Here is a 72,089-nt window from a genome sequence, read left to right on the forward strand (position 1 = left end):
ATTCATCATCATCAACCAAAAACTTGTCTTAGACTCTTCTAAGACTCCTTTTTTTATACAATCCCATGGTCCATGGACCATGTGTAGATCTTCTAAATCCGACACAACTTACATAAACAGAAGGGTAAAAACCCTTTATGACACTTTATATCTACGAGCTTCGAGACCACAAATTGTGGAGACTTTACACTTTACATACAAAACTTGGGCTTTCTGCCCCAAAACTTGGGTTTTTAAGCCCAAAATTGACCCTAGGGGACTCTATCCCAACATAAAGGTGGTGCATACACTCAGATATTTGCATAAGGCTATTGCGCAATTCCTTGGTGTGAATTTCCGAAAAAATAGGGGCATCCAAAGGGAAAAACACAAGTAAATATGAGCTTGGGAAGGCTTGAAGTTGGCTAAGTTTTGGGCCAAGTTTAGTTAGTCAGGCAAAGGGATAAACTATACACTTGCAGGGTATGCTCAGGCTTGAGCAAGCATTGTATTTATTCTCTATTCTCTGATTAATGCAATATATATAGTAAAGGGGTTTTGAGCAGTTGCTTTACCATAGATAAATCTTTGTGCATGTGTGATGTTTCCTCTTACATGTCGATGATTCTTGTTTCATATGGTGAATTAACTTCCACAGATCAGTAGAGTAGCTTCAAGCCTCGTGGTTTAGTAAATTTGATGAGTAGTATTAAATCTACACATAATTTCTAAATGGTATCAGAGCTGGAATCGTAGTAGAGCTGGAATCATAATTTCTCCAAATTTGTTGAATTTAAAAAACTTGTTGAGAAATAAACTGGCAAGAAGGTGAAGGCTCTTAGGAGTGATAACGAAGGTGACTACGTGTTGAATGAGTTTAAAATTTATATGCAAAGGAAGGAATTCAAGGGGAGTTGACAACACCCCATAACCAACAACGAAATGGGGTGGCTAAGAGGAAGAATATAAGTATTGTGGAAGTAGCTAGGGAAATTTTGCATGACCAAGGACTACCACTGCAATTTTGGGCCGAAGTATGCAACACAACACCCTATTTGTAGAACAAGAGTCCTCACGGGATTCTTGGAATGAGTGTAACACCAGAGGAACCATTTTCAGGGAAGAAACTAGATGTGTCACACTTCAAAATCTTTGGATCGTCAGTTTACTATCATGTTTCCAAGGAAGCAAGGAAAAAGCTAGAGCCAACAACAGAGTTGGGCATATTTGTGGGGTACAAGAAAACACCTCACAACTATCGTGTGTACTTGTCATCCCTCAGGATGACAATGGTCAGAAGGGATGTGAAATTTGATGAGGAGAAGGAAATGAGGTGTTCTATTAAGAGGGAGCTTCAGTTGTATCCTCATCAGGAGCTTTTTGCTCCAAAGGAAGAACCTAAGGAATTTTTGGAGCAGCTAGAAGAAGAGGAGAAGAGAGTGGAGACATCCACTCCAGAAGAGACATCTAGAGAAGGAAGGAAGCGAACCAGGGAAGTTAACAGATTATTAAATGATGCTAAAGAGAATTTGGGAGCACCCACATCACAACGCAGGCAGAGTAGGTCACAAGATCAGTACACTGGCTATATGGCTCTAATGAGTAAGATTATAGAGACTGAGCCATCCTCATTTGAGGAAGTTGAAGAGCAGCCAATATGTGTTGATGACATGGTAGACGAATATGATTCCATCATCATAAACAGTGTTTGGGAAGTGGTCCCAAGAGCAATAGACAAATCATTAGTTGGTTCGAGATGGATTTAAAAAGCAAAGCATGCAGAAGATGGAAGCATAGAGAAACACAAGGCCACATTCTTGTCCAAAGGGTTCTCTGAGGTTGAGGGAATTAAATATGAGGAGACCTTTGCTCCAACAGCAAGGTACTCATCCATCAGGTCAATTCTAGCACTGTCATCGTAAATGGGGTGGAAGATCCTCCAGATGGATGTGAAGACAAAATTACTCAATGGAGTTATTGAGGAGGAGGTGTATGTTGAGCAATCTTGAGACCTTTTCCAGAGATTTTCATGTGAGTAGACTCAATAGATAATTATATGGACTCAAGTAAGTATCTCGTGCATGGTACACTAGGATCAATAGCTATCTCACCGTTTGGGCTTCACGAAAAGTGAAGCAGATGCAAACCTCTATCATATTTTGGTATAAGGTAACTTATTGATTATTGTTTTTTATGTTGATGAATTGATCCTTACTGGAGATGAGAAGTTGATCAGATCATGCATGGAGGACCTTGAAAGAGAGCTTGAGATGAATCACATATAATTTCTTTAGAAACGACAATAGAAATCATTAGCAAAACCCTAATAAAACCTTCATAAAAAACATTTTTGACAATAAAAATGTAGACATAATGTTGTCCCGCCATAATGATAACGGGAAGCTTACTTCATAGCCATGTCGACTAAATAGATTTTGCTGCTCCTACAACTCTTTTGACCTCTTAGATATACCTGGAAATCATCAAAGCACATTAGCAAAAAAAATATAGACATCATATAAAAGCTAACATAATTTACAACATAAAGAAATCGGCAACATGTAATTCCGCTAGAAAATGAAAATCCCCTCTCTACCCTACATGATATTTAAAACTCATGGCTCAAATATAGACAACGACCAACAACTTTTAGGAACATAAAACCCTCAAAAAGGTAAGTTATGTAATTTTAATAGAAAAACATGCATCGAACAAAGAGTTACAAGATATGATAAAAGTTTGCCCAGAAACCCTAAGAAATCAAATATAATGGAATTTATCTTAGAGAAAACACATATGAATGTTAATAATAACCTAGAAATAGAGACATGGCTAAAGATCCCAAAAACTCTTTTTCAAAACAAATTTGATATAGCTACTCACAAATTATGAATGAAAACTTAAAAATGTTGAAGCCTCAGAACAAAAGCACAAAACACTGGACGCAGAGTTGAAAGAATACAATGAAATGACCATTGCTCTTGAAAAACCACCATTAACATATTACAAGGGAAAATATAGATTAAAAGATAAATGTTGTTCAAGAGGCCATACCTTTGAATCATAACCTCTTTCCCAAACTCTAATTTGTATTAATGATTTGATGGGTGCACGCTCAATATTCAATGCCATCAATCAATGCAGGGATTAAATGTTATTTTCGGACGAGAGATTAATGTATGGAGTTGTCTTTAGCGTGACTTTTTGGAATTTTCGGTGCCGAAATCTGGCGGAAAAATTTGTGCTGAAATCTTGATTTGTGTTATTTAAACTGGTTTTTACATTGTATATGTGGATCCAGCACCCTCAAAAACCCTTAGGGCACTTCGATTGTGTAGGGGTTCCCCATTAAGCTTGTGATTTCAATAAATTCTTGCCGGATTTTAAAGAAATTATGTATTAAGATTTTATTTCATTTTATTTTTAAGTTTTTAAAGAAATTTCATAGCCAATCAGAAAATAGTTTACTAATATTTTTTAAACAAATGTCATCACAGGTAATTAGTCCAATCAATCTTTGTAACTAATTTAATCACAATTTACTAATTTTCAAAAGAATTAAAATTTATTTTTAAATTTCAAAAAGTTAACTTTTTATAAAAATATAATATTATAAAACATTTGAAACACATGAGACAAATTTTTTTTTTTGGTTAGAAATAAAGATCAAAGCATTTTGACTAAAAACTGATTTTTATACTTGTTGCTATAACTTAGTAGTTAGCACTTATATGATTTCAATGGCAGAGGCTTGGTCACAGTTTAAGAAGTTGTTGGTTCGAGCGGCTTTGGAGATGTTATTTTCCCACAAAGATTATACTATTCTGATAGTTTAACGTGGGAAAATGTGTGTAGGAGGGGAGTATGTGGTTGTAGAGTTTGTCTTATGTGTAGGGAGACAAATGAAATTGCGTTGCATTTATTTTTACAATATCCTTGTGGTGGTGGTGCTTCCCTACTTTGGAATTTTGTTTCATATGGTGGCTAAGTAGGCCTAGGAATCACATAATCTTACCCTAGTTGACTATTTGGGGCATTTTACAGTATCCTTGTGATGGTGGTGCTTCCCTACTTTGGAATTTTGTTTCATATGGTGGCTAAGTAGGCCTAGGAATCACATAATCTTACCTTAGTTGACTATTTGGGGCATTTGGCGGGCTAGAAATTGCTTCGATGTCGTCATCCTGAATGGATTGCATCTGGAACCTAAAAAACTTATTTAGTTGGATCTCCTTCACTCATATCTACCATGAACAAAATTTTATTGCAAATTCTTTATCAAAGAGAGGTCATTTTGCCACACATGGTCGCATACATTTCTAGTTCCTCTAGAGTGGTGAGAGGATGGAGGATGGTTGTATTCCATTTAGTTAAGTTTCAGTTGATCTTTGTTGGCACACTTTTTGGGCCTACAAGTCCAATCACTGCTATATAGGGTTGTCGGCTCCTGTGATTTGAGATTTTCTGCTTGCTTTCGTCCTCGCAGTTTCTGTTGATTCACCGAGTGTTGCGCTAAGCTCTTTTTTGGTCGGACAACCAATCATGGCTGAGCTGACACATGAATCGAGCCTCTCGAGGGATATTGTTGCCTTCAACTCCCTTGTGGCCGTTGGCCCTAAGTTTAGAGATCTCGATCATCTCGCTTTGTGAAAAAGCTTGATGAAATCTTAGAGATCCAGATCAAGGCTCCTCAAGCATGGACTCGAGCCTTGTAGTTGGAAAATCAGTGTCTTATTGGTCAATTATGGGTCTTTGTCCCTTCCCTCGCTCAATTAAGACATGGATTGAGAAGAAATTGGTCAGTTATGGGTCTTATTGGTCGGTTATGGGTCTTATTGATCAGTTATGGGTCTTTGGTCTTTGGCTACAGGTACAAAGAAGAGAGTGTGTCACTGGATAAGAGCTTGTGCATTTGAGTTGAATGGTATGCCTACATCAACACATTTGAATGTATTGTCGTTGGGATCATATAGTATGCTTTTGTGTATGGACAGGTTCTATCTTACTAGGACCAAGGTGGATTGTTAAGACAAGGCCATTGAGTGCTCATATGAAAATGGAGAAAAAAGGATATTGCAGGATAAGAAGAAGACAACATGAAGCTTTCCCCACCAAAATCCCTTGATTAGTGGATCTGGTCCCCAATACTAGGAATTTGCATTAAATGGTAGGAACACATTCCTAGATTTTATCAATCATTCCCTAGAGGCAAATTCAACTTTGTACTTACACAAAATGATTAGGAATCATTCCCCATGAATGGAGGAAGCTTTCCCCACCAAAATCCCTTGATTAGTGCATCTGGTCCCTTGATTAGTGAAACACATTTCTAGATTTTCTCAATCATTGGAGTTCTACAATCTATGCCATAATTCCATTATATCTTGTGATTTATTATTTATTATTGATCCTCTTGTAAGAGGGAACAAGTCCCTAAATTATCTCCTCCAAATCTTCATAGTCTGCCCAATATTCTCATAATATTCCGTAAAAATAAATAATATAAGGAACAAATATCCAATTATTCATAAACCTTCCTAATGAATATATTAAAGTTAAAAATAAATTATCTAATGCAAAAAGAGAGGTCTAATGTGCTGAAGGATGGTCATAGGCCTTAATTTATGTTTTAATTTAGGGGCATCGACTTTAATTTATGTCTGATTTAGAGGCCCATCATACCCCCTGCTGAAAGTGCTGCTCATCCTCTAAGAAACTTAGTGACCTCATTGTGCCTCATTCATGGCCTTGGTGGCCTCTCTCTTGTGCATTAAGAATCTTGGCTGTAAGTTTTGCAAGGACAAGCCCAAAAACATATTTGTGCAAAGAAAAATCATTGTTTCTTGAGACCAATAGCTTGCCTTCTTCCCCTTATTCAAAATGGGTTCTTGAATATTTTTCAGTTTGGAAAGGTCTTACACACCCTTATCAACCTTCTACTACTTTGTTCCGCCATTTGGACACATCTAACACCTTCAAAATGCATTTAGATGAGAACTAGGACATCCTGAAGTAATTCCTGTCAAAACTACATGAAACCTATAGTAAACCCTGTTAAAACGATAGGAAACCAGTTTTGAGCATAAATGATAGTCTGAGGTTATGGCAGGCCCTCAACTTGACTCCCATGCATTTCTCCCATTTTTAAGCCCTTGAAAAAAGCTAGCAAGAGGTTGGAGACCTATTGGAACACCTCTTTTCATCACTGCAATTTGAGCTCTATTTTGATGGTGAGTGCCTTATTTCGTTTTGTTTCCTTCTTCTTCTCCCTTGTGGCCTAGATGATTTCCTAATGGCCTTGGAGTTCTATATTTTGATTAGGTCTCTCTTAGGCACTGACATTTTAGGTTTTAGCACGATTTTTTATTTTCTTCCTTCTTGTAGCAACATTATGCCTTCCTATAGTAGTCACTCCTTCTTCCTTCAGAGTCTTCTAACTGTATGGGAGTGATGAGAAATGATGAAGAGGGATTGAATGATGATGCTAGGGCTCAAAGGGAGTAGTGTAGGTTTGTGAAAATGGAGAGGGTGCTCTATTTCTTTTTCTCAAGAATGAAATGGGATGGATGAATGATGAATAGGTAGTGAATATGAAGTGGATGGAGGGCTTGGAGTGTTGTGGCGACTTGGCCTTTGCAAAAATTTCTTCTAACTGATGTCCTCATTCCTTGAAATAATCACCCTTCATAATTTGACTTTTCAACATTGCATGAGTGAAGGAGTGAGCTGCAATTAACTAGTTGAAGGCGGCGGAGACTGCTGACCCATCCTTAGCTTATAAAACCTCATCTCTCATGCATTGACAACAAAGTTCTAACTATAATATGCTCAAGAGAAGAGGTCAAGAATATTAAATACTTATACCTACATGATGGTTGTTGGAGAGACCTGCATGCTGTTGCTAAGCTTTGGAGGAGCTTCTTTGACCTCCGGATCTCCATGTTGAAGCTGATTGCAAATCTCTAGCTACTTCATCATCATATCCCCTCAATTTTTCAAAGAAACCCATCCAATTGTGCCTTGTGAATATCTCTAGTATAGGAGGGTGCAGATGAATCTTCACTATGTTGATGGGATCTCCCTCCTTATCATTGCTTGATGAAGCCAACCTCTGTTTTTCCCTTTAAAAACTGCTCACTGCCAATCCTGTAGGTGTTGTTTTGTACCCTGTAGGATCTCATGGAATCTTGTAGATTTCTAGGACAACGACTTGTTTTGTCCATTTCTCCCAAATGGTAGAATAGATTGACCTGAAACTTTCTGAGCATGTTTCCATCATCATTATGCACCTCGCCAAAAAAACAGTTTGGTCAATGGATGTGCAGATCACGAGAAAAAATAAAAATGGATGAAGGTGATGGAGGTCTATTTCTTGGAAACCGTGCACTGGAATATGTTGAAATTTCTTGGGCATGTTACCATCATCCATATGCATCTCCCCATGAAACAACTTTTTAAATGGATGCACAGATATCGAGAAAATGCAATAATGGATGTAGGTGATGGAGACTGATTTCTCGAAAAATATGCAGTGGAATTTGCTGAAATTGCTTGAGCATGTCACCATAATCCATATGCATATCCCCCTGAAACATCTTGGAAAATGGATGCATCGTTTTCACGTTATGGCAAAAACAAGTTTATGTTCTATGTATTTTTGTATCATGTAATAAAACAGAACATCCTGTAGTTTTTTATGATAGCAAGCAAATTGAATGGTAGAAGCTTGAGAATGATGGGTGGATGGTGAAAATATATGAGAGTGATGGATTGGCATGGCCTTGGCCTTGTTGGAGCATTTGAGCAAAGGAGGAGAAGTCAAAATTTGACTTCTTTTGACTAGGTTTGACCAAATTTCCTTTTAGTACCAATTTGTTCTTGTTTCTTGCAGATGTTGGAGAGTACATGCATTCATCAGAGATATACAAAGAGCAAATTTTTATTTTTCCTTTTTTTTTCTTCTAGGCCTTCTAGCCGCCTCAAGGAGGTTTTCAACTAGTAGGTCTTCCTAGGCACCTCACAGGAGTTTTTCACCTAGGATATTTTCTTTTTTTCTCTTTTTTTTTCGTTTTTCCTAACCCATTAACCACCTCATGGAGGTTTTCAGTCAATGAGCCAATATGACGTGCCTCAAAGGAGGTTTTCACCCGATATTTTTATTTTTTCCTCTTATTTTTCAATTTTTTTTCACCCTACTTTACTTGAAAAACAAAATCACTTTCAAGTATAAGAATACTTCCAATGGAGCCATGTGCACATCAAGATGATAGACAAAATGATGTGCAGGCTTGAAATGTATGCTTTGAAATGTACCTGGATTTCAGGGACCAAATGATTTGACCTTGATGATATCAGGCACAATTGAAGAAGAGAGTATTGATGCAACTTAGCGACTGTCTGGAACCATATTTCATTATAGTTGTGACGCCTCTGGTCCACTTGCTGATTTGGACCATCTTAGATGTCTTCTTCTATCTTGACCTTCAAGTCTTGCTCTTTTTGTTGATTGATCTCTTGAATACGTGGAGGATTTGATGGTAACCATGAGGGAGCTTTCTCAATCTTTGATTTTTATGTTTGCTCTTCATCAAGTGCAACCCATGATTATTTGATCTTCTCTTTCAAATCTTCTTCTTCTGGATGTAGTCCTTCAATGGTATCAAAAGAATCTCTTTTTTGCAATACTCTTCCTGAGCTATGGTAAATACCATTGAGCTCAAGAGGAGATGTTTGGAAGTGTTGTACCTCAGCATTGTAAGTGGGTTGAGCTACTTCAATGTGTGGGTTTGGAAATGGTGGTACACGTAGTTGAGTGGGAGTGTATATTTGAGATGGATGTGGATGAGGCTGTGGTTGTGGTGGAGATGAATGGTAGGGATAAGATGGAGTTGGGTATGGAGGATATTGAGGAAAGTATTGAGGATATTGTGGATGTCTTCCATAAGTTCCTTGCCAACCTTGTTGCCAAGATTGGTTTTGGGGTTGAGATGGCTAATGGTGCCAAGGAAAGGGTGTGTTCCAATTACTTTGAGGTGGATGTGCATAAGCTTGAAATTGTGAATTAGGCTCTTGCATCATATGAGGCTGAATAGGCTACCATGGTCCTCTTGGAGCTACATAACATAGCTGCATTGGTGATTGACTTTTTCCATTGCCTTCTTGGTAAAATTCCTTCAACGTTGGTAATGATGAACAATGTTTAACATCCTGTGATTCTGCAACACAAATATCAGCATTTTCTTTTCCTTCATCTTGCATTCTTAACATTTCTACTTGTTTTGTTAGATTGCTAAGAATTTCTGTTTTAAAATTATCAAGTAAATTTCCAAGTTTAGCTTGACTTACCGATCTTGATGCTGATTTACTTACTCTTTCTTTTCCTCTTGAGATGTGTTTGCATGTTTCATGAATTTCATCAAATGATAATTGGTATACATCACCTCTACTCATGAGATTAAGGAAATCAATCGATTCATCCCTAATTGTTCTAAGTAAGAGGGTTTTTAGTGTGTCGAATCCCAAATGATGTAGTTTTCCCCTCTTAACATTATACATGAACCTCTCTATTAGATCCTCAAGGCTCTAATTTTCTCTTTGATTCATTATAAAGATTTCTTCCTCAAGATCATGATCTTTATATTTTTCTAGAAATATATTTTGCATATCATTCCATGATCTTATTGAATTAGTCCCTAAACTCGTGAACCATTTAAGAGCTCTATCCTTCAATGTTGCCGGAAACAATCTCAAATTTTGAGTTTTTAATAAGTAACCATAAGATCTACAAATAATTTCAAATTCAAAGAGAAAGGCTTCTGGATCCTCTGACCTTAGACCATGAAATTTTGGAAGAAAATATGGAGGGATGTTCTTCCTGTGCACATTGATATCAGTATCGTGAATGGGAAATCCAAGAGGATCTTCCTCATTGTCATCATTTCCATCCATTTCTTCTACATTCTTTGTCATCTTCTTCTTCTACCTGCAAAAAGTGAATGGTGATGTGGCTCTTACTGCACCATGTGATCAAATGGGGGGTGGGTGGGTTGGTGTTGGAGTTTTTATTTATTTATTTATTTATTTTTTTAATGATTGAATGAAAACACTAATGTAATGCACTTTTCTATTTTTGAAATGAAATATGCCTAATGCAATTATTTTTTGTTTTTGCAAAAAAATAAAAAGAAATGAATCAGCTAGGAAAGAAAACAATCCATACTTTGACACCTCCTCGGCAATGGCACCAAAAAGTGATGAGCCTCGATATTGCAACAAGAATGCTGCAATTCCCAATGCTATCAACTTTAATGATCAACTCGAGGTTCATACAAACTTAAGAGGTATTGACACTATATGTGCAACACACAATGTGTCATTCATTTGTTGTCATGATGAAATGGAATGCATGTACTGAAATCAAACCCTAAACTAATTGTAGAAAATAAAATGTTCAAAATGGAACCTTGACCTATTGCAAGAAAGAAAGTACTGGGAAAGAGACTGAAATCAAATGATAAAACACACCGTTTTATAACTAACTGCTAAGAGGCTTTGCTTCAAAAGAAAGCTAAGTTAACATGTATGAAATCCTATTGTCCAAAGCATGCAGATTGAAAACATCAAACATCACTACAATGCATGTAAAGGACTGAAATAAATCTATTTTTTTCTTTTTATTCTTTTTATGGAAAAACAAGTGTGAAAGCTAATCTCTTTTGGTGATGTGGTAGGTGGCTTGGAGATGATGGTGGATGGTTGGAAGGCTTGGGAGACCCTTAGGTGATCTTGTGTGGCTTCCTGGAGGTTTTCCCTGAATTCGGCCTCAAAACAGGCCACTACAGGAAAACCAACAGGATGAACTGAAAACCTATAGGATCCCTTGAAAGCCTACATGATACAGTCGAGAGAAAAACGATGTATGTTGAAGGTGATGGAAAGCCTAGGGTAGGTGGTTGGTGGATGGTATGAGGCAAAGAAGTGCCTAGGATCACTTCAGAACTCAAAACCAAAGTTGGGAGATGGATGGATTTGCTCAAAAAACTTGGAGAAGTTTCCTTGTGAAATGATGAAATTGGTGAGGGTTTAATGACTAGGTAAATGAAATCCAAATTGGACGGGACAAATTTTTTTATTAACTAGGATGTCTTAGGTCCCCATTCCAGGTGGAATCACTCAAAAAGACTTCTATTAACCCATGCAAAAAGAATAAAAAACATTACTAGTCAAAAATCTAGAAATTCGAGAACTTGTGAGCTAGTAAATCTAAAGAATGTCTAACCAAATCAAGTGCAAATGAAATGGGGTAAATTTTGTTATGAACTATAATTTTTTTGTGATCTAATGCAAGTGGAACCAACGTGGTTGAAGCTTGTTAGCATTCTCTAAAAAATAACATAAATTTATTGTTCTTTGCTAAAAAGGAGGTCCAACAATCTAGATTTGGGAATAAGAAGACTAATCCAAATAGCGCAATGATTACTACGAAATTCAAAATATTTTCCAAGGATGAAATAGTGTTTGTGATCCTGCAAAAGAAATTACATCAACCATTTAACTCAATCCTATAGCAAGAAATCATTAATATTAAATGCAGAAATAGAAAGAAATAAAAACTAGAAATGCATGTGAATAAGAAGTGAAAAGACGGAAAGAAAATGATACAAAAGGGCTCTGAGGCTTCTGGGATGGCCAAGCCCAAAGAAACTCAGAGACCTATGGAGGAAAACAATATTTAGAAGCTGAACATGACACCAATCTTCATTATTTTCATCAATAGAATTACATCCCTACAAGAAAATAAAACAGAGCTGCAAAAATACAATCTCTCTCTATAATAACACTAATGAAAATATATCCCTAGAGGCAAATTCGACTTGGTACTTATACAAAATGATTAGGAATCATTCCCCATGTTTGGAGGAAGCTTTACCCACCAAAATCCCTCGATTAGTGAATCTGGTCCCCAATATTAGGAATTTGCATTAAATGGTAGGGAACACATTCCTAAATTTTCTCAATCATTCCCTAGTGGAAAATTTTACTTGGTACTTATACAAAATTATTAGGAATCATTCCCCACGAATGGAGGAAGCTTTCCTCACCAAAATCCTTTGATTAGTGGATTTGGTCCCTTGATTAGTGGAACACCTTCCTAGATTTTCTCAATCATTGGAGTTCCACAATCTATGCCATAATTCCATAATATCTTGTTGATTTATTATTTATTATTGATCCTCTTGTGTAGGGAATAGGTCCGTAAATTATCTCCTCCTCCAAATCTTCATAATCTGCCCAATATTCTCATAATATTCCACAAAAATAAATAATATTAGGCACAAATATCCAATTATCCATAAACCTTCCTAATGAATATATTAAAGTTAAAAATAAATTATCTAATGCAAAAAGAGAGGTTTAATATGTTGAAGGATGGTCATAGGCCTTAATTTATGTTTTAATTTAGAGGCATGGGCCTTAATTTATGTCTAATTTAGAGGCCCATTACTTTCCCACGTTTGTTTAGGAAAAACATTTGCATCTGACCCGAGATCCAAAATAACTTGATGCATCTCATACTCTCCTATCTGCGCAGTGAGCCTCATCTCATGCCCCATTCGTGCCCTATCCTTACCAATCTTCCAGACTACGCGCAGTCTACCAAGATTGTTTTCTTTACCAGCGCACTTATTTATCAGCTCTTGTAATCCTTTTACATCCTTGCTATCATGCAACAACTTCATACAGGTCTCCAAGAAAATAGTAAACATAGAAGGGCCCATTTCTTCAGTGAGCTTATCCTAACTTCTTGAGGTAGAGGCCTTACTGAAGCTTTTCTTTGCTTCCATAAATGTTCCTTTACGCTCTCCAAATCAAACCCAACCTCCTTCTCTGGAGCTTTGCGAACCCATTCACATTCTTCAGGGTTCTTTCCCTTATCTTTGCCAATCGTCATTCCACTTCGCAGCACAATATTCACATTAGGATCCTCTTCGCGATGTTCACCCCTCATCATCTGCAAGTTCTGAGTCGGCTACTGAGGCTACGCCCCCTTTTCACGTATCTTAGCTAGTAATACAGGGCAGTCTTCCTTCACGTGGTCAAAATGATTACATTATCGACACAATAGGCATGTTGGGTTCATACATTCTCATGCGTAGTGTCCTGGTCCCCTACAGTTGTAGCAAATAAGCTATCCTCGACCTCTACCAGGTCCTCCTCCTCCTCAGCCTCGTCCGTGCCCCTGATATCCTCCTCGCACTCCCCCTGCACCTTGATCCGGAGGCTGAGCTTCTGCTTGTACTCTATATGTGGGCATTCTATCCATCATTAGCTCATAGTCATAGTAATTATGCTCATCATGGCCCACCGAATTACAGAAGCTGCAGAAGAGTTGTTGCACCATATGTATAAATTTCTGTAGTAAGTGAAAATTGTCTGTCGCATGTTTTTCATCTATCTGACAAATAGCACACCACAGCGCAAGTCTTGTACTTGGCCCTGCTTGAGCTTCTGACCTCAGAGGCATCGACCCTCCTATTGCAATATAATTTGCGAAGAACAGAAAATGATCTTTGTCATGCCCATGACTTTTGCATTTCAGGCACCAAACATCTTCGCTTACCTCTGGTCGAATTGCTATTTCTTTTTTCAGACTTTGAAATTCTAGACAAAGGTTCTGCAATTGCACGTGAATATGTTGAACTTGCAAATTAGCATCTTTCATTGGTGTCTCATGCAATCTCATCGCGATCTCCAGGGTTTCCGCCTGAGTCCCAATATTTTGTTGTTATAAAGCAACCCTTAGATGAGGCAAGAGTGAAGCCACAAACCATTCGCGATGATGCCCATCCATAAGATTCACGTTAGCTTCACAGATCGTGCACTTCAATCTCTGATCCAGGTCCCACGGTGTCTCACCAGGCTTCACCATGATTTCCTTGAATCCCACGATTGATTCCGATTCAGACTTGGGCCTACTAAATTCCTTATTCAGTGTGGTCTGAATATCTGCCAACACAGCTATCGGGTTATTAGTGTAGTATTTAATGAACCACATTAGCACACGCACTTGTAAAGAAGTAACCAATGTTTCTTTCTTCATCTGTTCATCTGTAATACCCTGATCTTCCCATACATCCTTTGCCATGAACCAAAACTGGTTCCGATCCTCATTTCCCAACCCCTTGAAAACTAGTAACTTCACTACATTCACCATATTGAATGGAGGCGAAGGTGGTGGCAGTGTGGGTAAAGGTGTAGGCTACAGAGGTGAAGACGCAGGTGGTGTGGGTGGGTGGGGTATTCACGGGAACCCTTGTCATATCAACTTAACAATGCTCTGTGGTGAAGCCTATGATTCTTCCTCATCATCACTTAGAGGAGGTCCAATCAGTGGGATATATTCAGGGCCTGTTTTTCCTCTATCCTTGAACATATTTCCACTCTGTGTACCTCCAAACATCAAGGTAACTGTATAACCCTCTTTTCACACAAGAGCACCTTAATCCAAGTATTTAAAGACCTTAAATACTTACCTCGTGGTCCCTTGAAGAAGCGTCGCTCTGCTTCACTATAACTAACCGAAGTATCGACCGTGAACTCTGTAACAAATCCTCCTGTGATACAATCAAGTTAGTGATCGACACCACATGCAATCTTATCTTCAGAGGCTTCCAATCTCTACACTAACTCTAAGGCCCATGCTACCAAACCGTCAAGCCCCCACCTTCCTTGGTCATCTGCCAATTTAGCGATCCACTCGTATAATTCAACCGGGAAGGAACAAAAGAATATTTTATGTATCTCTGTGTACAGATATATGTTCAACCATTGTTCTTTCACCAATCACGGATTTCTATTTTCTTGCATCGCGAATTCATGGATCTTTCTATCTAACCAGTCTTCCATTTCCTTCTTAGTTGGATTACAATGATGTGACATCACACATCTCTTTATGTAGATCTCGATCCTAGCAATGGAACCATTTGTTGGCTTAGTGGGCCCTAACCCAGGTTCAACATTAGGTTTATCCAAACAAATCCCTGCACTACTGCCCCTTTCGACATCAATCCGCGGAGTGCGGACTGAAGTCTCACCTGAAGCAGTATGGGGGGATGTTGGAACCAAGTTTCCACACCCATAGATGGTAGTGATGTCGTTTTATGCCCTAATTATGTCTTTGCGTAGATCAATAAGCCTTCAGGACTGTCTTTTACGGACCATAAATAGGTGAATCAACCACTTATGTGCCTTTGTAATTACTCTTACTTTTGTATTTACCCAGATCAGATTAAGTATCTGTAACTTTAACAAGCATTAAGATATTCTTCGCATAAACAGATATTATCACTTGTGTTCATATAAAAAAGTACAACATGTAGATTCACGCATCACTACAATATTAAATCATAAACCCAATACACGTCATAATATAACGCATTCATTCATCACAAAAGAGATCAAACACAAATATTCCAGAGTAATATTCTTTATTAATGCTTCAGATCTTCTTACAGACTCTAACTACCCTGTGCACTTAGCTGCAGGGGTCCGCGCACTCAGTTGCAGACTTCTACCATAGGCCTCTGTGCACACAGCTGCAGAGCCTCTCTTCTACTCTAAGACTCTGCGTTCTTTCTGCTAATGACCCATTACATTCATCATCATCAACCAAAAACTTGTCCTAGACTCTTCTAAGACTCTCCTTTTTAGACAATCCCATGGTCCGCAGACAATGGGTAGATCTTCTAAAGCTGGCACAACTTACATAAACAGAAGGGTAAAAACCTATGAAACTTTACATCTATGCACTTCGTGACCACAAATTGCAGAGAATTTAGACTTTGCATATAAAACTTAGGCTTTCTGCCCTAAAACTTGGGCTTTTAAGCCCAAAATTGACCCTAGGGGACTCTATCCCAACATATAGGTGGTGCATGCACTCAGATATTTGCATAAGGATATTGAGAAATTCCTTGGTTTGAATTTCCGAAAAAATAAGGCCATCCCAAGGGAACAACACAATTAAATATGAGCTTGGGAAGGCTTGAAATTGGCTAAGTTTTAGGCCAAGTTCAGTTAGTTAGGCAGAGGGATAAACTATAAACTTGTAGGGTGTGCTCAGGCTTGAGAAAGCATTGTATTTATTCTCTATTCTTTGACTAATGCAATATATATAGTAAAGGGGTTTTGGGCCGTTGCTTTACCCTAGATAAATCTTTGTGCATGTGTGATGTTTCCTCTTGCATGTCTATGATTCTTGTTTCATATGGTGAATTAACTTCCACAGATTAGTAGAGTAGCTTTAAGTCTTGTGGTTTGGTAAATTTCATGAGTAGTATTAAATCTACACATAATTTCTACATGGTATCAGAGCTAGAATCACAATAGAGTAGATATTTTGAAGTTTTCATTGCAGGAGGTTTGGGGTTGCATATCAGGTTGTAGGTTTTCTTCAGGACTAAGAATATGGCTTTCAATGGACTAAGGCTCAAGTATGCCCTTAATAGAAGCTAAAATTATGTTTCATGGAAGGACCTCATGGAGGCAGTACTAGAGGATAATGGGTCGAAGGAATTCATTGATAATGATATTCCGAAACCAGCAGCAGCGAATGCTCAGAATTTAGCATATTGGAAGAAGTGCGTTGTCAAGGAGAGATGGATCATATTAGAGGGAGTACGATACCATAATGTCTCCAATATCCATGGGAAAGAGACTTTGTATGTAATGTGGCAAGTGCTGATAAATTTGTTCCAGAATAGTAATGACCATAGGAAATCGGCACTCAACGACAAGCTTCGAAATATCAATATGCAGAGGAATGAGACCATTCCACTATACCTGAGCAGGTTCACACAATGTTGTGATGAAATCGGTCAAGTTGGTGTTACTATAGCAACGAATGATCTGGTGAGCCTAGCCCTTCTAAGCCTTCCCAAGAGCTGGCACAACTACCAATATTTGGTGAACGAGAGGGAGAAGCTACCAAATTGGGAATGCCTTTGGTTTGATTTGGTACAAGAGGAGATAAGACGGAACACCTTAAACGAGACATCATCCAAGGGCGAGGACGAGGAAAATTGTGCCTTGGATGGAAATTAAAAGAAAGGGAAAGGGAAGAAATCCCAATCCAAAGTATAATCTAGTCAAGGGGGCAAGAAGAAATACTTGTGCAAAATCAAGTGCTTTCATTATCATGAATTCGGGCACTATGCAACGAAGTGTCCACGTAATAAGGAAATAAAGAAGAATGCAAGAGGAGCATTGGGTGAAGCCTTAGCCACATAAGTTTGAGCTTAATTTTACTCTCATTGCATTGATGGAAAGCACATTTATGTATAGTGTGTGGTATTTGGATAGTGGTGCCTCATTCCACATGACTCGAAACAAAGAATGTTTTAGTGACTTGGAGGAGAAGGATATCTAGATGAACATCAAGATGGGAGATGATGGAATTTATAGCATGATCGACATTGGCACAATTACTTTTTAGAGGTATTATGACTCTCCTCTCATGCTCAAGATGTGACGTTTGTAACCGGCCTGAAGAAGAATCTAGTCTTCGTAGCTGTGTCAGAAAACCGTGGCTATGATGTGATATCTAGAAAATGGAAGGCTTTCTTGAGACACATTTCCATGGGACAAGTGAAGTAGATTTGGGTTCGAGTGAATAACCTCTAAAAATTAGATGTGGAAGACTGTGTAGCATTGAGCACAAAAGTAGAGAAGGTGGAGAGTTGTGATGTCGTCTAATTATGGAATATAAGACTTAGCCATTTGCATCATGGTGCTTATAATATCATGCAATAGATTTATACAAGCATCCCGAAAGGAGCACTAAAGCAGTGGGATACATGCAAAGGGTGTGCATTGGGGAACTACAAAAAATCCACCTTCAATGATCAGGGAAACAAGGCACATGCAGTCCTTGAAAGGATCCATTCTTATGTCTATAGACCTTTCTTGACAACCTCCACTGCCAAGCATAGGTATTGTGTTATATGTGTAGATGATTTCTCACGAAAGTGTTGGATCTACTTCATGCAGAAGAAAGACCATACATTCTCCAAATTTGTTGAATTTAAAACACTTGTTGAGAAATAAACTGGCAAGAAGGTGAAGGCTCTTAGGAGCGATAACGAAGGTGACTACGTGTTGAATGAGTTTAAAATTTCTATGCAAAGGAAGGAATTCAATGGGAGTTAACAACATCCAATAACCAACAATGAAATGGGGTGGTTGAGAGGAAGAATAGAAGTATTACGGAAGTAGCTAGGGAAATTTTGCATGACCAAGGCCTACCACTGCAATTTTGGGTTGAAGTATGCAACACAAAGGTCTATTTGCAAAACAAGAGTCCTCATGGGATTCTTGGCATGAGTGTAAGACTAGAGGAACCATTTTCAGGGAAGAAACTAGATGTGCCACACTTCAGAATCTTTGGATCCTTAGTTTACTATCATGTTTCCAAGGAAGCAAGGAAAACGCTAGAGCCAACAACAGAGTTGGGCACATTTGTGGGGTACACAGAAACACCTCACAACTATAATGTGCACTTGTCATCCCTCAGGATGACAGTGGTCATAAGGGATGTGAAATTTGATGACGAGAAGGAAATGAGGTGTTCTCTTAAGAGGGAGATTCAGTTGTATCCTCATCAGGAGCTTTTGGCTCCAAAGGAAGAACTTAAGGAATTTGTGGAGCAGCTAGAAGAAGAGGAGTAGAGAGTGGATACATCCACTCAAGAAGAGACATCCAGAGAAGGAAGGAAGCGAACTAGGGATGTTGACAGATTATTAAATGATGCTAAAGAGAATGTGGGAGCACCCACATCACAACGCAGGCAGAGTAGGTCACCAGATCAGTACACTAGCTATATGGCTCTAATGAGTAAGCTTATAGAGACTGAGCCATCCTCATTTGATGAAGTTGAAGAGCAGCCAATATGTGTTGATGATATGGTAGACGAATATGATTCCATCATCATAAACAGTGTTTGGGAAGTGGTCCCAAGAGCAACAGACAAATCATTAGTTGGTTCGAGATGGATTTACAAAGCAAAGCATGCGGAAGATGGAAGCATAGAGAAACACAAGGCCACATTCTTGTCCAAAGGGTTCTCTGAGGTTGAGGGAATTAAATATGAGGAGACCTTTGCTCCAATAGCAAGGTACTCATCCATCAGGTCAATTCTAGCATTGTCATCGTAAATGGGGTGGAAGATCCTCTAGATGGATGTGAAGACAAAATTACTCAATGGAGTTATTGAGGAGGAGTTGTATGTTGAGCAACCGAAGGGGTTTGAGACCTTTGACAGATATTTTCATGTGTGTAGACTCAATAGATAACTATATGGACTCAAGTAAGCATCTCGTGCATGGTACACTAGGATCGGTAGTTATCTCACTGGTTTGGGCTTCACGAAAAGTGAAGCAGATGCAAACCTTTATCATCTTTTGGTAGAAGGTAACTTATTGTTTATTGTTTTACCTCTATGCAATAGATTTATACAAGCATCCTGAAAGGAGTACTAAAGCAGTGGGATATATGCAAAGGGTGTGCATTGGGGAACTAAAAAAAATCCACCTTCAATGATCAGGGAAACAAGGCACATGCAGTCCTTGAAAGGATCCATTCTTATGTCTGTAGACCTTTCTCGACAACCTCCACTGCCAAGCATAGGTATTGTGTTATATGTGTACATGATTTCTCACGGAAGTGTTGGATCTACTTCATGCAGAAGAAAGACCATACATTCTCCAAATTTGCTGAATTTGAAACACTTGTTGAGAAATAAACTGGCAAGAAGGTGAAGGCTCTTAGGAGCGATAACGAAGGTAACTACATGTCGAATGAGTTTAAAATTTCTATGCAAAGGAAGGAATTCAACGGGAGTTGACAACACCCCATAACCAACAACAAAATGGGGTGGCTGAGAGGAAGAATAGAAGTATTGTGGAAGTAGCTAGGGAAATTTTGCATGACCAAGGCCTACCACTGCAATTTTGGGCCGAAGTATGCAACACAACGCTCTATTTGCAGAACAAGAGTCCTCACAGGATTCTTGGCATAAGTGTAACACCAAAGGAACCATTTTCAGGGAAGAAACTAGATGTGTCACACTTCAGAATCTTTGGATCATCAGTTTACTATCATGTTTCCAAGGAAGCAAGGAAAAAGCTAGATCCAACAACAGAGTTGGGCATATTTGTGGGGTACACAGAAACACCTCACAACTATCATGTGTACTTGTCATCCCTCAGGATGACAATGGTCAGAAGGGATGTGAAATTTGATGAGGAGAAGGAAATGAGGTGTTCTCTTAAGAGGGAGCTTCAGTTGTATCCTCATTAGGAGCTTTTGGCTCCAAAGGAAGAACCTAAGGAATTTGTGGAGCAATTAGAATAAGAGGAGTAGAGAGTGGAGACATCCACTCAAGAAGAGACATCCAGAGAAGGAAGGAAGTGAACCAGGGAAGTTGACAGATTATTAAATGATGCTAAAGAGAATGTGGGAGCACCCACATCACAACACAGGCAGAGTAGGTCACAAGATCAGTACACTGGCTATATGGCTCTAATGAGTAAGCTTATAGAGACCGAGCCATCCTCATTTGAGGAAGTTGAAGAGAATCCAATATGTGTTGATGATGTGGTAGACGAATATGATTCCATCGTCATAAATAGTGTTTGGGAAGTTGTCCCAAGAGCAACAGACAAATCATTAGTTGGTTCGAGATGGATTTACAAAGAAAAGCATGCGAAAGATGGAAGCATAGAGAAACACAAGGCCAGATTCTTGTCCAAAGGGTTCTCTGAGGTTGAGGGAATTAAATATGAGGAGACCTTTTCTCCAATAGCAAGGTACTCATCCATGAGGTCAATTCTAGCACTGTCATCGTAAATGGGGTGGAAGATCCTCCAGACGGATGTGAAGACAAAATTACTCAATGGAGTTATTGAGGAGGAGGTGTATGTTGAGCAACCGAAGGGGTTTGAGACCTTTGACAAATATTTTCATGTCTGTAGACTCAATAGATAATTATATGGACTCAAGTAAGCATCTCGTGCATGGTACACTAGGATCGATAGCTATCTCACCGGTTTGGGCTTCACGAAAAGTGAAGCAGATGCAAACCTCTATCATATTTTGGTAGAAGGTAACTTATTGATTACTGTTTTTTATGTTGATGAATTGATCCTTACTGGAGGTGAGCAGCTAATCAGATCATACATGGAGGACCTTGAAAGAGAGTTTGAGATGAAGCACATATAATTTCTTGAGAAACACCAAAAGAAATCATCAGCGAAACCCTAATAAAACCTTCATAAAATAACATTTTTGACAATAAAAACGTAGACATATGTCCCGCTATAATGATAACGGGAAAATTACTTCAGAGCCATGGTGACTAAAAAGATTTTGTTGCTCCTACAACTCTTTTGACCTCTTAGATATACCTGGAAATCATCAAAGCACATTAGCAGAAAAAATATAGACATTATATAAAATCTAACATAATTTACAACATAAAGAAATCGGCAGCACGTAATTCCGCTAGAAAATGAAAATCCCCTCTCTACCCTACATGATGTTTAAAACTCATGGCTCAAATACAGACAACGACCAACAACCTCTAGGAACATAAAAGCTTCAAAAAGGTAAGTTATGTATTTTTAATAGAAAAACATGCATCGAACAAAGAGTTACAAGATATGATAAAAGTTTGCCCAAAAACCCTAAGAACTCAAATATAATGGAATTTAACTTATAGAAAAAACATATGAATGTTAATAATAACCTAGAAATAGAGACATGGCTAAAGATCCCAAAAACTCTTAGTGAAAACAAATTTGATATAGCTACTCACAAATTATGAATGAAAACTTAAAAATGTTGAAGCCTCCGAACAAAATCACGAAACACTGGACGCAGAGTTGAAATAATACAATGAAATGACTATTGCTCTTGAAAAACCACCATTAACATATTACAAGGGAAAATATAGATTAAAAGATAAATCTTATTCAAGAGGCCATACCTTTGAATCATAACCTCTTTCCCAAACTCTAATTTGTATTAATGATTTGATGGGTGCACGCTCAATATTCAATGCCGTCAATCAATGTGGAGATTAGGTGTTATTTTCAGACGAGAGATTAATGTATGAAGTTGTCTTTAGTGTGACTTTTTGGAATTTTCGGTGCCGAAATCCGGCGGAAAAATTTGAGGTGAAATCTTGATTTGTGTTATTTAAACTGGTTTTTACACTGTATATGTGGATCCAGCACCCTCAAAAACCCTTAGGGCACTTCGATTGTGTAGGGGTTACCCATTAAGCTTGTGATTTCAATAAATTCCTGCCGGATTTTAGAGAAATTATGTATTAAGATTTTATTTCATTTTATTTTTAATTTTTTAAAGAAATGTCATAGCCAATCAAAAAATAGTTTACTAATATTTTTTAAACAAATGTCATCACAGGTAATTAGTCCAATCAATTTTTGTAACTAATTTAATCACAATTTACTAATTTTCAAAAAAATTAAAATTTATTTTTAAATTTCAAAAAGTTAACTTTTTATAAAAGTATAATATTATAAAACATTTGAAACACATGAGACAATTTTTCTTTTTTGGTTAGAAATAAAGATCAAAGCATTTTGACTAAAACTGATTTTTATACTTGTTGCTATGACTTAGTAGTTAGCACTTATATGATTTCAATGGTAGAGGCTTGGTCACAGTTTAAGAAGTTGTTGGTTCGTGCGACATTGGAGATGTTATTTTCCCACAAAGATTATACTATTCTGATGGTTGGTTTGGAAAAATTGCATTTTAACATGGGACAATGTGTGTAGGAGGGGAGTATGTGGTTGTAGAGTTTGTCTTATGTGTAGGGAGACAAATGAAACTGTGTTGCATTTATTTTTACAATATCCTTGTGGTGGTGGTGCTTCCCTACTTTGGAATTTTGTTTCATATGGTGGCTAAGTAGGCATAGGAATCACATAATCTTACCCTAGTTGACTATTTGGGGCATTTGGCGGGCTAGAAATTGCTTTGATGTTGTCATCCTAGATGGATTGCATCCGGAACCTAAAAAACTTATTTAGTTGGATCTCCTTCACTCGTATCTACCATGAACAAAATTTTACTGCAAATTCTTTATCAAAGAGGGGTCATTCTGCCACACATTGTCGCACACATTTCTAGTTCCTCTAGAGTGGTGAGAGGATGGAGGATGGTTGCATTCCATTTAGTTAAGTTTCAGTTGATCTTTGTTGGCACACTCGGATTTTTTATCTTTAATGTTCAGTTTTTCTTTGATTTTGGTTTTGTGGACTCTATCTAATATTAGATGATGGAAGAGTGGACTCTATCTATCATCATTTTTGAGGGCTCATGCACTTCTATAAGAGAACAAGTAATCTATTAATAGATATTAAGATATAGCTATGTTATAACTTAATTGTGGTAGTTCTTTGAATTGTAATTTTCATAGTTTATAATAGACATGTCCATATATTAATTTTCATTAATATAAATATCAACAATATTTTCTTTATTTTTATCTAAAAAATTGTTTACTATATAAATTTAAAATACTTAAATCATATCACATATTCAAGTTAAAATACTCTAAATAAATAAAGAAGAAATATGAAAGTGAGATTGCGAATTAAAACCCTTTCAACCAGTCATAAAAAATAGTTTATTAGTTGGTATAAAACAAAATTAAAATACTTAAATCATATCACATATTTAAGTTAAAATATATGAGTTTAAAATACCCTAAATAAATAAAGAACTAATATAAAAATGACACTGTGAATTAAAACCCTTTCCACCGGTTATAGAAAATAGTTTATTAGTGTGTACAAAACAAAATTAAAATAAAATGCGAAAAGGTCAGGAGCATGTTAAAATCATTTCAATAATTTTAGATTTCTCATTAAAAGAGAAAAGTATAACTTCGCTGCTATTTCAAAAATTACTTTTTCAATTTCCGTCACATGGAGAGAGAATTGATTGACAGCTGGAAAGATGTTGACTGGGCGTCAGCAGAGAATGATTGACAGCTCGAAAGATGTTGACTGGGCGTCAGCAGTGTCCGTGGTATTCAACCGTTGGAAAGCCAACATGATTTTGATACTAAATAAGTGGGAACCAACATGATTTTGATTTGCAACGTTCAAAATGGTATGGAATCTCACTATTTCCTGGGCCCACTTTCATGGCCTATTTTCTTGCTCTTCTTTCACACTGCTATATAAAATTTATTTTATTATCCTAACACTTCTTTACTCTATTCTTAAAAATAATAAAGTAGATAACTTTTAAAACTAATTTGATCTTTTATCCTTTTATATATATATATATATAATTAATCTTGAAAATTTATATTAAAAATGTTAAAAGTTATTTTTCATATTTATTTCACTTTGATATAATAATTTTCATAGTAATAATATGAAATATTCAATAATATTATTATTTTAATTTTTACATGAATTATTTTTTAGCAATAATATAATTAATTATAAAAACATGTTTGCAACGTTCAAAATGGTATGGAATCTCACTATTTCCTGGGCCCACTTTCATGGCCTATTTTCTTGCTCTTCTTTCACACTGCTATATAAAATTTATTTTATTATCCTAACACTTCTTTACTATATTCTTAAAAATAATAAAGTAGATAACTTTTAAAACTAATTTGATCTTTTATCCATTTATATATATATATATATATATATATATTAATCTTGAAAATTTATATTAAAAATGTTAAAAAATTATTTTTCATATTTATTTCACTTTCATATAATAATTTTCATAGTAATAATATGAAATATTTAATAATATTATTATTTTAATTTTTAAATGAATTATTTATTTCATTTTTTTTTAGCAATAATATAATTAATTATAAAAACGATATATATATATATATATATATATATAAAATATATGAAATTTAAATTAAACAAAAGCACCAAATTATAAATAATTTTAAAATAAATTATTATATAAAGATATTAAAAAACAATTACTACAGGTATAACTATATAAATTAAATTTAGGTAAATGTTAATTCATAATAAGTATCGAAATACTTCATAATATATTTGATATCGTTAAAATTTAAAAAAATATAGAACTAAATTATCACTTTAATTTAAATTATTATTATTATTTATTATAAAATAATAAATAATTTGTTTCTTTAGATCCGATAGACCAAAGCTTAGTCTTAATGGATGTTAACTATCATCATCATCAATAAATATATAAGTTAAATATATATATATATATATATATATATGAAAAAACATGGAACAAGATTCTTATCTATATATATTTACCTCCATTCTATTTTAGAGATTTTTAATCTGTAAATAGACTTTATTACAATACCATGAGCCAATACCATGGCTTATCAATACCACATGTCCAAAAAACTATTCACTTCATATGACACTCATTCATATGATATTTCTTTTAATTAATCAATTTTATTAAAGGAGAAAAAAAAGGCATAACTACTTTGAGTTAAATCTCAACCTTACTAAGAATATTTGGTTAAATCCATACCATCCACATAAAAATTATTGATAATTAAATAAAATCATGAAAACTCAACTCGAAAACGAACATGCATATTTTGCTTGTTCTTATATTTTCTCCAAACATTTCCATGTTTTTCAATGTTTACATTTCATTTCATATTTTGCATTAATATTTTTATTTATTTATGTTCCATGTTTTTCAATGTTTACATTTCATTTCATATTTTGCATTAATATTTTTATTTATTTATTTTTTACATTAAAGTATCTATATTAATCTAAAAATGATGGAAAATTAGACTTGTTATTAAATAGTGCAACCATATAAATTAAACGATTAGTCTAACTAATAGACGAAATGACCATTTCTCGATCATTTTTCCTGGTCAATTTTGTCCAAAATCCTATACAAATTTTTAAAAAACATAAGTTTAAGTTGTTTAATCTACAAACGTCAAGAAACATCAAGTTCCTTACTGGGTTTTCACGGCGTTGAATCCATTTATGCATTCAAAGGTATATTTTACATAACAAGAAATCATAATCTCACAACATATTGTATTCTCATAATATGATCAAGAAAGTCATTTCATTTATTAGTTAGACTATGCCTAAATCAAATGTTTGGTAAATGTTGATGGGCATCGATTCATAATAAACATTGAAACATTTACTTCAGCATACATCTTAAGTTCCTAAAAAAAATAAAAATAATAAAAAAATTATATAAGAATTAACTAAATTTACAATATTCTTTAAAAATGATATGTCGTTATCAAAGCAAGGCGGGTAGAAAAATGAGTGCCTGTGACTCGCCTACATTCCGGGCCTACAAGTCCAATCACTGCTAGATAGGGTTGTCAGCTCCTGTGATTTGCAATTTTCTGCTTCCTTTCGTCCTCACGGTTTTTGTTGATTCACTGAGTGTTGCGCTAAGCTCTTTGTTGGTCGGACAACCAATCATGGCTAAGCCGATGCATGAATCGAGCCTCTTGGGGGATATTGTTGCCTTCAACTCCCTTGTGGCCGCTGGCCCTAAGTTTTAGAGATCTGGATCATCTCGCTTTGTGAAAAAGCTTGATGAAATCTCAAAGATCCAGATCAAGGCTCCTCAAGCATGGACTCTAGCCCTGCAGTTGGCAAATCAGTGTCTTATTGGTCAGTTATGGGTATTTGGCCCTCCCCTCGCTCAATTAAGACATGGATTGAGAAGAAATTGGTCTGTTATGGGTCTTTGGTTAGGTATGGGTTTTATTGGTTAGTTATGGGTCTTTGGTCTTTGGCTACAGGTACAATGAAGAGAGTGTGTCACTGGATAAGAGCTTGTGCATTTGAGTTGAATGGTATGCCTACATCAACACATTTGAATGTATTGTCGTTGGGATCATAAAGTATGGTTTTGGGTATGGACTGGTTGTATCGTACTAGGACCAAGGTGGATTGTTAAGACAAGGCCATTGAGTGCTTGGATGAAAATGGAGAACAAAGGATATTGCAGGATAAGAAGAAGACAACATGAAGCTTTACATCTATGGGCTCCGTGACCACAAATTGTGGATACTTTACACTTAACATGCAAAACTTGGGCTTTCTGCCCCAAAACATGGGCTTTTAAGCCCAAAATTGACCCTAGTGGACTCTATCCCAACATACAGGTGGTGCATGCACTCAGATATTTGCATAAGGCTATTGCACAACTCCTTGGTGTGAATTTCCAAAAAAATAGGGGCATCCCAAGAGAACAACGCAAGTAAATATGAGCTTGGGAACGCTTGAAATTGGCTAAGTTTTGGGCCAAGTTTAGTTAGTCAGGCATAGGGATAAACTATACAGTTGCAGGGTGTTATTAGGCTTGAGAAAGCATTGTATTTATTCTCTATTCTCTGATTAATGCAATATATATAGTAAAGGGGTTTTGAGCAATTGCTTTACCCTAGATAAATATTTGTGCATGTGTGATGTTTCCTCTTGCATGTCTATGATTCTTGTTTCATATGGTGAATTAACTTCCACAAATTAGTAGAGTAGCTTCAATTCTTGTGGTTTAGTAAATTTCATGAGTAGTATTAAATCTACACATAATTTCTACATGGTATCAAAGCTGGAATCACAGTAGAGTAGATATTTTGAAGTTTTCATTGCAGGATGTTCGAGGTTGCATATCAGGTTGTAGGTTTTCTTCAAGACTAAGAATATGGCTTTCAATGGACTAAGGCTCGAGTATGCCCTTAACAAAAGCTAAAATTATGTTTCGTGGAAGGACCTCATGGAGGCAGTACTGGAGGATAATGGGTCGAAGGAATACATTGATAATGATATTCCGAAACCAACAGCAGCGGATGCTCAAAATTTAGCATATTGGAAGAAGTGCGTTGTCAAGGAGAGATGGATCATATTAGAGGGAGTACAAGACCATACTGTCTCCAATATCCATGGGAAGGAGACTTTGTATGTAATGTGGCAAGTGCTGATAAATTTGTTCTAGAATAGTAGTGACCATAGGAAATCGGCACTCAAGGACAAGCTTCGAAATATCAAGATGCAAAGGAATGAGACCATTCCACTATACTTGAGTAGGTTCACACAATGTCGTGATGAACTTGCTCAGGTTGGTGTTACTATAGCAACAAATGATTTGGTGAGCCTAGTCCTTCTAAGCCTTCCCAAGAGCTGGCACAACTACCAATATTTGGTGAATGAGAGGGAGAAGCTACCAAATTTGGAATGCCTTTGGTTCGATTTGGTACAAGAGGAGATAAGATGGAACACCTTAAACAAGACATCATCCAAGGGCGAGGATGAGGAAAATTGTGCCTTGGATGGAAATTAAAAGAAAGGGAAAGGGAAGAAATCCCAATCCAAAGTAGAATCTACTCAAGGGGGCAAGAAGAAAGACTTGTCCAAAATCAAGTGCTTTCACTGTCATGAATTCAGGCACGATGCAACAAAGTATCCACGCAAGAACGAAATAAAGAAGAATACAGGAGGAGCATTGGGTGAAGCCTTAACCTCATAGTTTGAGCTTAATTTTACTCTCATTGCATTGATGGCAAGCACATTTATGTATGGTGTGTGGTATTTGGATAGTGGTGCCTCATTCCACATGAATGGCAAAAAAGAATGTTTCAGTGACTTGGAGGATAAGGATCTCTAGATGCACATCGAGATGGGAGATGATGGAATTTATAGCACGACTGACATTGGTACAATTACTTTTCAGAGGGAGTATGACTCTCCTCTCACGCTCAAGGATGTGATGTTTGTACCAGGCCTGAAGAAGAATCTAGTCTTCGTAGCTATGTCAGAAGACCATGGCTATGATGTGATATTTAGAAAATGGAAGGCTTTCTTGAGACACATTTCCATGGGACAAGTGAAGCAAATCGGGGTTCGAGTGAATAACCTCTAAAAATTAGATGTGGAACATTGTGTAGCATTGAGCACAAAAGTAGAGAAGGTGTGGAGTTGTGATGTCGTCTAATTATGGAATATAAGACTTATCCATTTGAATCATGGTGATTAGAAGATCATGCAATAGATTTCTACAAGCGTCCCCAAAGGAGCACTAAAGCAATGGGATACATGCAAAGGGTGTGCATTGGGGAACTACAAAAAATCCACCTTCAATGATCAAGGAAACAAGGCACATGCAGTCCTTGAAAGGATCCATTCTTATGTCTGTAGACCTTTCTCGACAACCTCCACTGCCAAGCATAGGTATTGTGTTATATGTGTAGATTATTTCTCATGGAAGTTTTGGATCTACTTCATGCAGAAGAAAGACCATACATTCTTCAAATTTGTTGAATTTAAAACACTTGTTGAGAAATAAACTGGCAAGAAGGTGAAGGCTCTTAGGAGCGATAACAAAGGTGACTACGTGTCGAATGAGTTTAAAAATTTCTATGCAAAGGATCGAATTCAACGGGAGTTGACAACACCCCATAACCCATAATGAAATGGGGTGGCTGAGAGTAAGAATAGAAGTATTGTGGAAGTAGCTAGGGAAATTTTGCATGACCAAGGCCTACCACTGTAATTTTAGGCTGAAGTATGCAACACAACACTCTATTTGCAGAACAAGAGTCTTCACGGGATTCTTGGCATGAGTGTAACACTAGAGGAAGCATTTTCAGGGAAGGAACTAGATGTGTCACACTTCAGAATCTTGGGATCATCAGTTTACTGTCATGTTTCCAAGGAAGCAAGGAAAAAGCTAGAGCCAACAACAGAGTTGGACATATTTTTGAGGTACACAGAAACACCTCACAATTATCGTGTGTACTTGTCATCCCTCAGGATGACAGTGGTTAGAAGGGATGTGAAATTTGATGAGGAGAAGGAAATGAGGTGTTCTATTAAGAGGGAGCTTCAGTTGTATCCTCATCAGGAGCTTTTGGCTCCAAAGGAAGAACCTAAGGAATTTGTGGAGTAGCTAGAAGAAGAAGAGTAGAGAGTGGATATGTCCACTCAAGCAGAGACATCCAGAGAAGGAAGGAAGCAAACCAGGGAAGTTGACAGATTATTAAATGATGCTAAAGAGAATGTGGGAGCGCCCACATCACAACACAGGCAGAGGAGGTCATAATATCAGTACAGTGGCTATATGGCTCTGATGAGTGAGCTTATAGAGACTGAGCCATCCTCATTTGAGGAAGTTGAAGAGCAGCCAATATGTGTTGATGATATGGTAGAAGAATATGATTCCATCATCATAAATAGCATTTGGGAAGTGGTCCCAAGAGCAACAGACAAATCATTAGTTGGTTCAAGATGTATTTACAAAGAAAAGCATACGGAAGATGGAATAATAGAGAAATACAAGGCCAGATTCTTGGCCAAAGGGTTTTCTGAGGTTGAGGGAATTAAATATGAGGAGACCTTTGCTCCAATAGCAAGGTACTCATCCATCCGGTCAATTCTAGCACTGTCATCATAAATGGGGTGGAAGATCCTCCAAATGGATGTGAAGACAAAATTCCTCAATGGAGTTATTGAGGAGGAGGTGTATATCGAGCAATAGAAGGGGTTTGAGACCTTTGACAGAGATTTTCATGTGTGTAGACTCAATAGATAATTATATGAACTCAAGTAAGCATCTCGTGCATGGTACACTAGGATCGATAGCTATCTCACTGGTTTGGGCTTCACGAAAAGTGAAGCAAATGCAAACCTCTATCATATTTTGGTAGAAAATAACTTATTAACTGTGTTTTTTATGTTGATGAATTAATCCTTACTGGAGATGAGTAGCTGATCAGATCTTGCATGGAGGACCTTGAAAGAGAGTTTGAGATGAAGCACATATAATTTCTTTAGAAACAACAATAGAAATCATCAGCGAAACCCTAATAAAACCTTCATAAAAAAAAAAAATTATGACAATAAACTCACTTCAGAACCATGGCGACAAAATAGATTTTGCTGCTCCTACAACTCTATTGGCCTTTTAGATATACCTAAAAATCATCAAAGCACATTAGCAGAAAGAATTAATATCGTCTAAAGAGAAAAGTATAAACAACTTCGCTACTATTTCAAAAATTACTTTTTCAATTTTCGTCACATGGAGAGAGAATCATTGACAGTTGGAAAGATGTTGACTCGACGTCAATAGTGTCCGTCGTATTTAACCGTTTGAAAGCCAACATGATTTTGATACTAAATAAGTGGGAACCAACATGATTTTGATTTGCAACATTCAAAATGGTCCCATGTAATGCTCCTTCATGGAATCTCACTATTTCTTGGGCCCACTTTCATGGTCATTGGTGCCGGACAGCGCCATCACTTTTATTTTCTAAATTCGGCATCACACTTTGCATCGAAAACCACGGTTGTTACTCTATTTTCTTGCTCTACTTTCACACTTCTTAAACAATGAGCAAATTTGCATTGCATCACGAGAGGGCCATTCATAGGAAAGACGTTGACTCAATGTCAACAATGTATTTTCTTTTCTATTCAACTCTTGGGAAGCAAGTGTAGTGGAGGCCAATTTTATTTTCTTGTTTTGCTTCACTTTGTTGCAGCAGCGAATCGAATTGATAGTCCGCTTAGTCTAACGAGGTGGAGGAGTTGCCCGAAAAGTTATAGAAATTCTGGTTATATTTAGAGAAAATTCGGCAAGGATTTTTGTAAATCCAAGTTACAGTTGTTAAACTTCAAAATTTTATGTGATCTAGACGTTTTTGATGGTGCTGAATCCATTTCCACCATCAAAAACATGATTCAAACACTGTCTCTACAAGATTTTTTGAAATTTTTTTGCCCGGATTCCGACCACTTTTGGTCGTCCGGGCAATTCCTCTGCCTCGTTAGATGATTCCTTGATAATCTATTTCATCCTCAACAACTGACAACCAAATCTTGATGTCATGTCGTCTAATATTCTCAAAATCAACCAGCAACATATAAAATTTATTTTATTATCCTAACATTTCTTTACTATAATCTTAAAAATAATCAAGTGAACTACTATTTAGTGATAACTTTCAAAACTAATTTGATCTTTTATCCCATACATATATATATATATATATATATATATATATATATATATATATATATATATTAATAATCTCGAAAATTTATATAAAAAATGTTAAAAGTTATTTTTCATATTTATTTCACTTTGATATAATAATTTTCACAGTAATAATATAAAACATTCAATAATATTATTATTTTAACTTTTACATGAATTATTTATTTCATTTTTTTTAGCAATAATACAATTATATATATATATATATATATATATATATATATATATATATATATGAATGAAATTTAAATTAAACAAAAGCACCAAATTATAAATAATTTTAAAATAGATTATTAGATAAAGATATTAAAAACCAATTACTACTGGTACAACTATATAAATTAAATTTAGGTAAATGTTAATTCATAATAAGTATCAAAATACTTCATAATACTTTGATATCATTAAAATTTAAAATTTATAGAACTAAATTATCACTTTAATTTAAATTATTATTATTATTATTTATAATAAAATAATAAATAATTCGTTTCTTTAGATCCGATAGACCAAAGTTTAGTCTCAGTGGACATTAACTATCATCATCATGAATAAATATATAAGTTAAACATACATACATATATATATATATATATATATGAAAAAACATGGAACAAGATTCTTATCTATATATATTTACCTCCATTTTATTTTAGAGATTTTTAATTTGTAAATAGACTTTGTTACAATACCATGGCTTATCAATACCACATGTCCAAAAAGTTATTCACCTCATATGACACTCATTCATGTGATATTTCTTTTAATTAATCAATTTTATTAAAGGAAAAAAAAAGGCATAACTACTTTGAGTTAAATCTCAACCTTACTAAGAATATTTAGTTAAATCCCTACCATCCAGATAAAAATTATTGATAATTAAATAAAATCATGAAAACTCAACTCCAAAATGAACATGCATATTTTGCTTGTTCTTATATTTTCTCCAAACCGTTCCATGTTTTTCAATGTTTACATTTCATTTCATATTTTGCATTAATATTTTTATTTATTTATTTTTTACATTAAAGTATCTATATTAATCTAAAAATGATGGAAAATTAGACTTGTTATTAAATAGTGCAACCATATAAATTAAACGATTAGTCTAACTAATAGACAAAATGACTATTTCTCGATCATTTTTCCTGGTCAATTTTGTCCAAAATCCTATACAGATTTTTAAAAAACATAAGTTTAAGTTGTTTAATCTACAAACATCAATAAACATCAAGTTCCTTACTAGGTTTTCACAGCGTTGAATCCATTTATGCATTCAAAGGTATATTTTACATGACAAGAAATCATAATCTCGCAACATATTGTATTCTCAGAATATGATAAAGAAAGTCATTTCATCTATTAGTTAGACTATGCCTAAATATAATGTTTGGTAAATGTTGATGGGCATCAATTCATAATAAACATTGAAACATTTCCTTCAGCATACATCTTAAGTTCCTAAAAAAAATAAAAAATAAAAAAAAAAAAATTATATAAGAATTAACTAAATTTACAATATTCTTTAAAAATGATCTGTGGTTATCAAAACAAGGCGGGTAGAAAAATGAGTGCTTGTGACTCGCCTGCTTCCCGGGCCTACAAGTCTAATCACTACTAGATAAGGTTGTCGGCTCCTGTGATTTCCGATTTCTGCTTCCTTTCATCCTCGTGGTTTCGGTTGATTCACTGAGTGTTGCGCTAAGCTCTTTGTTGGTAGGACAACCAATCATGGCCGAGCCAATGCATGAATCGAGCCTCTCGGGGGATATTGTTGTCTTCAACTCCCTTGTGGCCACTGGCCCTAAGTTTTAGAGATCTGGATCATCTCGCTTTCTGAAAAAGCTTGATGAAATCTCAGAGATCCAGATCAAGGCTCCTCAAGCATGGACTCGAGCCCTGCAGTTGGAAAATCAGTGTCTTATTGGTCAGTTATGGGTCTTTGGCCCTACCCTCGCTTAATTAAGACATGGATTGAGAAGAAATTGGTCAGTTATGGGTCTCATTGGTCAGTTATGGGTCTTATTGATCAATTATGGGTCTTTGGTCATTGGCTATAGGTAAAGAAGAGAGTGTGTCACTGGATAAGAGCTTGTGAATTCGAGTTGAATGGTATGCCTACATCAACACATTTGAATGTATTGTCATTGGGATCATAGAGTATGCTTTTGGGTATGGACTGGTTGTATCTTACTAGGAACAAGGTGGATTGTTAAGACAAGGCCATTGAGTGCATGGATGAAAATGGAGAACAAAGGATATTGCAGGATAAGAAGAAGACAACATGAAGCTTTCCCCACCAAAATCCCTTGATTAGTGGATCTGGTCTCCAATACTAGGAATTTGCATTAAATTGTAGGAACAGATTCCTAAATTTTCTTAATCATTTCCTAGAGGCAAATTCGACTTTGTAATTACACAAAATGATTAGGAATCATTCCCCATGAAGGGAGGAATCTTTCCCCACCAAAATCCCTTGATTAGTGGAACACATTTCTAGATTTTCTCAATCATTAGAGTTCTACAATCTATGCCATAATTCCATAATATCTTGTGATTTATTATTTATTATTGATCCTCCTGTAAGAGGGAACAAGTCCCTAAATTATCTCCTCCAAATCTTCATAATCTGCCCAATATTCTCATAATATTCCACAAAAATAAATAATATTAGGCACAAATATCCAATTATTCATAAACCTTCCTAATGAATATATTAAAGTTAAAAATAAATTATCTAATGCAAAAAGAGAGGTCTAATGTGTTGAAGGATGGTTGTAGGCCTTAATTTATGTTTTAATTTAGAGGCATCGGCTTTAATTTATGTCTAATTTAGAGGCCCATCATACCCCCTGCTGAAAGTGTTTCTCATCCTCTAAGAAACTTAGTGACCTCATTGTGCCTCATTCATGGCCCTGGTGGCCTCTTTCTTATGCATTAAGAATCTTGGCTGTAAGTTTTGTAAGGACAAGCCCAAAAACATATTTGTGTAAAGAAAAATCATTGTTTCTTGAGACCATTAGCTTGCCTTCTTCCCCTTATTCAAGATGGGTTCTTGAATATTTTTCAGTTTGGCAAGGTCTTCCACACCCTTATCAACCTTCTACTACCTTGTTCCGCCATTTGGACACCTTGAACACCTTCAAAATGCATTTAGATGAGAACTAGGACATGCTATAGTAATTCCTGTCAAAACTACATGAAACCTACAGTAAACCCTGTTAAAACGACATGAAACCAGTTTTGAGCATAAATGATAGTCTGAGGTTATGGCAGGCCCTCAACTTGACTCCCATGCATTTCTCCCATTTTTAGGCCCTTAACAAAAGCTAGAAAGAGATTGGAGACCTCTTGGAACACCTCTTTTCATCACTGCAGTTTGAGCTCTATTTTGATGGTGAGTGCATTATTTCTTTTTGTTGCCTTCTTCTTCTCCCTTGTGGCCTAGATGATTGCCTAATGGCCTTGGAGTTCTCTATTTTGATTAGGTCTCTCTTAGGAACTGTCATTTTGGGTTTTAGCACGATTTTTTATTTTCTTCCTTCTTGTAGCAACATTCTGCCTTCCTGTAGTATTCACTCCTTCTTCCTTCAGAGTCTTCTAACTGTATGGGAGTGATGAGAAATGATGATGCTAGGGCTGAAAGGGAGTAGTGTAGGTTTGTGAAAATGGAGAGGATGCTCTATTTTTTTTTCTCAAGAATGAAATGGGATGGATGAATGATGAATAGGTAGTGAATATGAAGTGGATGGAGGGCTTGGAGTGTTGTGGCGACTTGGCCTTTGTAAAAATTTCTTCTAACTGATGTCCTCATTCCTTGAAATAATCACCCTTCATAATTTGACTTTTCAACATTACATGAGTGAAGGAGTGAGCTGCAATTAACTAGTTGAAGGCGGCTCAGACTGTTGACCCATCCTTAGCTTATAAAACCTCATCTCTCATGCATTGACAACAAATTTCTAACTATAATATGCTCAAGAGAAGAGGTCAAGAATATTGCATACTTATACCTACCTGATGGTTGTTGGAGAGACCTGCATGCTGCTGCTAAGCTCTGGAGGAGCTTCTTTGACCTCTGGATCTCCATGTTGAAGCTAAATGCAAATCTCTAACTACTTCATCATCATATCCCCTCAATTTTTCAAAGAAACCCATCCAATTGTGCCTTGTGAATATCTCTAGTATAGGAGGGTGCAGATGAATCCTCACTGTGTTAATGGGATCCCCCTCCTTATCACTGCTTGATGAAGCCAACCTCTGTTTTTCCCTTTAAAAACTGCTCACTGCCAATCCTGTAGGTGTTGTTTTGTATCCTGTAGGATCTCATGGAATCTTGTAGGTTTTTAGGACAATGACTTGTTTTGTCCATTTCTCCCAAACGGTAGAGTATATTGACCTGAAACTTTCTAAGCATGTTTCCATCATCATTATGCACCTCCGCAAAAAAACAGTTTAGTCAATGGATGCGCAGATCATGAGAAAAACTAAAAATGGATGAAGGTGATGGAGGTCTATTTCTTGTAAATTGTGCACTGGAATCTGTTGAAATTTCTTGGGCATGTTACCATCATCCATATGCATCTCCCCATGAAACAACTTTTTAAATGGATGCACAAATATCGAGAAAATGCAATAATGGATGTAGGTGATGGAGACTGATTTCTCAGAAACTATGCAATGGAATTTGCTGAAATTGCTTGAGCATGTCACCACAATCCATATGCATATCCCCCTGAAACATCTTGGCAAATGGATGCATCATTTTCAAGTTATGGCAAAAAGAAAATTTTGCTCTATGTATTTTTGTATCATGTAGTAAAACATAGCATCCTATAGTTTTTTATGATAGCAAGCAAACTGAATGGTAGAAGCTTGAGAATGATGGGTGGATGGTGAAAATATATGAGAGTGATGGATTGGCATGGCTTTTGCCTTGTTCGATCATTTGAGCAAAGGAGGAGAAGTCAAAATTTGACTTCTTTTGACTAAGTTTGACCAAATTTCCTTTCAGTACCAACTTGTTCTTGTTTCTTGCAGATGTTGGAGAGTACATGTTATCATCAGAGATATACAAAGAGCAATTTTTTTTTTCCTTTTTTTTTTCTTCTAGGCCTTCTCGCCGCCTCAAGGAGGTTTTCAACTAGTAGGTCTTCCTAGGTGCCTCAAAGGAGTTTTCACCTAGGATCTTTTCTTTTTTCCTCTTTTATTTTGTTTTTCCTAACCCATTGATTGCCTCATGGAGGTTTTCAATCAATGAGCCAATTTGAGGCGCCTCAAAGGAGGCTTTCACCTGATGTTTTTATTTTTTCCTCTTATTTTTCAATTTTTTCTACCCTACTTTACTTGAAAAACAAAATCACTTTCAAGTATAAGAATACTTCCAATGGAGCCATGTGCACATCAAGATGACAGACAAAATGATGTGTAGGCTTGAAATGTATGCTTTGACATGTACCTAGATTTCAGAGACCAAATGATTTGACCTTGATGATATCAAGCACAATTGAAGAAGAGAGTATTGCTGCAACTTAGTGACTGTCTGGAACCATATTTCAATATAGTTGTGATGCCTCTGGTCCACTTGCTGATTTGGACCATCTTGGATGTCTTCTTCTATCATGACCTTCAAGTCTTCCTCTTTTTGTTGATTGATCTCTTGAATACGTGGAGGATTTGATGGTAACCACGAGGGAGCTTTCTCAATCTTTGATTTTGATGTTTGCTCTTCATCAAGTGCAACCCATGATTATTTGATCTTCTCTTTCGAATCTTCTTCTTCTGGATGTAGTCCTTCAATGGTATCAAAAGAATCTCTTTTTTTCAATACTCTTCCTGAGCTATGGTGAATACCATTGAGCTCAAGAGGAGATGTTTGGAAGTGTTGTACCTCAACATTGTAAGTGGGTTGAGCTACTTCAATGTGTGGATTTGGAAATGGTGGTACAGGTAGTTGAGTGGGAGTGTATATTTGAGATGGATGTGGATGAGGTTGTGGTTGTGGTGGAGATGAATGGTAGGGATAACATGGAGTTGGGTATGGAGGATATTGAGGAAAGTATTGAGGATATTATGGATGGCTTCCATAAGTTCCTTGCCAACCTTGTTGCCAAGATTGGTTTTGGGGTTGAGATGGCCAATGTTGCCAAGGAAAGGGTGTGTTCCAATTACTTTGAGGTGGATGTGCATAAGCTTGAAATTGTGAATTAGGCTCTTGCATCATATTAAGCTGAATAGGCTGCCATGGTCCTATTGGAGCTACATAACATAGCTGCCTTGGTGAATGACTTTCTCCATTGCCCTCTTGGTAAACTTCCTTCAACCTTGGTAATGATGAACAATGTTTAACATCCTGTGATTCTGCAACACAAATATCAACATTTTATTTTCCTTCATCTTGCATTCTTAACATTTCTACTTGTTTTGTTAGATTGCTAAGAATTACTATTTCAAAATCATCAAGCAAATTTCCAAGTTTAGCTTGACTTACCAATCTTGATGCTGATTTACCTACTCTTGCTTTTCCTCTTGAAATGTGTTTGCATGTTTCACAAATTTCATCAAATGATAATTGGTACCTCTACTCATGAGATTAAGAAGATCAATCGATTCATCCCTAATTGTTCTAAGTAAGAGGGTTTTTAATGTGTTGGATCCCAAATGATGTAGTTTTCCCCTCTTAACGTTATACATGAACCTCTCCATTAGATCGTCAAGGCTCTTATCTAGAGATGCATGTGAATAAGAAGTAAAAAGACAGAAAGAAAATGATACAAAAGGGCTCTGACGCTCCTAGGATGGCCAAGCCCAAGGAAACTTAGATACCTATGGAGGAAAACAAGATTTAGATGCTAAACAGGACACCAATCTTCATTATTTTCATTAATAGAATTACATCCCTGCAAGAAAATACAATGGAGCTGCAAAAATACAATCTCTCTCCACAATAACATTAATGAAAATCTATCCCTAGAGGCAAAGTCGACTTGGTACTTATAAAAAATGATTAGGAATCATTCCCCATGTTTGGAGGAAGCTTTCCCCACCAAAATCCCTTAATTAGTGGATCTGGTCCCCAATATTAGGAATTTGCATTAAATGGTAGGGAACACATTCCTAGATTTTCTCAATCATTGGAGTTCCACAATCTGTGCCATAATTCCATAATATCTTGTTGATTTATTATTTATTATTGATCCTCCTGTGTAAGGAACAAGTCCCTAAATTATCTCCTCCTCCAAGTCTTCATAATCTGCCCAATATTCTCATAATATTGCACAGAAATAAATAATATTAGGCACAAATATCCAATTATTCATAAACCTTCCTAATGAATATATTAAAGTTAAAACTAAATTATCTAATGCAAAAAGAGAGGTTTAATATGCTGAAGGATGGTCATAGGCCTTAATTTATGTTTTAATTTAGAGGCATCGGCCTTAATTTATGTCTAACTTAGAGGCCCATCACTTTCCCACGTTTGTTTAGGCAAAACATTCGCATCTGACCCTAGACCCAAAATAACTTGATGCATCTCATACTCTCCTATTTGCACAGTGAGCCTCATCTCACACCCTATTCTTGCCTTATGCTTACCAATCTTTTGGACTACGTGCGGTCTGCCAAGAGAATTTTCTTTACCAGCGCACTTATTTATCAGCTCCTATAATCCTTTTACACCCTTTCTATCTTGCAACAACTTCATACAGGTCTCCAAGAAAGTAGTAAACATAGAAGGACTCATCTCTTCAGCGAGCTTATCCTGACTTCTTGAGGTAGAGGCCTTAGCAAAGCTTTTCTTTGCTTCCATAAAATTTTCCTTGCACTCTCTAGATCAAACCCAACCTTGTTCTCTAGAGCTTTTCGGACCCATTCACATTCTTCCATGTTCTTTCTCTTATCTTTGCCAGTCGTCATTCCACTTCGCAACACAATATTCACATTAAGATCCTCTTCGCGAGGCTCATCCCTCATCATCTACAAGTTCTAAGTCGGCTGCTGAGGCTACGCCCCCTTTTCACGTATCTTAGCTAGTAATACAGGGCAGTCTTCCGTCGCGTGGTCAAACTGAGTACATTATCAGCACAATAGGCGCGTTGGGTTCGTACATTCTCGTGCATAATGTCCTGGTCCCCCACAGTTGTAGCAAATAAGATATCCTCGACCTCTACCAGGTCCTCCTCCACCTTGACCTCGTCTGCGCCCCTGATATCCTTCTCGCGCTCCCACTGTGCCTTGATCTAGAGGCCGAGTTTCTGCTTGTACTCTATATGTGGGCATTCTATCCATCATTAGCTCGTAGCTACAACAATTACGCTCATCATGACTCACCGAATTATAGAAGTTGTATAAGAGTTCTTGCGCCATATGTACAATTTTTGTAGTAAGTTACAATTGTTTGTCGCATGTTTTCCATCTATCTAACAGATAACACACCACAGCACAAGTACCTAGTGTAGTATTTTCCAAGTTTCACGATATCATTCAACTGATAATTTCTCTTTATTACATAAGTTTATATAGTGTCCAAAGAAACTTTTTTGTAACTTTTTAAAATTAGTTGGTCATGATGAGAGGAATTGTCAAAGCTATGAACTAATGATGGAGATAAGTTTGTTGTATAGGATACATGTTGAAAACTGGATGTAGAACAACCAAGGCTCACCTACAACTCGAGGAGGATTCCAAGGATGGGGAAGAGGAGGAGGAGGAGAAGTTGGAAGAGGTCAGGGCCAAATAATTTGTTACACATATGGAGAACCAAGACACTTTGCGCATGACTATTATAATCCAACGCACCCTTCATGTCCGTACTACCATCAATTTGATCATGTTATAGAAGATTTCTCGATCTTAAGAAATAAGATGCATGACAAGAAGACCCGGAAACCAATGCAGAATATCCAAATGATGAGATTTGAGACACACAAAGATGATCCTAGTGTCAATATAGTCACGCGAAGCGGTGTAGCCACTAGTGAAGACAATGTTGAAGGAAAACAGTCAGAATCAGATACATGGTTATGAAAAGTTGGTGAGAATAATGTTGGGTTTGATCTACAAAACGAAAAAGAGACATTCATGGAGGCAAGGAAGAATTTTATGTGTCCAAGTGATCCTACATCTTAGAACCCGATGCGGATAGCCTTGTGAAAGGAAAAACCTGAAGATGTTACTAGAACCCAAGAGTTAGATTCCACAATGTTGAAATCGCTTATGTAGACATGTATGAAGCTACTACGAGATCAAAAGGCAGTAGAGGGACTACAAGAGATAATAGATAACTGCGCCAACAAGGATAAGTTGTTACCAGGACAACGCACAGTCAATAAGGTAAACCAAAGCAAGAAAAGAACTGGTAAGGAGATGCAATTCACTGCACATATTGATGATTTCGAAATGGATCAAGTAATCCTAGACTTGGGCTCTGATGCTAATGTACTGCCGAAGTACACATGGGAACATATGGGAAAGCCTAAGTTGCAATGCTCACCAATTCAACTGCGAATGTAAAATTAACATAAGATAATTTCAATGGGGCGCTTGCATGGAGTAACCGTAGATATTGAAGGTGAAAGAGAAGTGGTTGATTTCGAAGTTATTGAGATCATTGATTATAGTAATCCATACCCAGCATTTCTCACGATTGATTGGGCTTTTGAAATGAACGAAATCATCATCTTAAAGAAGTGAAGCATGGTATTTGAGAAGAACGAACTTTGAGTAATTATCCCGTTGGATCCAACTGAAGGTTCACGATACACAAAACAAAACTGTGAAAATTATGAATATGATGACATTGAGCACATCTATAAGTTAACTGTGTGGAATAAATATTGGATCAATCCTAATGTGGATGGAAGGATTAGCTGGGAAAAGATAACTCTTGCAATCAAACTCGGATGAAGAGTCAGAAAACTGGCATAATCGGTTGCATGAGGTCTCTACGCTGCGATGTAATCAGCTTACAAAATTGCTACGCTGGGTATCTATTGAGGTACATAAGTTACCCTATTATGATGGTTTGGGTGATGCCAATATATTTCTTGAACATTTTGAAAGAGATGTACCAGAGGAACATCGGTTCCAAGCCTTAGATATAGTGTTAAGAGCTACGCCTGCAAGATGGTGGGGTACACATAGGGATAATTTTGCTGATTGGAAGGAATATCGTCGAATGATGTAATTATGATTTGGCTATGTGAACACCCAACTCACTGAAAAATACACAGGGAAGGATGATCCGCGCAAACATCTGGTGTAGTGGACTAAGGCGTGGGGTGAAATACCTCAACCTGAGTGGGTGCATATCATTTTTCATACCCTAGATGTTATCCCAAAGAACTGGTATTTAGAAACAGAGATGCGACATGGGACCGTTGACTGGGATGAGATGAAAGAAAGTTTCTTTCTCACATTTAGTTTTGAAGATGGGTTCACATGCATTGACGAAGCACTTCAAGAGATTAAGGCAATAATCTTCCAAACACCTGTCGAACTTATCACATGGGTACAACCTGACTGGAGTACGCAACTGCAACATGCTTTAGAATGTTAAAATGTTACAACAAAAGAAGCTGATGAGGATTCAAGGAATATTAATATCCCCAAATCAGAAGGACAATGTGAAGTTGAGGGACCTAGTGCGGAGATCCCTGATATTTTGCAATCAGTGCACACAAAGCAGGTGAACAGTGGCTCAAAGGCAGAACCAAAATCTCTAAACATTGGTGACTATTGGGACGAAGATATAGTGGATAAGGTAGTTGAATTGCTACATGAATATCAGGAGTTATTTCCAACCAATTTTTCTGACTTGAAGGGGATAGTAGGAGATTTAGGGGAAATGAAGATCAATTTAAAACCTGATGTGAAGCCCGTTAAATAGCGCCCATATCGGTTGAACACCAAATACAAGGAAAAGGTATGAGAGGAACATGATAAAATTCTCGTAGCCAGAATACCCGAGCCTTTAGAGGAATCTGAGTGGGTCAGTCCCATGGTGGTCCAAGAGAAAAAAATAAAGGGTGATGTTAGGATTTTTGTAGATCTACGAAAGTTAAACGATGCATACGTCCATGATCCATTCCCTAAGTTGTTTACAGATGAAGTTCTCAAGAAGTTGACATACAAGAAGCTTACTCATTCACGGATGGATTATCAGGATATACCAAATTAAGATCGCGGCGGAGGATAGAAGCAAGGCTACCTTCGCTACTGAATGGAAGTCGTTCCAGTATACAATTATGACTTTCGAACTCAAAAATGCCCCTGCAATTTTCTCTAGCGTGGTTGTCACAGTGTTCAAGGAGTTCATTCATAAGTTTTTGGAGGTTTACTTCGACGATTGGATAGTGTTTGGACTAGTAAAGAAGCATGTCTCTAGTCTGCGCTTAATGTTGGATACATGTAGGAAGTACCAGACCTCTTTGAACTTGAAGAAGTGAATTTTCTGTGTACCTTACGGAATATTATTAGGCCACCTTGTCTATATGCAAGGATTAATAGTAGACCCTACTAAGATCATCGTCATTATCAATATGGAGCCCCCTAGGAATGTAAAGCAACTACATGTGACATTGGGTCATACTGGGTACTATAGAAAGTTTATTAATGCCTATGCGCAGATCACTCCACCCATGGAGAAGTTGTTAAACAAGGATGTTATGTTTTTTTGAGATCACGATTGCTAGAAAAGCTTGGGTACTCTGAAGGAGAAGATGGTTACAGTGTTAATCCTAGTCAATTTTACCAAGTTTCTGCGAAAGTTTCAAATGCACTAGTTGGGGCCATATATAATTAAGGACATTTCGGATGGTGATGCAGTTCAACTCGCGAAGATGAATGGAGAAGTATTTCTGGGAAGGATTAATGGGAGCTAGATGAAGGTTTATAGGGCTGATCCCACCCCTATGCAATGACTACATGGACGCAGGAAAGTCTTAGTGCTTCTGGCAGTTGAAAGAAAGCGCTGGACTATAAACTATGCTCCCAAGGAAAAAAAATGTTGAAGAAGGAAGGTCGCGCAATATGTCGGAGGAGCACGCAGATGGAAGCTACGATGAGGTCACTGCACCACAAGGATGATTGCCACATAACTTACCTAGAAAATGATCATTGCAACAACTACATTTGGTTTGATGATTATTTTTTTGTTAAAAGGAGTGGGGGAAGTGCCTTTAAGGCACAAATCTAGGAGGATCTACCGCCAAAATCGCATTTATGAGCAATATCTATGGGGGAACAAACAATTTGAATTCAAATCGAGTTATAAATGCTGCACCCTGCTCCACAAATGGCCACTTTCTTTCTTAAGAATTTGTTATGTGTTGTTGCGCTTCAAGAGCCGAGTGAATTATTGTATGTCCGGTTACCTGAGTTGGGCAGAGGTTGAGCAAGAACTATTGAAGAGAAGGGTAGGAAATATCATGACTGCAAAACCTCCAGTCCTTGCTACAGCACCAAGGTCACCAAGGCCAAAACCTACTACCTTTGTGCCTTATGGAACCCTAGGACCTAAATGATGAAGAGATAACTATGGGAATTGAAAATATAAGTGCAGGGGACACAAAGCCAATTTCTCAGTTGTCACCTTATATACCCTCAAGGAAACCAACTACCAAAGTAACTAAGGACCCTGACTTGTTTAAACTCAAGGTATTCATGCCATTGCTACAGGAGGAAGTACCTATTTAGGGTGAATTATTGGCCCGAGTACCATTTCTGAATATGGAGGATTGGGATTTGGCGATCATGACAAATTTTCGCAGTTAGAACCCTGTAAATACTTGAAATTGGTCTACTATGAGGAGGCGGGTGTCACAAGGCTTGAACCGATGAAGTGGGCGACTAGTATTGAGTGTGCAGGGTTGCTAAAAATGTTGTACATCCCACATTTTAGTCGTACCATTATTAATACCATCTATGTGTGCCAGTTGTTGGCGCTGGTTCATGAAGGGTGCCTCTAGATGGGAGGGCCCATCCCAATTGATGATATGCTGGTCCACAGAGTCACAACGCTACCGTGTTAGGGCACAAACCCCGCAAATTCTTTTGTGGGGAAGTCATAGGAGAAAACGCCCGCGGATCAAATGAAGAGCGACTTCAGGTTGGTGAAGAAGTTGCGAGGATACACCATTAGTTCTATCTCAGATGAAGCTGTGCGGTTTGCTACACAGATGTTGGCAGGAAAAATAATGAGGAAGTGTCGGGCTGATGAAGTGCCGGCACCAGTGGTATCCTTAGCTGCCTAGTGCATCCATGGGGTCTAATTCAATTGGGCAAAGTACCTCTGCCAAGAATTCTTGGATGGTTGTCATGAAGCCTAGGAGGAAAGAAAAGTGTTCCACTATGCGTGGCTACTATTATTGAACACATTGATAGCTTGGAGGACGCCAGAGGATTCAAAATTACCAACGACAGATCTGGAGTCGTGCGAGGCTACAAAATTTTCCTTGCTGTGGGCAACGAAGGACCTTGACTGTCATTGAAAACAAGATGTTTTGGGTATTGTTTGAATTAGAATTGCATAGGGTGATTAACCAGAAACCATGATTTTCACCCACTCTGTTCAAAGAATATTAGCGCATTGCAGATTTTAAGGTCGATTTCCATCATGTATACATCCTCTTGAGGTGCGATCTGACGAAAAAATGGATGACATTGTCATTTTTTGTCACTGAAGACAATATAACGCAGTTAGTCCTTAAGTGGCTGACTGACTAGCTTCTTCCCACGGATGTTGTCAAAGGTATCATGGGGACTAGTGTCGAAGGCACAACAGGCACCAATAAAATAGCACATAAGGAAAAGAAGAAGGTTACCATCGATCTAGAGAAAAATACCATGCAGGAACCACAGGGTGAGCACGACGAAGAGCCGCATACTGAATAAGTAGATTAGGGTATTGAAGACACCTTTGCAGACTTGAAGAACTTTAGTTCTCATTTTATTCTTAAATGGTGGCAAAAGTCAGTTGTGGGAGGCACACGCAAGAAGAACAAGTCTGAGAAGACTGTCGGTGCGAAGGCCATGGTCCTCACTGAGGGGGACCTTAATGAGATTGGAGTCACTGTTCGGACTGTGAAAGAAAATATTTGGGAACATATTGAATATCAACACCAATCCATTTTGTCAAAGGTCCAAGCGGGCCTCACATAGTTGCAGGCTCAAGTGAGCGTGATTCAAGCGAGTCAGTCTCAAGCGAGCATGAAGCCAATGACATTAGGTAGTGTGCAGTCAATCCTCACCTTAGAGCTCTACGTTGTAACCCTTCCTAATGGATCCTTATATTTGAATGAGGCCGCAAAATGGGAGAGTACTGATCTGCCCAAAGACATAAGTATTAACCTCGCGGCACTCCCCCTATCCATACTACATGAGCTACAATAGGGTGTAGTATATGAGCTTAAGGTGCGAGAGCAACGAGCTATCACGGTGATCAAAGATGCGCAGATCACCAATTAGAATATGTGTGATGAAAAGAATAGATCTCTCCAAGACTGTGATGAGGCAACTACAAGAAGGGCGCAGCTGGAGAAGGTCATTTCAAGAGTATGCAGTGAGCTCCCCGAGCTCCGATTTCAGTCGGAGGCCACTTCTGAAGAGAAAGTGTAGTAGATGGCAAATGTGTTTAGAGAATCAAAGGCACGGGTGGATAAAGTTTGTTTCGATCTGCAACTCCAAATTACCGAGCTTCAATTGAAGTTGCAGCCCACCACGCCACAGGAGATCAGAGAGTAGTGTGAAGCTGCCATCAGAACAGACAGGGCAAAGTTCGATGCTATAATTAAGGAGTGTAGCCAGTTGTTTGACAAAGCTCTAGAAATGTGGGCTTCATTGTAGGAGGACCCACAGGTGAAGATGATTGAAATTGTCATTCAGGATAAGCAGCTGCAGTACGATGAGATAAAGGAAATGGCATGCATCGTAGCCCCTGTGGAACGATTCGCTTGATTGAAAGAGGGGACATCCCTACAAGGAAAGATCGAGGAGTTGTGGAAGAAGATGCAAATCATCACTGTTTGAATGCAACCATGGGAGGAAGAAGTAGGGAAACTCTCATAGACCATGGAAGGCATGCTTAATAATATGCAGCAGACGGAGCGAACCATTGACTTAGCAGTAGATGGGCTAGCTACAAAAACGTTGGTGGAAGAAGTTGTGACAGGCACCAGTTCAATGCACAGATGCTCTTCAACCAGTGAATTCTTCATTCAACATCCTAAAAGCAAAGATCCATAGCGTACTAGTTGAGTGACTCGAGGACGAGTCAAATAATTGTGTTGGGGGCCTATTGGGACAGGGTCCCTTGGGTCAAGCTTGTTAAAATATTTTATGTCTCCGCATTTTGAGGAGTGGAGCCCAACTAGCGCTAGTCAAATAGGAGTCAAGGAGTTTTAGGAAGGTCAAAACCCCATATATTTTGGTATTTTTTTGAGATCCACCCATGGTTTGCAAACCATGGTATTGTAATAGTGAAGGATATATAATGAGATGTCTTAGCAAGTCTAAGGCAATTAATTACTTCACGATGATATGATTTTGGGTTTGTAATTGTAGATCTTTCTGTGTTTTGGATGAAGGGGAAGGCTCCTGCAACTAAGTGCGTGGAGATGTTTGTAATTACGCAGCTGAGTGCACGGGCCCCTACAACTGTGTACGCAGGGTCTCGAAGAGTCGTAAAGGAAGATCTGAAGTAATAGAAAGATCTTTGAAACAAAACTGTGTCTATTTTTATGCACTGTGTATTTTCTGTCTTTATGTGCAACTGAATGATATTTATCTGTATTTTATCTTAATTACTTTGTGAAGATATGGATCAACTGTTTGATGTTATTTTATGCATGATTAGATAGTTACGTAAAGCTTATAACTTTCTTTAACTGGAAATCATCTAAGTCGCATGAATAAGGTTTCGTGAAGGTCAAATCTGAACTAAAACTACAAAAAGTGCTTTAAACCACATCACATAAGCTTCTGGATGTAGAAGCATGGTTCTAGCATGGGCCAATACTGTAGGGTTTTTTTGGTTAGCATAGCTAACTCTGAACCTGGGTCCAAGACCCCTCAAGGCAACATATGTTTTGATGAACGTGGATTAAGGCTTTTTCTACTAAGGAAAAAGAGCAAGTTGGCCTTGATGACGTCAAGAGGATGATTTGATAGCAGATATCTATGTTGCATACATTGTCACAGGTTAATGATATTTATCAACATGTTGTTGTTCTTGGTGTTACTAACAGATGCTTATGGTGCATGTCATATATGGTGTATGATAGTTGTTGATAACTATCATAATATTTTTGAGGTATTTGGTCTTGCTTATAAATGTCTTATCTATCATTTGATGTAAAGGTCATATAAAATACCTATGATTTAATCATTGTAAAATTCTGTCATGTATGGACTTTTGTGATCAAGTCCTTTTGGATATATGAAGTAATTTGTAACCCCAATGTGTTTGGGAAGTTGATGTAATAATGATGTAAAATATGTAAACCCACTATGATTGGGTAACTGATGTAAGCTTGAGTACTTGGTGTTAGGAGAAGTCATATGAGTCATAGAGTCATATGAATCAGTGTTCATACTCAACAGTTCAGATACAGAAGTCTTCATTCAGCATTTAGGCAACCCTTTACCTTGATGTGAAAGGGGGAGAGTGGCTTTGTGTTTGGAGAGTAGCTTGGTTTGGTGCTTGGCTTGATGTGTTTTATAGGTATTTATAGGTTCAAGTGACCAAACACCAAAGTTGTTGCCATCAAGTCCAAAGCGCAAGATTGTTGGCATTATGAATTAGATGTTGTCCTTGATGAAAACCTACTTGATGAGTTGTCCTTGATGACAACCTACCTGATGAATGAAAACCTACTTTATAAGTTGTCTCTTGATGAAAAACTACTTGTTGAAGATGTAATAAGATGTGACAAAATGTTTTACAAATGTGACAAAGTGTTTTGGAAAAGGCATAGTAGTTCAAAGTCAGAGGTATGATAATGTTGAAAGTTCAAGGAGTATACATAGGTTCTGTTAAGAAAATTATTGTACACACGAGTATGAAGAAGAAAAGGTGAGTACAATTTCCACACAATGGTATTCTAAATAACAAGGGTCCTTACCATTGTATTACCTTGTGGTATTGAGCCTAGTAATGGATGTTATGATCCCATCTAGGAAAACCATCGGCTGGAGTATGGTTTTGACCTGTGATATTGAAAAATGATAAGCTATAAGGTGATGAAGATCAAGATGGTAACATAGAGTGCAAGTGATGGAAATATTATGAATAGTTAGATTTGAAGAAAATGCACATGTTATGGGCTATTGATGCTTTGTTTGATCTAAACTAAGTATGCACTTGGGAGTTTGATGATGGATTAAATCCAATAGATCTGAGATGACAATCATGATTATGAGATGATATGTTTTGTGTTAACGCATGACTTTTTTGTGTATGTTGAGATTTGGGCATGTTTTAGGTTCTATGTTGCAACGAAGATTTGACTCTGAATTTATAAATCTATACACAGGTTTTATAGCTTGCAAGGTGCATACACATGCAGATGTGTTTCTGGTAAGGCACATACACATAGGTTTGGTTCCCGAAAAGCGCGTACACATGCGGATATGCTTTGAGGAGAACACATACATAAACTAGGGTTTTGATGAAAAAGAATGTCTGATCAGTTAATCAGTTTTGATGTGTTTTTGTTATCTGTCAATGAAGTCTTCTTAATGATACATGCTTAAACAATGATTTTCTGATTGTTAATTGATTAATTGAGGAATTCTGATATTACTTAATGATTGTGATTGAAGATCATAAATAGTTATGTGATTAGTTCAGAATGTTTCAGTAGATATGAGTATGATTAAGTGTTTTATTTAGAATGACAGAGGTCCAGTTTTCAGTTTTCTGAAGTTTAAGATCTATATGCGGGTTTGCTACTGTAAAGTAGCATATACATTTTGACAAATGGTTGATCAGGGTTTGCAGTAACAGAATCTAGTTTATGTGATGTACTGTAAGTTGTTTGGTATTCTAGTTAGAGTGATCTAAATGTTCCAATTGGTTGGTTGAGTTTCAATCCATTGGGTTTCATTTATTAGTTGATTCTTTTTGGTTAGAGATTGATGATTGAGTTATAGAGATAAGTTTTAGTTTGATGATTGATGTTGAGATTAAATGTTGGTAGTGGGTCTAGTTTGAAAATTTTATGAAACGTGGCATACAAGTTATGATGTGTTGTAACAAGTGGATCAAGTATGAAAATTTATGAAATGTGGTCCCCAAAGTTGAGGAAATTGGAGCTTCCTTCCAGTGGTAGTTGGTAAATTAGATCAGGGGGTTGGATCTCCCTTCCAGTATGAGCTGGAGAATGATTGAAGCTTGTAACCTTCTACAGACTGGCACCTCTGTACTGGTACAAGTTTATGCCAGTACAAGAGCCAGGGGGTTGGAGCTCCCTTCTAGTAGGAGCTAGAGAACGAGCAAAGGTTGTAGCCTTCTGCAGGTGGGTGCCTGTGTACTGGTATGAGTCTGCACCAGTATAATATTGTAAAATATTTTCTTTATACTTAAAAGAAGATAGAGACGACAACAACAAGTGGTTTTTTCCCACATTGGGTTTCCACCTTAAATCCTGGTGTTCATGTGTGTTTCTTATATGTGACGGTTTATTTTTTTCTTACTGCACATGTTTAATTTTTATTTAATGTTTAATAAAGTATTGATGCACTGATTCAACACAAACAGATGAGGAATTAATTGAAACATAAGTTTACTGGATGTACACTAGTGGTGTTAAGAACAATCACGTACACATGTGGGTTCCCTTTAGTAAATTCGCGTACAAAAATTAGAATATGAAATGAAAAGTTAATGATTTGAAAATACTAATTCACACCCCCCCCGCCCCCAGTATTTTCCCCAACATACCTCCAGCATGTCCCCCTACAACTCCAACATGAAATTCCCACACTAATCCTTCATGTTCACGATCAAGGATATAGTGGCATAAAACCTAATCAAACCCCATTTTATATAACTTCCCTGCAATCTATTGGTGGTCTGCTGCTCAAACTTTTAAATGTTTTTTTAGCACCATAGTGTAATTGGACAAGAACTAGCCTATAGTAAGAAAGGTAGCAATCTCTACTAAATAGTCAGGGATAGCTTCAATGCAGAACAAATGAGCATCCATAAACTCATCATCGATAAACCCACCTAAATCTCCTAAATACAACCTATAAAATGATATGGCCCCACATTTGACCTTCCTGGCTTGATAATGATTTCAAATGTGAATTCTTGAAACAACAAAACCACCAACAAATTCTTCCTTCAAGCATGGGATTATTAACTAAGTACTTCAACACTGAGTGGTCTATAAAAAACTTGAATGGACCTCCTAGCATGTAATGTCGGAACTTCTGGAGAGAATATACCATTGCTAAGGCTTCTCGTTCTGTGGTGGTATAGTTCCTCTCTGCATTAGAAAAAAAATTTCTTGCAAAATAGATAGGGTGGTCCAAGTTTCCTTCCCCCAATTGCATTAAGATAGCACCCAAAGTGACCCTGGATGCATCAACATGGACATGGAATTTCTTATTCCAGTCAGGATAAACTAAAATCAGTGCACTCGCAAGCTTCTCTTTCAATGTATCAAATGCAACATTACATTCAACAGACCACACTCGAATTTCTTAAGGAGTTTCTTTAACAGGGACATAATAAAGCATAATTTCATATGAATATGTGATAATAACCAGTATGCCCCAGAGCATAATGCAATTGTCAAACTTAGGTGGGGGCGACATATTCAATATCATGGCAACTTTAGCAGGATCCACACAAAATCCCTCCTTGCAAACAATATGCCCAAATAGTGTTCCAAAAGGCACATCAAAAATGCATTTCTTTAGGTTCAACGATATTTGAAGTTTCCTTCACCTATCAAAGATAACCCTAAACAAGCTAGGGTGGCTCTTGAAAAAATTGTAAACAGTCCAATCGTCCATTTAAACTTCCAATAACTTGTGTATATATTCTAGAAAAATGGCAATAGCAATACGATAGAAGACAACTGGAGCATTCTTCAACACAAAAGGCATAGCATTATATGCATATGACCCATAATCAATAGTGAATGTGGTCTTCTTCTGAAATGTGTACACAATGATATCCCGAGAACCCATTAGCAAAGGAATACACCTTATTTCCCCCAACATTGTCCAATACTTCATCACTAAAAGGGGTGTGAAATGGATCCTGGACATATGAACTATTGAGAATACAATAATCAACACATGCCCTAATTTCATATGAATCCTTATCATCCTAGATTAAAATGGGACTTGTCCATTCAGCTTCATCAATGGGGAATATAAGGCCGAAAACTAACATTTTATCAATTTCCTTCTTGAATTTCTCCTTGACTCGTGGATTCAACCTGTAAGGCTAGTACTTAACGAGTTTCACACTTTGATTTAGTGCAATTTTCATTTCTCCCAAGTCACCTTTAATACCCTTCAATTCTGAGACAGAATAGGGGAAGATATCCTCATATTCTTTGTGCAAGTTTAAGATTTACCACATGGTCTGATCATCCCAGTAGTCCCCAATAGAGGCAAGCTTTGGTTTCTCTTCAGTCCCAATAGTCATCTTCTTCAATTTAAGTTGTTGCATGTGTGGAGCATCATAGACAGGATCCTCTTTGAATTTTTGTTCCCCTTTAGACTCTTTGAAAGATAGGCACCTTAACTCCTCTAAATCATCATCCAGGTCTTTGTTAACTTTATCACAAACAACATCTTCATGAAATCCTAATTCATACTAGTGTGCAAAGTCCCCATACATGTTGCATTCTGCTAGTGTTTCCTCTCCCGAAAAAAAACCTCTAATAGCTTTAAGAACTTGTGTCATCTTATCATCAAGATCATAAAAATAAAAGTCTCTACAAAACTGAGTTGTCAATACATCCCAATCTATTGTCTAACATTTTATCTCCTCCTGCAAATACCAAGGTTGTGGAATATTTCACAAAGAATGAATAAATAGATGTGGTCACATTTCAACTGCTAGACCATCAGCCTTCCATACAGAAGAACAATGGGCAACATGGTCTTGTGGAGAAGTATGGCCATTATAAAGAGGCATGTTGCTCAAAATCTCGTTCGGCGGAGAAAATCGATATAACAAAACTGTTGTGTGTGGAGCATGATTGTTCAGAGGTCTTTGTTTCAGCCGGATGTATACCCCAGGAAGTTTGTACACCCCTCCACGCGGGGGGGTGCGAGGGGGACTTGTCCCCCCCGCGGGGGTCCGGGGGGGCCGATCCCCCCCGGCTGGGGGGTCCGGGGCCAGTAAAAGTATAGTAATTTCTAGTCAATCTAGGTCGTTCATTAGGCAGATGATCTGACGGTAGAACTTATGTTTAGTTTAGGGTTTTTTGCCCTAGAAGGCAACCCCCTCTCTTTGTATGAGGGCATTGTATTAGAGGCTGAGATATAGATGTGTATTCTGTGAGCGAGAAACTGAGAGGTGAGACTGTGAGAGAAAACAGAGGATATTACAGTGGATTTGTTGTATGTTGTGTCTCTTCATTTTGCTGGATAATAGAAAGGAAGGACTGGCTGTTCGGGGTGGACGTAGCCCAAACTGGGTGAACCACGTATATCTGTGTCTCTCTTGTTTTATGCGTTCTCTGTGTTTATATTTCTGCAATATTTTATGTGTTCCATTGCTCCATAGTATATAACTTTCTAACAAAAACAACCTTAAAAGTGCTCCATTCTTGTAGTTGATCCTGGTGTTCTGCCGACCACCTTGTGGGAGTACCTTGCAAAGAAAGACTCATTACATGGATATGCTGACATTATTCTATGCAAGAGTTAATTTCTTTAATAAAATTTACAACAAAATTAGTACCATTGAAAATAGGATACTTTCATACCTCAGTACCAATCCAACGGATACATCAAACAATAGCATAATGTCAAGAGTGGAGTTCATGGGTACCATATTGCCAATATTCCATTGCAGCTTCAAAGCCAACTTCAGTACTTTGGATACTCCTCCAACTAATAAAGTCAGTTGGTGTGGGGTTAATGGAATCTTCTCACTTTCCAGTAGCCAATTGATATATCTAATCCACTAAACTAGAGGATTCAACATCATCCACAACTTCGGTAAATCTCAGACCTTGATATGGATCAAGAGGATGTATAATGCACATACCATCCATGTCAAAAGTCAGAGTCTCCCACTTTAAATCAATGGCTGCATAATTCTCGAAATCTCAGTCAATGCCCAACAAAGCCAGATATGGGTCTTTATCCCCAATAATATCAATAACCTTAAAATATGCATAAGTTTTAACACCGGATATATACACCTCAATGTCTTCCAGTCTGCTAATAGGGAGAATGCAATATTGGTTTTCAATCAGCGACTGAATAGGGGAATAGACCAACTTAGGTTTCCCAAGAGTTTCCCAAGTCTTTCTTGGAAAAGCATTAACATTCGAACCCAAATCTAGCTTGGATTCCTTGATTTGAAACCTTTCAATCTGAGCATCTACCCAAAAATCCCTTCCAGTCCTCTTCTTATTCCCCTGTACCTGTCTAGAATGCCTCTTAGGTAGATTTGCAGAAATCGTTTCTTCAAAGAACACATTGTCCTTAATTATAGTCTTCAACCTCTTCTGCAACTGGCTAGTGAGTTGCTCATCATTCATAATATGTAAGAATAACTTAAAACAATCCATTATATGTTGGGAATATTCTACAACATGTTTCTCCATATGTCCCTTTACTTTCTCTTGTAGTTCACTGCAAGATTCCTATGAGGACATTAAGTGATGGAAGAGTTTGGTTGCATCCCTATAATACTCCTTTTGCTGGTTTGGATCATATGATTTCTTTGGAGATGCAAGCTTTAGAATAGTTTATTGATCAGGGGCTCCAATATTAGCTCTTGTCCTCTTTCCTCCTCTCGTGACAACATTGATATTAGGATGTGTTGAAGGAATAGGATCCTGGGGCTCTAAATAGAGTAAGTTAGCTCCCTTTTCCCGGTTTCGCTCCTCACATCGAACAATAAGTTCATGGAACTATTCAGTTACATGTGTATTTACTCGACAACATGAACACCATGGTCTTCATGGAAAAGGAAATTCTCTCTTCACATGGCCTTCCTGATCACAATTATAGCATCTAATTGGGCCTCTTCCACCTGTCCTTCCTCCCCTTGGAGATCCTCCTCCTCGCCCTCGAGGAGTCTCATTAACACGGAAAGAAGAATGGTCAAGACAGTCTACTAGAGAATACAAGGAATGACATTGAACTGTATGGTGATTGGGGGATCCATATAATTCACAAAACACATTATTTGGAACATTTGAATACTTCTGTAAAACAGGACATAGATGAGGCAAATGCCCAAAGCTTCGACATATCTCATAGTAATTGTTTGCAGACATACTAGGCAGACTGAGAAATGACTGGAACTGCGTATAACTCTAATAGGGAAGTGTGGATGAGATTTGCGCAACTTCCAAAGACTGTGGTGATAGAGGTCCCATAGGCGTACTACATAATCCTAGCCCTCTCATTAGTGGGCACTCTATAACATGGTGTCCTTCAACCTGACAGTGGGTAAACCAAACATGAGGTCTCGCCGGACTTGAAGGTGCTAGATATTTTAGCCTTTCTTCAATGTAGAAATTTGATTTTGGAGACCCATAATAGTAGGATCTGTCGAAGGCCCACTGAATTTGTGATATTTTGGATAACCAACCATAGCCTCTATTTGCATTGCTTGCTCCAAGGTATCTTGAAGTGTGCTAATCTTCTGCTGAGATAGCAAAATCTGGGTCATTGGTAATATAGCCTTGATAAACGAGTGTCTCTGACGATGGGGATCAATATGGTAAGATAATTTACTAATAGAATCTTTGAATTGTTGCATGCATTTCCAAGTTGATTCCCTCTCCCTTTGGCAGATTTCTAGCAGTTCTACCAATCCTTGTTGATTTAATTGCGATAAATTAAACTCCTGCATAAATTATTTCTTAACCAAGTTTATACTAGCATTAGGGTTAGCATTAATCCATTTTATGAGCCACCTCAATGCTCTATCCTGCAATGTGGTCTGAAACTTAATGAGCTTGGTAGCCTCATGGTCGGACGATCTCTCCAAACAACTTCACAAAAATACCAATGATGCTCAAACTATTCACCCCCTTCCTCCAAACTTGGGGTATCTAGTAAGTGATCCAGCCCTTACTCCAGCCATGATTGGTTTCATTGTAGAAACAAGTATGAACCCTTGTGAACCTATTTGAGAATAACTAAGTAAACTTGAATGACTAACACTACTAGAACTACTTTTACCTTGAAACGTTGAATGAACTTTAACAAAATTGTGTACCTTTGAAAAGAGAAAATCTAGACTTTGATATAGCACTAGGGGAAGGGCAGGGAGAGGATGAATAGTCATTCTTCTATGATGCGGGGTTTTGTGTTTTGGTGTTGATTCATTTTCAAATAAAATCTGCCTCATCACAAAATGTAAATCATCATCTACCAGCATATCATCATCTGATATCCTGGTCAGTTGGAATTCTGTCTCACACATCTAAAAACCTTCTACATGCTCATGCATCAGAGTAACGCTTCTAATCCCTTCATTCCACTTCCACTTCAACTTCCACTGGATGCTCCCATTGTACCAGGAAAATAACTCTCTCTCTCCCTCACTCTCTTTTTGCAACTCTTGAGTCTACATTTCCCTCTTGCACTCTGCCAAACTCCTCACAGCGTCGCATATGCACTGTAGTTCCCTTCTTCTAGGCATAATTTCCTGCAACTTCTTCTCATGCTACTCTTCAGTTATCCTTGCCCTGTGAAACACCCTGAAATCCCTTGCCTTGCGCAACTCTTCTTGATTCATTGTAGGAATTCCTTCATCCTCCCGTAGTGACACAAAATTCCTCTCCCCTAATCCATTCCCCCATTTGACTTGGTTGGAACTCCAATAGACTTTCTTTGACCAACAATACCTTAATCCAAAGTGGAATTTCCTTCAACAACCTTCCTCGTATTCCAAATTTGAATATGGCTTCTGCGCAGGAGAACGACTAATGATTTTTAGCTGAAATTCAATAATATAGCCTTCAAGAGTTGTGTTAACTCAAAACTCAATGGCTTCTATTAGTTATGTATCCAATTGATAAATATCGACCATATCTACTATAGTCCAATTCCTACGAAACCTCATTTGTACTGGAACCCTCAATTTATGGGGAAAACGAGTTAGCCAATTTTCTAACTTCTCGGTAAATTTGCATCAAAAGATATCGTACTAATTGCAAGTAGGTTCAGAAAGCAGTGTTTCTTCTTTGAACCACTTGAGTGCCTTCCGTCTCAGCTCTGTCTGCTGCAAAATAAAGTAGTCAACCCTCTCATGCCACCATTTTTCGATATTCTGATGAATATACTAGGGCTACATGATCTAAACCCCCTTTAAGAAACTCAAGGTCCCAGCAACGAAACCATTTGTTGGAAGAAAAAATTAATTTGAAACTGACACAGGGTTCGACTGAAGATGCCAACAAAAAACTTGTGTAGTCTAGAACTTCGCCGACATTTTCACCCCTTCGGAAAGAAGAAGAGTCTCAGCTGAGGTGAGACAGAACCGTGAAGGGATATGGGGGATCTAGATTTGATTAATTATGCGACTTGTCCAACTATTACAGCATTCATTCTCAACCGTTTGATTTATACATTCAACAGGAATTAAACATATGCTGAAAATTTTAAAAGGGACCCATAGATTACACAAATAAATATCAGAATTCCCATCTTCCTTATATCATTAATCAGTAGAGAACAATTGCATTACATCATCAGCATTATAACTTATGGAAGTTTCAGACTTGTGCCTACTATCGAAATCCACAGATAATACATAAACAAAATATTACAAGCCCAAATCTCAGAAACCGAATAACTCTAGGCACTAGGCACCATATGTTCTCCTGGCTTGATCTGAACTTTGTGGCACTAGCTAAACTTGTTTCTCACTTTCTTCTGTCTTCTTTTATAGCCATGCTCGCTTGATCTGATACCTCACTCACTTAGTCCATGGTTTATTAATACCTAGGGCCATTACCTTGGTTTTTGTTGACTGTGTCAAAATCGGCTCCTAGTTCCTCGGTACACTCCCTTATTTTCTGCTAGCGATTTCCAAACCATCTTACAACCATTTTTGTTTTCCAATTCTCTATTTCTGGTAGTTCCATCCAAAATGTCCTTCACAACTACTATTCCTTCAAAACCGAAGGACCCAATAATTACTTGTTCAATTTGATTTCCTCAGCTGACTTGGTCATTGATTGTGCCTTTCACTTCCTAAACAACTAAAGGACTTGGTTCATTCAATTTTGGTATGGAACTGGGCATGTTATGTCTCTCCAACCTTTCTCGAGACTTTGAGCTTTCTCCATCTCTGTAAAGATCATAGAATTTGAAAATATCTTGAGTCTTCTACAGATGTGAAAGGATTTCTTCCATTTAATACAAAATGGCACCAGGAGTACTTCATTTTCTTATTTGGACAGATTGCATAGAAAATCCATCTCTAAAATAATATGCTCCACCAACTCATTTGAACAAATTATATGAGTTAGTATAACACAGTTTCGTTGGCCTTAACTGCTTTGCGTGAGTGAGATTCTTGTGGTTCTGAGATTAATTTAAGTGTTTGCAGGACTTAACAGAGGTTTCGACATTTATTAGGCCTTTAAATATTGGTAGAACAACCACTAAATATATCTTATTCTGCCTAAGACGGCCTTAACAAAAAATATGGGTTCACCTTTCAGTGTCGATTAAGGGGACAGAGGTCGGGGATTGGTTTAACTATTTCTTCAAACCCCTACAGGATGGTGGCCCAACTCGTTATAGAGGCTTCACTAGGCAAGGTTCAAAGCCTGAGTATCCCTTTTTTTTATTTTCTTTATAACCCAAGTACACAAGAAAATTTCAACAAATTGACCACTTCACACAAACCTCAAGATCCTGGCACGTCATCTTGCTATGTCACAGTAACATCATCCAGGCCATGTGGCACCTCCTTAGTGGTGACATGTGTCACCCAAATTTGGCCCACTTGACCATCTAAACATGTCAAAAACACATGCCACATGTCTTCTTCCTATGTTTCCATGCCACCCTATGTCGATGTCATTGATGCCATGTGGGCACCTCCAAGTAGTGCCACCTATCACCCTTGCTAGCAAAGCAGTGCTTAGCACCTATAGCTTGTACCACATAGGTTAGGGGTCGACGGGTTAGTCCTTTGAACTCTTGTTGAAACTACATAAATAACTGACCTCCCGACTATCTGACCTTTCGAATAGGCCAAAGTACTAACTAGATCAGGGGTTAAGGCTCGAATTTTGGTATTGCCATTTTCCATTGATGTCAAAGGGGGAGAGAAAATGGAAAGAGTATGGAGAGAGTATGGATATCAAATCAACCTCAAAGTTATGGATATTTGGTTGAGATTCATATCAATGCCAAAGGGAGATCATGTTGGTATTGTAGTGTTGGCATTTATGTCAAAAGGGACTTAGAAGAGTTTTTCCTCTATTGATGTCAACTTGGTTTATATCTCATCCTCTATGATTGGCACAAAAGTTGCAGGAGGATACAAAGGTACCTGCCAAGGTGGAGTTTTATGTTGATTCCTTGATGCTTGCAAAGAACATATTTGGAGGCCTTTTCATGATTATCAAAGACTTGTCATGAGTTTTCAAAGATTCTTCAGGTTTAGGAGGTGCTTAAAGAGGTTCATGAATAGGTTTTGAAAGATTGAAGCTGAGTAGATGGATGAAAGGAGGCTTGCTCAGGGTAACATAGGTAATATGAAGGAAACATGTGTTAGGAGCGAGGATAACATACGTAATACGAAGGAAAACTAAATTAGTAACTCACTACCTAAAGATAGCACCTACATTACACTTTGTAAGTGAGTGTTTCTGGATTTTGTGTGCACTGAAGACATTTCCAGAGGTATTTTGGATAGTTATTGCACTTGGTAATTGATTAAAGATTTTGACGAAATCTTACTAAAGTTGGTTAAAGTTGTATATATTTCTCATTTAATATAGATAATGGAGGATTAGGTCAAGGAGGAGACATGTTTAAAATACCACACCAATCCATGAGTATATGAATAGAGTTGTTTGAGATTGATACTCCTTAGTAATTACTATGTTAATCACTTTAGATAATTTATATATTGGATAGGTCTACACGTTGGAGAGGTTTGATTTATTGTTAGTGTGTGTGTGGAGTAAAGTGTGCAAGTAGAGAAGACAATGCAGGTCTCTTGAAGATTTGCATAGATAGAAAAAAGGTGGAAGCAGGTAGAAAAAACATGTTGCATGTAGCATTTTGAGCAGAGAGAGAAGAGATTGTGCAAAGGGAGCTTTGAAGATCTATCTTATGTATTTGTTTGTTTTTTATTTGTTTACCAAATTTTCTCATGTACTTCTTGTATTACTTGATTTTATCATTTTGTATAGGACTGATATGTTGTTGTTTAGTTGTGTAGTTCTCCTTGGGGTCCGTTTTGAAAATAAATGAAAGTGTGACTCTGAGAGTTTGAGGAGGTGGTGGCCTTTTTTAAGTAGTGGTTGAAAAAATAGGAGTGGTGGACCCTTACTGATGGTGGCCATAAAAATTGTATATTGGGAGTAGCATATCCATCTAGTGGTAGATGAATGGTCAAGTGGTGGTTGGACAAGGCTTACTCAGAGTTGTGGCCCATAAGGTTGTGTGAGTAGAGACTTCCTAGCTGGTGATGGCAAACAATATACTCATAAGGCTAGTGGATCTTGGGGGTGGCCAATTGAAATATGTAAAAGATTTGATTTATATTAATAAGAGAACAAGAAACAACATAATAATAGTGGGTGGTTTTTCTCCCCTTGAGGGTTTCCACCAGAAATCATTGGTGTCTTTATGTCTATGATTCTTTCTATGGTTATGTGTTATGCATGATGCTTTGATCTCATTTTATGTGTTCTGGACTGTAAATGTTTAAATTTTAATCAATTGGTGAAAATTTTATAAGTTCCATCATTACTGATTCACCCAGTCCCTGAGTAGTTATCTACATTTCTAACACTGACTGGCTGATGGACAGACTAGAGTGATGCAACCGAGTAAAGGGTCCCACTTGCTCAAGGGTTAGGGTTGGAGGGATTTCCACTTTGGAATTGTTTTGTGTGGCTTGACCTCTCACTAGGCTCAAATACGCCTAAGTTGGACCTTACTCCAAATTCCACCTAAGTCAGAAATAAAGATTTCTTTTTGCAAAACACAAGGGAGAGATAAGACCTTGAGCCCTGGAACCCTGCCTGTTGACATTTTTTATCTATATATTTTTCTTAGGGAATCCCTTTCCAGACTTCACCATACCATTGGAAAGCTCTTTTGAAGCACTATCCAACTATGCTATATTAGGCACATCTATGTTAGGAAACACACCACATATCTCAAACATATTATTCACCTAACATCAATTCTATCCTAGTTGACATCAATTCCAACACATTGATGCCACATGTTATCTTAACAATGCGAACCATCCAATAATATCCCCCTTTGACATTGATGGAAATAGTCCTAGACCTTGTTGTAGCAATTCCCATGAAAACCAAGTGAGGTTCCCTCATCTCTACACTCCCCCTATCATTAATAATAATTCCACTCAAAAACTTCTTCTCTGCCTTTGACATTAATGGAAAAGGACACACCTGAAGAGGGAAAGTCCCCCCTCAAACTTGGTAGCCTACTCTTTAATTGATCCAACAAGATAAGTAGTTTCCAATACCCATTCAAATTGAGTCATTTGGTTGTAGGAGAAATAACTCCCATTTTATATCTGAGGTTTTCAATAAGTTCTTGTGAAAGTACCTTTATGAATATATCTACAAGCTATTCATCAGTGGCCAAATATTCCAGTTGAACAACATCAGCAACAACCTATTATCTTAAAAATGAAACTTAATTGGAATATGCTTGGTCTTTGAATGCATCATAGGATTTTTAGAGATGTTGATAGAACTAGCGTTGTCGCACATGATTGGAATTGAATTATTCAACTCTAACTTGGTGTCCTTTAAGTTCTACTTCATCCAAATAATTTGTGTGCATGAGGTGGTGGTATCAATGTAATCAAATTCAGCTGTAAATAACAAGATTGAGACTTGTTTTTTGTTTACCCAAGATAGAGGACAATCTCCTCAAAAAGAATGTTGCTCCAAGGCTTCCTGCCCAATCTGAATTAGTATAAGATTTTAACTTAAAATATTTACTCCTATCATAACACAAGCCAGAGTCTATTGTGCCTTGCAAGTATTTAAAAATCTTTTTTACAACATTGACATGGATTTCTCTTGGGATGGCTTGAGATCTGGCCACGAAGCCCCTATCTTGCATTATGTCTGGTCTAGAGGTAGTGAGGTACAACAAGCTACCAATAATTGATCTGTAATTTGTTTGATTTAGATGAGGAGTTTCATCCTTCTTAGCTTAATCTAGTAACCATGGGAGTTTTAACCAACTTACATTCTTCCATCCCAAATTTCTTGAGTGTTTCTCTTAAATACTTGAATTGAGAGATGAAGATGCCATTTTTAGATTCATTAGTTTACATCTGAAGAAAGAAGGATAGTTCTCCTATCATAGATATCTCAAATTATTTCTACATAGACTCAGCAAATCGGTGTCCCGTTTGTTCCAAATCACCAACAAAGATAATATCATCCACATAAACCACAAAAACTAGTGAATGATCATTTTATGTTTTTATATGCATATTACTATCAATAGTTCCTCTTTTAAAACCTTGTTGTTGAATATATTTATCTAATATAGCATACCAAGCTCTAGGATATTGTTTTAGTCCATACAGTGCCTTCTTCAGTCTGTAGAAATAATATTCATTCTCTGAGAGCGTGAACCATTCTAGTTATTCTATATATACTTCTTCCAAACCTCCATTGAGAAAGGTTGATTTCATATACATTTGAAATACCTTGATATCATTATGATTTTCAAAGGAAATAAACATTATGATGGCTTCCATTCTTGCTCCAAGTGTAAAGATTTCTTGAAAATCTATTCCTTCTACCTATGCATATCCTTTGAAAACTAGCCTTGCTTTGTTTTTTTAATACTTGACCTTCTGCGTCTAGCTTGTTCTTAAATACCCATTTGGTTCCTATAATTTTTTTTCTTTAGCTCTGGGGACAAGCCCCTAAAAGTTATTTTTCTTGATTTGATAAAATTCTTCATTCATTTCCTTCACTCAAGACTTCTCTTCATTTTCCTGATTGATGTTTTTCTTTGAGGATGCGGTAGGAAAACTATTAATTCAATTTCTCCTTAATATTAATAATTTATTGTGAATTTAATTTATCTTCTTATGTTTCTATTATTATATGTTCTTCATCAAACAATTATCAAGAGAAAAATAGTAAAGGCAATGGACATAGAAATTAGGCTCCAAGCCAAGGCAAAACCCCTGAAAGGGGAAAACCAAGAAAAAATATTCTCTTCTTATAGAATCTACTTCAAATGAGAAAACCAAGACCCAAACCACAAGACCAAATCCTCCTCCAACACCAAGTCAACCTTCCAAAAATACCTTCCAATTAGGTCAAAGTCAAACCAAGTCAACAAGAGAATTCCTTCTAGATCTACACCAATCTCAGAATTTCGTCCCCCCAGCTTCAAAATTTTAGACTTGTGGTAGTTTTGAAACTTAAAACCTTGAAATAACACAATTACTTCACACGTGTGAGAGAAAAACTAGCGCAAAACTTTGATTTTTCTTCCTTCTAGCTCTTGCTTCTTTTTCCTTGCCTATCTTGACCTTCTTCTTCATCTTTGCACTTCAGATTAAGGTCCTTGATTTAATATCAAATTTGGGAGCAAATGTGGTTGAACAAATTCTATTTATAGTCTTATGGGTGGGTTGAATACCTGTCTTTGGGCCGACTTGTCTTTGGTAGAGCCAACTTGTGCTAGGAAGCTTATTTTGACTTCTCTAACCCAATATAATTTCTTTTGCAAGGTACATATTACCTAGAATGAGATTAGAATCATGATGTTGAATTTCTTGACTCAGACAATAAATCCTATGACCTAACAAACCTAGAAGCATGAAGATCATGCTTTTACCTAGAAGACCATCAATAAGAATCATGAAACCCATGCTCTAAAATAATATTTTTCCTTTCTTCTTTTGTTTGTTACATAAGATATACATATTAACATGAGTACAATAACAATTATGAAGATTGAAACTAGTTACATTATCTAACAATTTTTGGGCTCCATTTGTGATCGAAGAGCAAGGTTTGCACATCTTTGATTGTCGATGAATTTCCTCATAATTTGGACACTGAGTTTATAACCACCAATAATTTGAATTTCTAGGTGTTGTTTCTACACATACCTGGAAGGATTTGTATGCCTCTGTGTTTTCTCTTCTTCTTCATATTCTTCCTTTGCTTTTAGTTATTCTTAATCTCAGAATTCAGAGGATGAATACTCTTCTTCACTTGAGTTCTCATTTTCTCCAAAAGGGTCTGAATGTGGCAATATCTCATCCACTACAATGATAAATGTAATGTTCAACCATTTTTTTCCTCTTGTTGATGCACTTGTAGCCCTTACTCTTAACTAAGTATCTAAGAAATATGCCCTCATTAACTGGAGAGTCAAATTTCCCAAGATTTTTATTATTTTTCTTGATATAAAATTTCCTCTTGAACACTTTGATATGTTTCACTAATGTTGGTCTCCCTTTCCATAACTCATAGGGAGTTTTATCACTTTTAGGATTGAGTTATTTCCTGTTTTCTAAATAGATAGCTACTTATGTTGTCTCTCCCCAAAAGGTGTGTGGAACCTCCCCTTCATCCATCCTTGCTCTGCACATCTCCTGAATTGTTCTAAGGCTTTCTCCACATGACCCCATTCTGTTGTGGACTTCTAGCCACTGATTACTTCCTCCTTATGCCATGTTCTTCAAAATACTCTTAAAATCTCTCGAGGTGAATTCTCCACCTCTATCTGATCTTAATAATTTAATCTTTATATATTTCTCATTTTCAACATGAGCTTTAAATATTTCAAACTTTTTCAGAGCTTCTAATTTTTCTTTAAAAAACATTGTCCAAGTGGCCCTAGTAAAATTGTCAGTAAATAAAATAAAGTACGTTTCTCCCCTTGGGTTATTTGTCCTTGTATGGCCATAGATATCTATGTGAACAAGCTACAAATTTTTTGAGGTTGAGAATTACTTTGTGTTAAATTGAGTCCTTGTCAGCTTGCTAAACTGATAAGACTTGTAGACTAAGTTATCGGGCTTTCAAAATCTTGACAATCCTCTAATTACTTCTATTTTACTGATCTTTATTAGGCTGTCAAAATTTATGTGACCAAGTCTAATATGGAACAACCAAGCTTGATTTGTCTTACTCAGGTAACAACTCACTCTAGAATCATGAAACACATATACATTGTTGCGAGTCCTGACTACCTTTCCCACAAGCTTCAAATTCTATTATTTTTGGATCTCATAGTCTTTAGATTAAAAATTTATAGTATATCCATTATCATACATTTGACTTACGCTGAGAAAATTGTGCTTGGAGCCTTCTACATACAACATTTTGGGCCTTGGACTTCTTATCAAGACTGACTATGCCATTCCCCTTAAGTTTTGTTGGACCATTATTTCTAAAGGTGACATTATTCCCTTTATATTTTTATTTTAGAAATAAGAATTTACTTTCCTCCCCATTCATGTGTTTAGAGCAGCCACTATCCACATAGTATTTTTTTCTTGATCATGTGCATACATAGCAAGTCCACATTCATCATTTTTCTTAGTCTTCTGCTTCCAACTCCTCTTGTTCTTAAACAAAGTTGGTTGTGTAGTGTACGACAGTTTAGAGGAGTACTCAAACCTGATTTTGCACTCACTTTCATTATGGCCAAAACTATTACACTTGAAGAATTCAATTTCATTCATAAGGGGAGATAAATGATTTCTATTCTTCGGGAATAAGTTCCATGCGATAGAATTTTGATAATTTCTATATCTGAAATTTGCATCTCTTTCAACTTTCACAACTTTGCAATTAATGGATTTATGTCCAAAGAAACGACATTTATAGCAATGACCATAGAAAAATTGTGGGTGTATGATACTTAAAATTGATGAGCATGAGTTGGTTGTTTGTACCTTTGTTGTCTTGGTAACTAATTTAAACTTTTGTATGGAGGTGTATTTTAGAGGTCAACATTCTTTCTCCAATGCTAAGTGCTTCTTGATGAGCCTCATCATTGGGTAATTATATGGGCCTTAATTCACCTCCTAGCTTAGTCAAACCAACTTTTCTCACAACTTATTACATGTTTTTGATTATATTTTGTTTATGAGATGAGTTAGAGTTGGATATGATGCCTAGTGGACTAATAGGCATTGAATGCATGATTGAAGGAGAAAATCAAGGAATTTTGGCAAATATTAAGGTTAAAACTCGAATGGGGCAAGGGAGAGGGATTGTAGGAGGCAAATCCTCCTCATTTACTTCTCCCCCATTCGAATACTCCTCCATCCATCACACCAGCTCGAAGTGCAAGCAACCAAGCCATGAGGATTAGAAGGCAACAGAGAAAGTGAGAGACAAAGAGCTAGTTTATCTCGAGTTTGGGAGATGAGCCACCCTAATTTTAAGGAATTCGTTGGGGACTTCAGTTGTATAAGTAGAGAGGCCTAGAGCCTCAGTGGGATTCGAATTTTTGTTGTAAAACTCTAAGCTATTGTCGAGCTCCAAACTTGTGAACGTTTTATTGATGTAATTTTTTGTTTTGGTATAAGAATGAGTTTTGTTTTGAGCCAGCACTGAGTTAACTCAGAGGGTTGAAGCTCTTGGGTTAGGGCCGAACCCTAGTAGCCAAGGCTCCTCTTTGTTGTATCTGTATGTTTATATTAGTCTCATAGCTTCATTGTTAATTTTCTTTTAGATGTGTTTTCATTGAAAGTAGTGTAGATTGGATTAGTTGTTTATTAGTTTGCTTCCATTTGTGAATTACTTTAGTAGCAGGTTAGCAGGGATAAAAGCATTACTACAAGGTTGTCAGTGGGTGTCTTGGCCTCATTTCCTCCCTTTGGGATCATTATTTTAGGAAGGGACCCTTGTGTAGCCCCAAAAGCACATATTTCTATTTATTGCATAAGATTTAGAGTTTATTGTATTTAAGTTAGCATTTGATTAGTTTTGCAAAGTATGATTTCATTGCCATCTCTTCTATCTTCACTCTTTCAGTAGATCTCATCCATGCTTTCATTCCCTTCAGCAACTTTCCTCATGCATCATGTAGGCAGTTAGTTCGTTAATTCTGCATTTTTTAGCTTAAGAGAATGCTTCTTGTTTACATAGCTTTTTGGGAATTATACATGTTTTATGTAGAGAAGGTGCTTCAAGAAGAGACAAAGACTTCATAGCCAGCAACCACCTTCCACTCCATCCACCATAGTCATTCCTTGTTTTCACCATTGCATTCACTAGTTTTCATCATTTTTCATAGAAATTCTTCTAAGAACATTTAGTGAATCCAACCATCCTCTATCTTTGTTGTTGACTTCTAAGTGATCCTAGACCTTTCCTCACTTCATTTCACCCATGTACCACTTTCCCTAGGCCTTACATCACTTGCAACACCCTTTTTTCTCTTGCCTGTATCTTGTAGGTTTACAAGGAATCCTATAGGTTTCTAGTACATCTTGTAGGTTTTCCTAAAATGGCCTGTTTTGAGGCCGAATTGAGGAAAAACCTCTCAGAAGTCACCAAAAGCTTCCCAAGGGTCTCCCACACCATCCAACCATCTCCTAACCCTTCCATCCATCCTCCAACATCCTTAATTCACCTGCCACATCATCAAAAGAAATTAGTTTGCATACTTGATTTTGCATGAAAAGATAAAAAGACAAAAACAAATTTAATTAAATAAAGTCTTTCGGTAGAAATCACAGGAGAGATTTTTTTAGCCGACGCGTTCTGAATCGACGCATCGGCCAAAACAATCTCTCATGTGATTTCTACCAAAAGACTTTATTTAATTCATTATGGATCACAGAAGCTTGACACATTAGTGATGTTTGATGCTTCTGACTTCCATGCTTAGGTAGTAGCATTTGGTTGATGTTAATTTAGAATTATTGCAAAGCATAGTTTCTTGGCAGTTAATTAGGAAATGGTGTGATTTAGCATTGAATTTTGGTCTTTTCCATTATTGCAGTAGAGTAGCTCTCCCTTAGAGCAAATTTCTCTTTCTTCCATCAAGAAGCCAAGCTTATTCTGAATCCATAAAAGTCTGGCTTGAAAACCACAGTGGCATATCGTCAGCTGAATCATGACAAAAGGCAGAACCATCACTTTTACTTGTGTATACAACACTGTCACCTCCAAGTTTGTATGAACCCCAGGTTGAAAAAGTAAAGTTGGTAGCCCAAGATTTGCAGCATTCTTGCTGCAATAATGGAACTCATCACTTCTCTAGCTTGTTGTTTGTTTATCTTCATTTACTCTACTTTGTAACACCATTGCAAAACATTAGTGGGCTTCAAATCCTACAAACTTGAAACTTTTCTTCCTTTAGAAGAATTTTGTGATTCAGAGTATCCCAGACTTGTCTTGTTCCCTTGAGGCTTTTGACAACTCAAAATTTTATTTAATTTATCTATTCCTTTAGCAAAATTTCTATCTAAATCCTTCTCAACTTTGGATCTCTCAAGGGTTGTTCTCAAAGAAACAATTTCTAGTTCTAGCCTTCGTGACAATTTTATTCCCATTCAAGAATCAAATCATTTAGAACCTCTTCCTTTCATTTTCCTTCCTTAGAACTTGAAATTAAGAGACAAAATTTATTGTTTACATGTTTCTAAAATCTTCTCCTCCTATTTCTTGATCAACTCTTGTATCAAGAGTCTATTCTCATCCTCTAGTTTTTCATACGTATTTTGTCTTTCTTCTAATTGAAGAGCTAAGTTGTCTTTTGTTTTAATGGATTATTCAATTTTCTCTCTTTGATAATAAAAATCCTCATTATCAGAGTTGTTCATACCTTCTTCAACTCAACAATTTTTATTTTAATTTCTTGTTCTTCTTTCTATCATTATTTAACTCATTAAGAGCATTAATGATCTCCCCTTTTTGATCCACTACTCCTCCTTTCTCAAGGTCTAAGTCACTCTTGGATTTGGATTCGGCTTTGAATTCCACGATTTATCACTCATTAGGATAATCTTTAAAAGAATCCTCATTGTTTGCTTATGATACATAACTGTCTTCTTTGGAGTAGAGTACCTTCTTCTTGAAGGATTTATTCTTTTCATATTTTTGAGCTTTGTCTCCAAGATTTTGAACCTTATCCTATTTTGGATTTTCTTTATAAGGAAAATTAGAAGGGTTCACAACTCTTCCACAATCAAAGCATTTGAAGGGTAGATTTCCTTTATAGTACCTAAACCAAGTTTTAATTTTCTAGAAACATGAACTAGCTCCTAATCAAATTCATAGTTGGAACATTCATGGTGATCTGTGTGCTCCTTGGTCTTCTTAAACACTTTAAATGCCACCTCCTTTGCTTCAATTTTCTCTATTCCTAATCTCATCTCATATGTTGTGAGGGTTCCATGTAGCTAGTCCATTGTGATATATTTCTAGTCGATCATTTCCTCGATGGTTGATATTTTCGCATTGAACCTTATAGGAAGAGATCTCAAAACCTTCTGAACAACTACTTCCTCTTTGAGATTTTCACCAAGTCCTATAATCATGTTTGTTGCTTCATCAACTCTAAGGATATATGCTACAATAATTTCTTCTTCATTCATCATTAAACTCTCAAACCTCATTCTAAAGGTTTGAAGCTTGGTTTTCTTAACTTTCTCATCCCCTTCATTACTCTTATTAAGTTTATCCCACACTTCCTTTGCTGACTTATAGTGCGTAATATTTACAACTTCAGATTGACTATGACCAAAGAGAATGACATTCTTGGGATTTGCATTGTTCCCATAAAACCTTTTCCCATCTGCATTTGTAGGAGGAGTTGTTGGGACAACATAATCTACTAACAAAGAGCTCCAAACATCCACCTCTAGGGACATGAGATAGGCTTCCATCCTAAATTTTTGAAAAAACATATTTTATCCCATGAATGATTGGTATATTACTTGAGTAAGCATCTTGATTATCTTGTTTAGACACGATTTCTTATAGATCTACCTTCCAATGGTTAAATTGTTCCTGAAGGAACTAGGACCAATTGTTTGAATAAGGAATTACTGGGGGGTGAGGGGGGGGGGGGGGGTTGAATTAGTAATTCAATGCTAATTTTAACAATGAATATAAATTTTTATTTTTCTCTTAACTTGGAAATCAAACATATGAGCATTCACTACTAAATACATAAGAAACAATGTAAACCATTCACATGAACACACAACATCAATCATGATTAGCATACACACATGGAAACAGATATTCAATGTGAAAACCCAAAAGGGAAAAGCCACTAATATGTTTGTTATCATGATGTAATCAGATCTCCTAATTAATTGCATTACTTTGTTTGTGGGAACCCACTCACTGGAGGCCCCAACCCCCTTTAAATTAGCAAGACATAACTTACTAAGAGTAACTAACCTCTTATGAATGCAGGCCACAACCTGCTTCAACCAACTCTCCTATTTTTCATACTATTTTCATACTAAGAACAATGGATTGCATCTATTACAACAAGGCTTAAAGAACCTAGTCTATTGTCTCTTATAACTCTTTCCTATTTGTTGTGCATCCACACACTCTGCTACTCTCTTTCTTACTCTTTCATCTTTGTTGCACACACTTCTCTTGAAAACACCTTTATAACTTTCCCACCCACTCCACATTTCAACACCTGCATGCAAGCCCTCTCATACAACACACTTATGTTATGCACACTCAACACTTCACAAAACATGTATTTCTTTCACACCCATTCCATGATTCAACCTCGACATCCAAGCCATCTCATTCAACACCCTTCTTCTCTGCATACTCAACACTATCTTCAACACTTACGTCCAATCACTATTCAGATGGTAGACTTTATAAAAGCCTCGTAGTTTTAGATCATACATTAATTGAAACAAAGTACCTCAATTAGAAGTAAAACAACATACAATTAGTGAATTTAATTTCACAAAATGGTTTCTTTCATGAAACCAATGACATTTAATTTTCTGGCGTAGAGCACATTGTTTTTTCAATCTGATTTCCTCAACCGACTTGATCATTCATTGTGACTTTCAGTTTCTTGAACAACTCAAGGACTTGGTTCATTCAATTTTGGTATGGCCTTGTGTATTGTGTCTCTCCAACCTTTCTTAGGACCATGATTTTTATCCAACTCTCTATAGATCTTAGAATTTGATAGGATCTTGACGATCAATGCCTGTAGTAGATTTGACCTGAAAATATATTAAAATTGCAAATATACCCAAAAAATATCAAGATAGATCGAAGAACAGAAATTGAAATGCTTCTTTATCAATATCAAAACCCTTGAGGTAGGGTAACACCGTACAATCACTCCTTAAGGAAGGAGATCACTCTATAAACCATATGCTTGTCAATACAATAACCCTTGACACCTCTCAATGGGGAGTCTCTAGCCTCTATATAGGCTTCATACATACAATACTATGGGTAATTACCATGGGTCTCTCAATACCATAAATCCATTACAATGGGCTTATCATATTATTCCCTAACTACTTGTAGTCCCTTAAATATTGTGGGTTAACCACTTTATTTATTAATTATTGCCCATTATTACATTATTCC

This window comes from Pinus tabuliformis, chromosome 7 (assembly GCF_031772625.1).
Source record: "Pinus tabuliformis cultivar Carrire ecotype Pingquan chromosome 7, CPIR1, whole genome shotgun sequence".
In the NCBI taxonomy this organism is placed as follows: domain Eukaryota; kingdom Viridiplantae; phylum Streptophyta; class Pinopsida; order Pinales; family Pinaceae; genus Pinus; species Pinus tabuliformis.